The 62,397-nt window shown below is 36.4% G+C and overlaps 1 protein-coding gene across 1 annotated transcript; it reads left to right on the top strand.

The window, feature by feature from the left end:
* The first annotated feature begins 2,075 nt into the window (after positions 1–2,075).
* grin2cb (glutamate receptor, ionotropic, N-methyl D-aspartate 2Cb) lies at positions 2,076–43,139 on the top strand. The gene is made up of 13 exons (XM_016251942.1): positions 2,076–2,111; positions 10,153–10,591; positions 16,340–16,935; positions 21,069–21,183; positions 27,687–27,898; positions 33,830–33,998; positions 35,970–36,123; positions 36,477–36,602; positions 37,218–37,447; positions 39,336–39,496; positions 39,917–40,104; positions 40,664–40,896; positions 41,710–43,139. Exons 2-13 carry the CDS (start codon positions 10,169–10,171, stop codon positions 43,087–43,089), a joined length of 3,987 nt encoding a protein of 1,328 aa, XP_016107428.1. The 5' UTR covers positions 2,076–2,111; positions 10,153–10,168; the 3' UTR covers positions 43,090–43,139.
* Positions 43,140–62,397: the final 19,258 nt, after the last annotated feature.

The following is a 62,397-nucleotide window of genomic DNA, read 5'->3' as shown; positions in this document are numbered from 1 at the left end:
AAAGAGTGCAAAAAAACAAAATACATATATATATATATATATATATATATATATATATATATATATATATATACAAATGTTGGCGTTTTTTTTTTAAGAAATTATTACTTTTCTTCAGCAATAATGCATTAAATTGATAAATGAAAGATTTGATTGTATTTTTTTTGTAATTTTATTGTATGCTTTAATGTAATATATATTTATATATAATATGTATATATATATATATATAGATCACATCAGATCACTAGAAACCATTGGATGCTAGGCTGATGTTAAGGGGTTCTGGGTGGTTGCTATGGTGTTTTGGATGGTTTCTATTATATTCTGAGTGGTTCTATATATATATAGATATATATATATATATATCTATATATCTATATATCATGTTTTCCCCATGAGAAAAACAGCTTGATAAACAAATAAATAATGCCTCTATAAAAATCTAGAAAGGTTTGTGTAAAGGTAGGTTTAGGATTAGGGGATAGAAAATGTCATTTGCTTAGTATTAAAACGAATGATATGAAAAACAAACATTTATGTAGAGGACAGGGATTGATTTCGTAATAGCTGCCTGACAAAAAAGGACAAAACTGCATTCATAATAACCTCAGACCTGAAGGACAAGCAAGGTTGAAGTGTCTAGAAGTGTCAGAGACAGAGAGAGAGAATCAACAGGACAAGGGAACTTGTCTGTCGGACCTGCTCATCTCAGAATGACCAGAAAGCAGGAAGGCTTGAAAAGAAAGAGCATTTAAATTGCAGCAGGAGGATAATGACAAAGACGGTGGGAAAGACAGACAGAAGCAGGAGTAATAGAGGTAGAGAGAACAAACAGGACAGGACAGGGAAGTGAAAATCAGGCATGGTGAAAAGGGACTCAGGATGGAGAGAGAGAGAGAGAGAGAGAGAGAGGGAGAATACAATCATGAGAGAATGAGGAGGGGGGAGGCAGAATAAATCTGTAGAGCATCATGATTAGGTATCAGAAGCTTGTTGTTCTGTGGTCTGGAGAGCAGAAGGCAGATCACATCAAACAGATGAGACGCTCAGCACATCTGCTCTACAAACTGGACAAACATCATTTGTGAATTTGTATTTATGTATGTATTTATTCTGGATTGCTTTCATGCTCTTCTCAGCCAACACTACAAGAACTCCAAACTTTTCAGAATCCGGACTAAATCCAAACGTGACACCTGCGGATATAAAAGATTCTGAAATAAGCAAAACATTTCGACTAACTGAGAAGCATCTTCATGGACTTCCTCCTCAAAATCAGCAAACTACAACTCCAGAGATGGAAAAGGTCAGATACACAGCTCCAGTCTTTCATTCGAATCTATTTTAATCAGCTGTACTCTCTTCCCAGCATCCTTCTCATTTCATCATGATTATTCCCCAAGGTTGGGGAACTAGGTTGGTCGTGATGGAGCGGGCGGAGGCTACGGATGAGCGGTTTGATTGAAGATGAAGGGTTAGTCCATGCCAAAAACTCTCTTTTTTGACTGAATCACACTTTCAAACATACTTTCTCAGCTTCTGGTTTACGTGCTGCAGGCATATCACAACTTCAGGCATAGGTAAACAAGACCCAGATGAGATTTATTCAAGATTTATAGAGTAAGACACCACGCCAATCCGCAAGCGCAGGGAGTCACCGCCACGCGGCTCCCCACCTGCTCTTGCACCTTTCCTCAGTCAGAGATCACAACTGCAACTCTCCAGCTGTCTCTCGTCGGCGTCACAAGCTGCTAACAGCTGTTTCTCCTCTTTTTTTGGACACTTGTCTCTCTGTTTCTCACTAATTCCTTCCATCATTTTCCTCACCGTGTCACTGACACCATCTTCAGTTTGACCCTCTTTGCCAGGAAGAGCGAGAGAGAGCGAGAGGGAGAGAAATGCCATCACCACAGCAGGGTCTTCAGCTGCCACACAAGTAGACTCACACAAGTGTTGAGAGAAGGAGAGAGAGACGGTGCGAAAGATAGAAAAGGCCAAAAGGAGGTGAGAGGAAGCAAAGGCGAGAAGAGGAAACAAGAGGAGGCGGAGACGCACAGCTGAAGAATGTACAGCTTGGGGTCTGGCTCGGATGCATCCAGCCGGCACAGGTAAGAAAGTCCTTTTCATTCAATCTGCTGTTGACAGCAAACATACAGCTTCACTCGACCTTTGTGCATGTGTCCACGGAGAGCGGCTTTCCATCTCTGGATCTTGTGTGTGTGTCAGGGGGGAATGCCTGCGGGGCTAAAGCTGCCGTAGTTAACAGGTGGAGCGCCGCTCTTTCTCGTGGCTGCTCGCTCGCGGAGTGCAGAAACAGTCCTCGAAAGCGTAACCGGCAGAGTGAATGGGATTCTGGACACCTGAATGCTTTCTGAAACACATACATCCACTGGGACTTTTTTGGCATTGGGAATGTCAGAGGAGTGCATATATCAGCTCACATTCTGTGTCAGTGACGCTTGACTTATTTACACACAATTACAACAGAACAAAAGAGGCAAACTGGGTCAGTCATGAAAAATGGGGTTAAAAACACCTGTTTTTGATCCTAAATTCTTTAAATTTGTAGTAAGATATTAGCAAAGGTTTTTTAACTCTGTAATCGTGCTTGAATATTATAGCTGTATATACATATTGGAGACAGGAGATTAGCCAAGGTCAAAGAAGGGAAATGTATTTTCTTGCGGTCTTGATGTTTTCCTTATGATTAATTTTCCTCACAAATGGAATATGATGTCCTGTGTGAGTGTGATAGACAAAATGAGGTTTGCCATTGATGTATATGCAGTATGTCCGTATTTATTTATTAAAACATTTCAGTTTGTCATAATAATGCTTCTAAATAGATTAGAAGTGATAGATACATTCATAAACATCCTGAGTCATTTATCACTCAAGTGTCGTTTGTGATAATCCTGTTATAGATATGCTGTTGTTGGTGTGTGGTTTTGTCTCAAGAGAAAACGAGAGCCTACTCGAAAGGTCTAACATGTAATTTTGATTTATTTATTACAGACAGTCCGGCCCCTCTTAGCATTCATAAGACAGAACAGTTGATTGTTGCTGAAAAGCTCATCTGTTAATGTCCAATCACAACTGTTTGGAGTGTGACTAATACATCACTATTAACATCCGATTCTGTCTGCGCCGCCACACAGTTACAAATGCTGGCAATGGTGATACTGCCGTCTGTATTTCAATGTCATAATCTGTTTTCGTTTTATAGCAGACTCGCTGAAACCTGTATGATTATGGCTGAACTGGTGAGATCACAGAGGTTTGGAAAAGGCAGCTGATATGCGATACATGCAGATTTGGGAAACACTAATGTTGGCTCTGACCATGACATTCTGAGCACTTTCACTGATCACTGTTAAAAATGTATACAGCATGCGTTGGGTTTGTGTGGAATATGAAATAAGGATGTGATCTCGCTGTACGGCCACACGGACCTTGAGTTGTCACTGTAAACAAGTAATATATGCAGTTTCGGTGTAGATTATAATTATCTTTATATGTGACAATTTTGAGTTTTGGGCTGGCAACTTCACTGCTTCTTTCAAAATACCTCATAATGTTTTTGTGTGCTTGTGTTTGAGCTGTGGTTGCTCACACAGTGGTTAAAGCAGCTGGTAACATCTGGACAGTTGGGATTCTTTTGTAACATTTGTGGCCAAAGCTTAAAAAGAAAACTTACCATGATCCCCCTCTTCTCCTGTGTGATTGAAGACCAATACAATAGCAAGTGGCTCGTGTCCCACATTACTGAAAGCAGACAGATCGCTCTTTGAAAGCCATGTTGAGACTATGAATTAGCTTTGTGCGAGTTAACATCACTCAAGTGAGAATGTGTTTGGGATTGTTGCTATAAATAGTTGCAAGAGTGTAACTCCAAATGTAATTCAGCTTTAAACTTGCTAACACTCCCATTTGTGGCAGCATTTTACCTCAGTGCAATATAACAAAGAGTGAAAAATTTAAGGGGGTCTGAATACTTTCCGTACCCACTGTACGTCGACAGAACACACAGGATGTTAATTCAGTGCCAGTATAACACACCATCTGGATGATGTGTATGACAGTCCATGTATGTTGTACAGCTCTTTGATTGTCATTTGTGATATTACTCACAGATGTCAGTCTAACCACAAATGTGACCAGTTCAGCAAATGTCTAGTTTGTATTTGGAGCGAAGCCCAATCTACAACCATTTGAAGTTGTGCCGAATGGGACGAAATCCTATATTCTTGTGCTTTACCAGATGAGACCACAATTATTATTTGTTTCCTTCAGTTATCTGAATATTTTAAGCAGATATGTTTTGTTGTAAGGAAATATTACTGTAACTGTTATTATTTCTGCTTTTTTTTGTCCAACCAAATATTTTTGATGCCCATGTATGCCCAACTACTATTTAAATTGCAGTTCATCTTATGGTCTGAATGGCAGATGTGAAGGTTGTAGTTGTAGATGTAAAATGTATTAAAAGCCATTGTGCTTTAATCAGCTTCACCTATCAGATACCGCGTGGACAGCTGGCACCCACAGCTGGTGTTTTACTTTGAAAATATTTCTATCTGCGATTATCTCATGGAAGGTGCAGATTAAATTCTGCGACGAATCGTGTTTATGTGTAATGCTGTGAATCCCGGGAAGTGCCTTACAGTAACACAGACACCCCTGTGCAGTTATCACAGACCTACATGATCACTATCATGAGAAATATACTCTCTATTTCACAAATGAAATTGTACTCAAGTACTTTTTTACATGTACTCAAGTGCTTCAAATAGAAGACCAATCCTGTCCAATGATGGCTTAAAATAGAATGAATGGCAGCTGTTTTTTGCCTGACATTGATGAACCCTTTCATTTTCGTTCTTTTATTGTTTTGTTTGAAATAAGAGCACATGCTCTAGCTGTGTGATGTGATTGTCCATAGGATCTATGGTCAAACACATATCAAAGTGTCAATTTTTAAAGAGATCTGAGGACTTGAAAAGAACATGAGAACATCACATCAACAGCAGATCTAACAGACTGAAAACGGGAGTGTGAATATATTATCGTGCAGCAGCCTGACTGTGTGTGTGTTCCATTTGCTGTCATCAAAGCAAGGCTGCAGGTGTCTCACTGCTGTTCACAGTGTCACGTGCAGTAGGCCAGTGGAGACACACTCTGAAGACATCCAATATAGGGGTGTTTCTTCATCTATTGGCACTTGTGTCCCAGGGGTTCATTATTACTGAAACTAACAGTTTTCAAGTTGTTCTTTGTTATATGAGGGTCCCATGCAAAGTGTTTTGGAAACTTTTCACCAGTTATTCATCATTTATTTTTGCTGCTTTCTAAATGCCTAACCTGGGACCTAGATTTTCTGTTTGTATCTTTAAAAATTGAAAATGTATTATAAAAATATGAATTAGTACAAAAAAGTCAATTAATCATACATTATTTCCACATTTATTGTATGAAAATTCTTTGTATTACACACAAATTAATGTCCCAGTTGCGACTTTTTTGTGATTTTTACCCCTATAATTAGTATTTTTCCTTTTGTCTTCCCAAAGTTTGTGTACTTTTGTTACAAAGAGGACAGAAGTGTTAGTGAAGAGCATGCTTGAGATTAAATGTAAGTATCATTGAGATATACGTATATAGTATTATAGTTTGTATTAATTATCTATTAATTATCTATTAATTAATAGTAAGTATTATTAGAATTAGTTGATTTTGTTGATTTTTCCATTTCAATTTAATTGTAAAGGTTTAGTAATTTTTTGGCTTTTGAAATTTTTCCATTTTTTTAATATGTCTATAAAGTTTTATTAATTTTGCACTGTAGTTATTTTAGTATATCAAGTCAAACTTAAATATTACAAATATATATAGAAAAATTGCCTATTTTATTTCAGTTAATGTTTTTAATTGTCATTTTTAGTTTTTGTTATGAAAGCAACGAAAAAAGAAGGTAAATGGAGGTAATTGTACATAGAATATATTTATTGTGCATCATTTCTAGTCAAGCTGTAATTTTGTCAACCCTAGTGAAAAATAAATATACTGAAAACAGTTATATTTGAAAACAATTTATTTCATACTAAGTTTACTACAAATACATTTACATATTTATGTACTTAATAAAATACCCTGCAATTGTACTTTTGTTATACATAAAGTCTGTTAAATTGGAAAAATATCATTATAATTTTGTGCTTAAAGCACTTTAATTATGCAGAAGTAGTGCTGAGGTCCAACTAAAGATATACTAAGTATATTTGATTGTGCTAAAGTGGAACTATTGCAAGTATACTTCAGGTACACTTTAAATATCTAAATATTTAAAGACCGATATTATTCAAAGATCATACAATCAGCACCAATAGTGACATTAAAACACATTAAGATATATACATTGTGCACATGTAGTACTCCAAATAAAGTTTAATTATAATTTTTATATCATTAAGTCTTGAGCGATATGCCTGTAAATATGTCAATAGATTTGAACTATGCTTAGCATGAAATAAATGTATTTTAAATATATTCCTTTTTTACTAGGGAAATCAAGTGTGAAAATGTAATTATTCAGGAAAAGTATTATGTTTTGCCAATTTTACTCCATGTTTAAAATGTTATTTACAACACAGAATGTTACTGCTGTTAATCCCAATACACTGTTTGAGATGTGCTGGAAAAGACACTGGTGGAAATGGACACTGCTGGACATAGTTATTAGACAAAGCCAATGAGAGTGTGCAAAGTGTGTTTTAAGACACTCCACAGGACCAGAAGTGCCTAGTTGAAGAGACACCCCTAGATGTATATTTTTTAAATGAAAGATGCTCCTTTTTTCACTCCTCTCTGTCGTGTTCCCTAGAAACTCACCCAGCTGTTGCTATGTTAACTCCACTGCTCGGCTAAGTGTGAGGATTTCGTTGAGTTACAAGCATACAAATATGCTCATTGATGCTTTGCCAGTATTGAGTGGAGTTTGAACAGTGTCTTTTTAATGAGGGTTTTTAAAAAAAAGCAGACAGAGAGAGGAAGAAAGAGAGAGGACAGAGACCATGACGGCTTTAACTCTCTGGGTTTCTCATGGCAAGTCTTTTGCTTGGTTTTGTTGCTTTTACAATTGGAAAGCATATCTTCTTTCTTACTTCGCCATCTGTCTTCCACTTGTGCAGAAAGTTCTTGTGATCCCGCATTGGGTGAGGAGCGTTGCTAATGAAGTCCATAGGAAGACAATGCAGTACAAAGCATCAGAGCGAACGAGCAAATCCACATGCATTCTTACCATAATATATACCATATATCCTAAATGTTGTAATTAGGTTTATTAGAAGCTAGATGTATTCATGGGAGCATTTTAAGGAACATGATAGCCATCACAATGTGACGGTTGCATTTATCATGCATAGTAATTACAGTTCATGGTCCAACAGCTAGCTCTGATAGTTTAATAGGCTCCGGTGTCATAGTCGTAAGATGCTGGCATGGATGGATGGGCCTAACCTTTAAGATTCTAATTCATGTGCATCTCATCAGATTCTGATTTAGTTTGCTGTTGAAAAGAAAGTCCTTGCTCTGTTTTATGAGCCAGTTTTATTTGTGTGCACTGTAACACACTTAGAAGTGTAGCGGTAGCCTTATGGTTAAAGTTCAGCTCTGGTAGTGCAAAGGTTCCTGGTTCATTTCCAAGTAGCTGCGACCCAGAAACCGGAGAGTTATTGAGATCACTATCATGCTCTATCACCATGGATACCAGTAATGCACTTGACCCGAGGTCGCTCCAAGGGGCCTGTCCTTGAATTGAATAGACTTTAAGGTCTATATGGTCACTTGTAAGATCAAGACAAGCAACATATGCTGTAGACCTGTGCACTATATAGATATCTGTGCTTCACAAACTGGCAGTGGTGTGAATTGGAATCATTAAACAAGCATTCATCAGTCACCAAAGGTGAGCTTTCGATGACCCACACTATGTGCGGGTTGAGAGATCAGGGACAGGCCCCTGTGAAGTGTTGAGAGCTGAGTTTAGATGTGAATCTCTGCTGGATTCATTGTAAACCTCCCACTCAGCCTGCTAATGGCCTGTTGTGTCACAAAGGCACATGCACACTGTGACCAGAACACATGCAATTCGAGATTATAAGTGACAGAAATAGACATTCAGACCACGTGAATGGTTTGGATTACTATAAATTAAAGTACATTTGTACATTTATTTATGTACAATTTCATATTGTGTGTCTGTCAGTTGCCTTCAGTAAGATAAATTAAATTACTTTTTTATTTAAAAATTAGGTCTGTATTTAATCAAAATCCTCTCAGTTTATTTTTTAGTTACTGTGTTTATGCATTAATTTCCTTTTTAACAACTGTTAAAATACTGTTTTGTTTGTGTAATTTGAGCAGTTTTGTATAGATGACACTTGAGGTTGCACAATTGATGGCTGACTAAATACTTTTTTGCCCCACTGTATGTGTGTATATAAATAACACTAGATTTTTGCAGCAGTGCTTTTTATTTGTGTCACTCAGGCTTCTCTCTTGTTCACAACAATGCAACGCTGTGTCCTATTTTCATCTCATCACGTCTGAACACACAGAAATCAAGCGTAGCGTTAGTTCTGGCAGGTCACGTTAGTCAAGCTCGCATCAGCTGACTCTCAGCTGATCCCCATCCACCTATAGGAATACGACACCCTTATCTAAGCATTCATATATACGGTCCCTCAGTTTTATCAGCAGTTTTCGAATTGCTCAATAGCTAATTACCCTCCTCCATCCCCAACTCCTCCTCTGTCAGTCAGGATTCAGTCTTCTGTTTCATCTTTGAATCAGACTAATTCTAAAATGTGTACATACAATTATTGAACTCTTATTGGTATCTGCAATACTTTTATGTTGGTTCTGTTCTGTTTACCCTGGGGGGGGGGGGGGTTATCGCTGCTCTCCCTGCTCTCATCCATGCTAGGCTGGATACACTGGGAGTTCTTGCCCAGAACAGAACCATACCGCCAATCCAAACTGTATGCTAATTGTCAATCATCTTTGACGATAGTGGTCCTGACAGAAATCAATATTGCTAAATAATCACTGCTGCTTGTCTCTCATTTGCAAGTCTCCCCTGACAAAAATGTTAATGTAATGTAAATGTACCCTATGGTTCAAAAGTTTGGGCCCGATGAGCTTTTTAATGTTTATAATGTTAATAAAAGCAGTCTCTTAAGCTCAAGGCTGCATTTATTTGATCAAAAATAGAATAAAAGCAGTAATATTGTGAAATATTTTTACATTTTAAAATAACTGTCTTCTGTTTTAATACATTTTAAAGGGGACATAACACACACAGTTTCGCCCAATCTTATATTAATTTTGAGTATAGAGTAGTATTGCATCCTTCTTATTGCCAAAGAGTCTTTAGTTTTATTATATTTATAAAAGAAAGATACTCTCTTGCTCTCGCTCTGGTTGACGTGTGCGCATGGTCTTCCGGGAGAAGTGCCCATACAAGGATTTCCATGCTCGAAAAAACTTTCTGAAACTTATACGAACCCAGAAGGAGTATATTTGACACATATGTCATATGTCCAAATCGTTTTTGAAACTGGCCATGTTTAGTATAAGAATCCAACTCTTTAACAGTGTAAATAACTCTGAATGCATGAAATAGCATTAGAACCCCCCCAACATATAATTTATTCCTGTGATGCAAGGCTAAACTTCAGTGTCACATGATCCTTCAGAAATCATTCTAACATGCTTATTTGGATTTGTTAAACACTTGTGTCGCTTTATATTTTTTGAAGAAACCATGATACTTTTCTTTTCAGGATTACTTTAATAGAAAGTTCAAAACTAACAAAAATTCTGTTTTTCACAAACTGTATTAAAAAGCATTACAATTTCAGTCACATCTCAGTGCTAATCTGCAATAATTAAACAATTGTTCAATTAATCTAAATGAATTTCCCAAGACTTTATGGACCACTTTATGGTTTTAACCGACCAATTTGCAGTAAAAATCTTTGGAAAACCTGTAAATTATAGTTACTTGGAGAGAGCACATATCTGACATTTTCCAATCTGACAAACAAGTAACAATTCTGAAATTATGTGTTTGTTCTTTCTCTCCCTCAGGCTTTAGGAGGCTGAAATGGCCACTCCTCAAGGGTGTTGGGGTCCCTCTCTCCAACTCCTCCTCTTCTTTCATCTGTTACTCAATGTAGTGCCTCCCTGCCGGGGACGTCCATTCTTCGGCCCTCCTTCGGTCAACGTGGCTGTGGTTTTCAGTGGTTTGGCCCACCACAGTGAGATCAAGGGCCGACTGAGTCCAGAAAACTTCCTAGACATGCCCCTGGAAGTGAACCCCATCACCGTGCTAGTGAATGACACCAACCCCAGGGCTTTACTCACACGTCTCTGTCAGACTATGGCAGCAGAGAGCCTCCACGGAGTGGTGTTTGAAGATGACGTGGACTCAGAAGCTGTGGCACAAATCTTAGACTTTATCTCCTCTCAGACGTCCATCCCCATCGTAGGCATCAGTGGAGGTTCTGCAGTAGTCATCCACCATAAGGTAAGTGTTTGAAAGGTGGCAGTGGTAGATCTTAGGGATCTGTCAGCTTAAAGGAGGAAGGTTTAATAAGTAATGGGAATTTCCTGAGATCACAATGCATTCAACACTTAAGTTACTACAAATGGATTGTCCTTGCAACTAGGTTGAGAACCTTTGGATCACCTAAAAATATATTTTAATAAGGTTTATTTTTTGTTATTATATTTAACCATATACAGAAAAATGTTTTATTGGGACACATTCATGAAACACGCAGATCAAATTTCTGCACAAATGATTCACAAAGCTTTCATAAATATAAAGCACACATAAAATGATCATTGAATTAAATGCGACTGAAAATTGTGATTGTGAATTGTGAAAAGTTGTTCAAATGATTTTCTTTGTAAAAAACACATTTCTATGTAAAAGTTTTTTTACATAAATTGTTGAATTTTGACACTTTACAAAAAAAAAAAGATTTACACCGAAATGTGCAGAAAAACTATTTATGTAGAAAATCATTTGCAGAATATTTTATATGTGAATTGTCACATTGAATTAAATTCTGACAGTTTACACTCAAAATTTGAATGATTTACACCGAAATGTGTTTGTTACACAGGAAATAATTTGTCAAACCTTTCTGTTCATAAATGTCACAGATGCATTAATTGTGCATACAAAACATTTTACAAATGATTTAAACAGAAATTGGCTTGTGTTTCATGCATGACTTTCAATGTGTGTGCCAGAATAACACTTAAGGTTCATAAACATTACCCAATCATCTATGTACATAAACAAAAAAATGTATTAGAGTTATGGTAATACAACAAAATCAGTTAAATTACAAACCATATATACATCAAAGCATGAAAGAAAAACATCATATATGTATTTCAAATATCAAATCGAGATTTAATCATGGGTATCTGTGAAACCATTGCAGGAACGCTGTTCTCAGAGCTGTTATTAGACACAGCGAGTCTAAAATAACTGCTGTGACATCGAGAACCGTTAGCATGTGCATGTGGTTTGTGTGTGTATTTTTCAGAAAGCCCCCTGCAATGATATGTTATTGAACAGTTGCGTGGAAAAGTGATTTTGTGAGGTGTGAAAATCAATAGGTGTTATGATGTATAACCAGCAACCAACAGTTGTGTCCCATTTTCCTCTGATTACTGAGGTGTGGAAACTTCTGAATAACATAAAATTGCAGCTGTTAAATGCACATTTTAAGACAACTGCGTATAAGACTTTTTCATGACAGTAATTTTACATACAACGTGTGTAGTGAGGGCGTTTTGTGTACATTTATTGAGTGTCTGGTGGCAGCTTAAACTGTGAATGAAGTAAAAACTCCGTCTTATTTATTATTGGAAAGAAACAAACACAAAGCAATCTGAACAATCTCTCTCGCTTTCGAGAGACTTTCATTATTCCATCTCAACAGTAGAAAACAGCCATACAGGTTTGAAACAACATTAGGTTGAGAAAATTATGACAGAATGTTCATTTTTGGCTTAACTAATCATTTAATTTGAACAATTATTACTAAAGGCACATATAGTTGTGTCGCTTTTTTAATATTAGTCCACACTGTGTGGATTTTGCAGCATCTGATATCTGAAATCCACAATGAACTGAAAAGTGCGCTTTTTAGACAGTAAAACAATCATTACGCATGCAGACTGGCAAAAGATGTATATCTTTAAATGAGAAACACAATAGCCCTTGATTTAATGGGACAGATGAGTATCTTCAGTACCAGCTAGAGAGTAGAAGACTCCTTCTTGCCCAGCTGTCATTTTTCAAATGCCTTTCAGACTCGCACGATGTGCAGAAAAATTTTGATAAGATATATGAAGTGGAACAGAAAGCCAAAAATATGCATTTGTCAGATAATGTGTACGAACTAGATTAAAATGAAGCATTCTGGCTTGGTATAATTTTTCAAGAGTTTAACCATAGAGCATGAAATATAAAGATCCTGAATAATTTGCCAAATCTTTTGAACAGCCCAGTGACCATGTTCTTATTTTTAATAAAGAGCACTGAGGAAAAACCTAAACTGAATCTGTTGCTTCTTTCATATTTATCATTTCCAATTGGACATATTTTGGACAGAACTCTAAAAAAATAATAGAAAATTAATTAATTCTGACTTTAATATCAATCAAATTAGAAAAGCTGCCACAAAAATATAGTAGCATTAAGCCGTGAACCATATTTCATGGCACTCTGAACAACCACACTTCCAGATTATGGATTAGGCATTTCATTTCATTTGAGAAATGCATGCATATCATATCACATAAATTTGATGCGATTATACAATTCCTGTTGTATAGGCATGTGGTGGGCGGAGTCAGGGACATGCGACAGCCTGTTCTACTTTATTCGAATCTGGTCGTTCTATAGACAAACCAATGTATATTGCACATGTAAATCCCATGCAATTGAATAAACTGTTCCTGATTATTTTTTCTAGCATGAGGGATTGGACTGGAGGTCACAAACATCTGGTAGGGGATTTCTCATGAGATCCCAGTAGCATGAGGCACCATGTGTCAATGACCAAGTGCCTTCCAAATAAATAAAGTGAGCTTAAAATATCACCTTTCAGGGCAGAGATCCCTTGTTGGTGAGTGCCAGCTCCAGCCTGAACATAACCTGAAATTTAATAGCATTAAATAATATTTCTATATATTTTAATATCATTTAATGATATCTCTCTCTCTCTCTCTCTTAGGATTTGACCCAAAAATTAAAATTGTCATCATTTACTCACCATCATGTCGCTCCAAACCTGTTTGAGTTACTTTATTCTGCAGAACACAAAACAAGAACAGCATTTTGAAGAACGTTTTGAAGAATGTTGGTAACCAAAATGTTTTGGTTTGGTTTGGTTGAACTGGCATTGTATAGACAAAAAATACTGCCGCCTTGGAAGTAAGTCAAACAATTTTGGAACGACTTGTGGATGAGTAAATGTTGACCATTTTTGGGTGAACTAAAAGCTCATGGGACAAATTTCATGCCCAATGTGTACATGTAATCATCATACATGTAATCAAACATGGGATCATGCCATTTTACTGCTTGAGTTCAAGTTTTTTTTTTCAGACATAAAACACGTTTTTACTACTACAGCATGACTTCGAAATGGTCTTGTCAAGGCTCGTGAGTGCTAATCGCAGGAGAGCTGAGCCTGGGTGATTGTATAAGTTCTTAAAGAAAGAAATCTGGCAGAGAAGGAGGACCGGTGAGTCCCAGAGCACCTGACATTCACAAGCCCTGTCTCTCTCCAAGAGGTAACCTACTTTAACCACAGAAGTTATTTGAAGGACAACGGATCAGTCTGTCAGGAAAGAGGAAAGCTCTAGTCAGGAGGAGTCTTGGGAGAATGTCTCTCGGCTCCTGACACTCCCAGACCTCCACACCCATTTTTCTCACTTTGGAACTTAATTGGACACCACCTCCTCCGGTACCTTTGAGTCATCTCATGCTGTGCGGTGGAAGTAAATGCGGTTGGCAGTGTAGGGCATTAGGACACTTGCTTATTTGAAGTTAACTAAGTGCAAGTGAAATTAAAACAGCATTTAGATCACTTTATTTTTTACATGCACAATTGTGGCTTGATAATGACACTAAGTGTGATGATTCACACATTTGTATATGCAAATATAGTTGTGCATATTTTTTTCAATGAGCGCATCACACCGGCATAATATTGAACAACTGCATGAATAAACGAGTATTAGGTGTCAAGTGTAAATCCATTCAATGGGTTTACAGTAAGAGGAATAATGGTTGAAAGTCAGGCAATACATCAAGTCTGCTACTCGTGGCTGTGGTACAGATAGAATCAATAGTCTAGTGAATTGTCTTTGCGTAGTAAATCCTATTCTCGTATCTCATACTTTGGAACGCGTTCAAGGTTAATGTTGCTCCGTAATACATGTTATTTCAATGATATGAGAAAGTCTCATGTACAATGATTGAGTTGCTATGGATCCCCTGTATGTGTTCAGCAACCTGTAAAACTGAAATGCAGAAAATTATAGGGCTGTGTGAGTTATGGTTGCTACCAGAAGCTCATTCATTGGCAATTTGAAACATACTTTCCTTTCAAAAGTTTGGGGTTGGTAGAATTTTTTTTAATGGTTTTGAAAAAAGGTTTGTGCTCACCAAGGCTGCATTGATTTAATAAAAAAAAAAAACAGTAAAATGTTATGTTATTACAATAAAAAACCGCGTCACATTATGCTTAAAAAATCATTCTAATATGATGATTTGGTGCTCTAAAAACATTTTATATTATCAGTGTTAAAAAAAGCTGTGCTGCTTAATAAACCAAGAAACATTTTTGTCAGGATTCTTGATCGATAGAAAGTTTGAAATAAATGTAGCATTTATTTGAAACAGAAATCTTTGGTAACATTATAATTTTCTTTACTGTCACTTTTGATCACTTTAATGTTTTTCTGTATTCATTTCTATTAGAAAAATCTTATTACATACTGACCCCAAACTTTTGAACCGTGGAGTAGATATTGTATGCATTTAAGTGCTATTTAACAATATCTGAAATGCAGTGTTGTGGAAGCTACTTTAAATCTGTAGCTTTTGTAGCTACATTAAAATTGCTGTGAGCAATCCATAATCTAAAGTAGCTAACTACATTACGTTTATTTAATGAGATTTTTAAAATATGTAACTATAATTATATTAATTAAATATTATAAATAATATCTCATTTCTAAATCAGTCAGAGCAGTATTTCTCTGTCTCAAACGTTCTGGCAAAGACTTGAAATGATCACTCTAAACTGACTGAATCAGTTTAGAAATTGATCATTTTAAAAAGTCCTCTCTCTGTAGTTTTGGAATGTCTGAATCATTGCAGTAAATCACTTACTTCAAAATCAATCACTGAAAGGAATCAAATTTTCCAACAGATAGACAGGATGTTTTCTAGTGCTGTCAAACGATTAATCGCAGTTAATCGCATCCAAAATAAAAGTTGTTGTTTACATAATATATGTGTGTGTGTTGTGTATATTTATTATGTATATATATAAATACACATACATGCATGTATATATTTAAGAAAAATGTTACGTTTATATACTAAATATATTGATATATGATATAAATTATATTAATATAAATATATACATTTAAATACATGTAAATATTTACAAAATATATACTGTATGTGTGTTTATTTATATATACATAATAAATATACACAACACACACACATATATTATGTAAACAAAAACTTTTATTTTGGATGCGATTAATTGCGATTAATCGTTTGACCGCACAAAAAATAAACCATTTTTGTTTTTGCCTTGTTCTTCTGTAAAGGATTAAGCATGGCTGTCCATTGCTCCTGGTGTGTGTTCATGGTGTGACTGTCTGTGTTCACTACTCACTGCTGTGTGTGTGCACTTAGATGGGTTAAATGCAGAGCACAAATTCCAAGTATGGGACACCATACTTGGCTACACGTCATGTCCTTTCCTTTCCCTTTCCCTTTCCTAAAGAGTGATGAGAAAAAACTTCAGCAATGCTTGTTATTGAAAAGGTTTCTCTTTGAAAACAGTAGAGATAATGGTACTATATATATATATATATATATATATATATATATATACAACGTTTTAGTGTCCTTAAATTTATGGTACCCACATGTACTTTATTAAGCTATAAACGTTCATCAACAGAATTGAATGTATCTCCTGTCTTGATTCTACAGGCTGAAGGCTCTACCTTTCTCCAGATGGGAGCTTCTATAGAGCAGCAGATAAATGCAATGTTCAAAGTGATGGAGGAGTACAACTGGGGTAACTTTGTAGTTATCACCAGCTTGTATCCTGGCTATGAGACCTTCGTGGACTACATCCGCTCCTTCACAGACACCAGCTACTTCCTGTGGGAGCTACAGGATGTGCTGAGCTTTGAGATGTCCGTGGGGGCCAATGACATACGCACACGAAGACTACTACAGCAGGTGGACTCGCAGGTATATCTAGTGTACTGTTCCCACGAGGAGGCACAGTACTTGTTCAGGATGGCCTCTGATGTGGGGCTGCTAGGGCCCGGATATATCTGGGTCATCCCCAGTCTGGCTGTGGGGAACCCTGAAGTGTCTCCTCCTGACAGTTTCCCAGTGGGCGTCATCAGTATTATCACAGACCGCTGGAGGAAAACACTGCGCCAGAGGGTTCGGGAAGGAGTCGCAGTCATAGTAAAAGGGGTGCACAGCTTTCATAAGAACAGAGGATTCATTCCCGAGGGTCACAGTGACTGCAATAGTCCTGTCAAATCATACGCCAACAATTCTCTCTTCAGGTAAGACTTTTAGATTGCTAAGTAAAGGTATTAAAACCTATAAGTAAATTTTAGTGTTAATAGTGCTAATAGTTTTTAGTTTGCTTAGTTTTAAAAAGAGTCTTATTATAGAAAGAATGTACTTCAAATATTCTTGAAAAGAATATACTTAAGTGAAAATGGAATGGAATGCTTTTGGACACTTAATTGCATGTTAATTGCAATTAAATGCAAAAGTATTAAAGTTTAAATTTATATTAAATTTATATTTTCTCTATTGAAAATGTATTTAATGTTGTGTTCTGGTCATTTGGACTCAGAGTGGATTTGCTTTTTCCTGAAAATGCAAATGTTATTGCATTGGACTAAATCTTATGGTAACACTTTAGTATAGGGACTAATTCTCACTAATAACTAGTTGCTTATTAGCCTATTATTAACATATTGGCTGTTTATTCATACTTATAAAGCACATATTCTGCATGACCATATTCTACATCCCTAATCCTACCCAATACATAAACTTAACATCTACCTTACTAATTATTAAGCAACAAATCTGGAGTTTATTGAGACAAAAGTAGTAGATTTACATTTTCCCATACCATATGTGCAACATTTAGTGCAAAATGAAAATGAAAATTCAATATTATAATTTGCATTTGCCATTTTCTACACTAGTTTTAATATAAAGCATTAAAATATGTTTTTCATTTACATAAGTTGCAAAATTAAAATGAAATTGTATTACCCAAATTGATTAGATACGCTTAACATGTCCAAGCAAAAACTAAAAAATTATCATTTAAATGCCATATTTATCAAATTTTTTCTTTAAAATGGCACAGGTTTTGTATTTACTTTTTACTCTTGAGCATATGCACCTATGTTTTTGAGTGAATACTGGCAAAAGTATTTACAAATAATGCTTTTTTCATTTAAAAACTTAGGTGCATACGCTCAGAAATCAATTACAAAAAGAAATACAAAACCTGTGCTAATAGAAAGTTGACATAATAATTCAATTAAAGATTTGGTGAAAATGTGAGAGATTTACAAGATCATTTTTGACTGGGAACACCAAATTAGGTAAAGGATTTTCAGCACAGCATAAGGGTTAAATATATTTGTAATGATCATTTTGCAGTTTAGTACATTTAAAATACAAAGTACTCAATTTAAATGTAATGTTATGTCCACATGTCTAAAGAAGTGCACTTCTTTAAAGCATGACAATAGATTATTGAAACATAATGATTTAAAATGTACTTTAGAGTAAAACTTTTAATCTGACATTATACTGTTTTTAAAATCATACTTAAATGTGTTTAAAAACCTAGTTATGAAAGTGTAATTATCATTAACATCATCGTTAACATCATGTCCTGAAAAAAAAGTATATCATAGATATCCCTTTGGAATATCTGGAGTACTCTGACTGCCAGTAATGTTTTATGAAGCTGTCATATATTTAGTCCTCCCTTGGCCAGCATTGCCCTATTTTTTTGTCAAACGTGTTGATCACATCAAATTCAACAGGAAAGAGTGGGCGGCAAATTTGCAAATCCTCAAAATCCTGACATTTTTAATTTTCACAGCTTAGTTTGCCTCTGGAGATTTCATCATAAACAGCTTTCCAGACAAAACACTGCGTTCTTGCGCTTTTTCTTGTGGTCTTCTTCTGTTGTAATGAGACTAGGAGATTCTCCAGATTTCCTTGTTAAATCTGCCGTTCACCTGGGAGTCACCGTCCTCATTAAATAGTGTTTCAGTTGCCTCTCCGAGCTTTCTATGATCAAGCGTATCAGAGACACATGAGTGACTGGGTCCTCCATCCGGAATGTTCTCAGGCTTCGGTGCTGTTCAGGTGTCTGCCCATCTCTCTATAGCATAAAAAGAAACATCTGTCAGAAGACAGTTAAGAAATCTTTAAAGGAGACATATTATGCCCCTTTTTACAATATATAATATACGTAAGTCTCTGGTGTCCCCAGAATGTGTCTGTGAAGTTTCTGCTCAAAATACTCCACAGATAATTTATTATATCCTTTTGAAAATGCCTATTTTGAGTGGAAGCAAAAACACGCTGTTTTTCGGGTCTGTTTCTTTAAATGCAAATGAGCTGCTGCTCCCCGCCCCCTTTTCCAGAATAGAGCTGCGCCATTACAGCTTGTACCAGCTAAAAACATCTGTTTTGGTTCTGATTATCATGTTTATCGCGCTGAAATCATGCGTTTTAAACCATATGAGTTTAAACTTCTGATATACAGTTTTCTGAGTTCACACATCCGAAGCACACGGACAGAAAGCGGCTGTCACAGCATATGAGTACTAAACTAAGTTCTCATTCACACACAAGTTTACGTTAAAAACACACACGAGTTGCAAAAACAGTCGGTTATGTCTGTGAAGGTAAACTGCTGGGAAATAAATCACATGTTTATTTTAGATCTGTGTGGCAGCAGCAATATACAGTAAATTAATCAATAAATCCACTGCTGTCTTGTCTCCTCTGAGGCTGGGACTCTAAACAGTGTTCTGTGCTCGTCATGTTTTGCTCAAACTTTCGCCATAGCATTAGAACTAATATACCGTTGTCGCTTGCGAAATCAAAATGATGGCGCCGTGGTTGGAAATGTACAGATTAAGGGGCGGTAATATTATAATGAGATCCCTTTGCCACGTCACCAAGGGAGCGAAATCAGACGCGCTCGTTTTCTCAGACGCTTGCAGAAAAAGGCTTACCAAAACAAAGCTACTGGGTTAATCTTTTTCACGTTTCCTTGGTTGGTAGATGCACCGGGGACCTGATTATAGCACTTAAAACCTGGTCAGATTTCCATGATATGTCACCTTTAAAGAACTGGCTTTGAGACAGGACATGGTCCTTTTCAAACGTGTGACTGGTTGGACAGTATCAAAGGATTCATCAGGTGGCAAGACAGAAAATATTCTCTTGGAAAAACGAGAAATGTCAGTTGGATGGTCTGAGATGAAATGGTAAGATGGGTAGAAGAGTAAATGAAAATGACATTTACTCACCTTCATGTTATTTCATGTATCTTCACTTGGTTCTTTTCAATACAATGACAAAAACCAACAATGAAAAAAGGGCCATGAAAGTAAGTCAGTGAGAACTGAATCATTGAATGAATCACTCTTTTCAATGATTTGCTCTCAAATCAAGTTCAACTCAATGACTTGATCAAATCTCAGCATTTATTAAATTTAAAGCTTATAAGAAGGGAAGATTATCAGTAAATAATCTTACATTTCTGTCTGTCATGCATTGTCAGATCATATGACGTTTTGGAGTATGGCATACAAATAGTTGGACTACTTTTATGGTGTTTTTTGTTTTGTTTTATCATTTTCATATTTTCAGACATGGTGAACTTTGCACTGCCATTATATGAAAAAAGATCTGTGTGAATTGATGTTTTTTCTATAGACATTGTTATTCTCATTTTAAATGTCATGAGGGTGAATAAATGGTGACAAAATGTTCATTTTGGTAGTAACTATTGCGGTTAACGAAATTTACATATTTACTGCATATTTGTCCAGTTAAAAACATTCTCTAGCATCACTGGGATTGAATAGTTGTTTATGAGCTTTGTTGTTTACAAAGTAGTTATAAATCTCAAAGATGGTGGATAAGATGGATATAGAGCTCTGTATTTGAACTCCTGTAAGATTTTTTTTTTGTTGATAGTTGTTATTCATGTCATGATTTTAGCCATTATGAATTATCAATGATGTCTGAATAATGCTAGCTGCTGCTGCACTTTGCATCAGTAAAATTGAATGACATTGTTAAATCCTTCCTCATGTTCTGCTCCACCCATAGCTGGTCCTTTAAGTGAACAATTCGTTTAGGAAAAATGTTCAGGTCTTTGAGACAAAGAGGATTAAACGAGAGAGAATGAATACTGTAAATGTATTAGTGTCTGTACGCTCTGATTTATATTCATTTGACTTAGTGGAAGAAAAAAGTGATAGGCTTGTATTTGAAATGTCCTCCTTTCTCTGCCTAATAGTCTTCTGTCTCATTTCAGAGATGGATAAAATCCAGGCAATTGTACAATCACTTAAAATTCAAATCTACTTTTTTTTTGGTCTACTAATTTAAAGCTGCTAAATTTGTTCTGCAGGCATATGCTGAATGTGTCATGGGAGCATAAGGACCTATCCTTCAATGCTGATGGCTATCTCACCAATCCTTCCATGGTGGTCATTGCTTTGGATCGAGAGAGACACTGGGACAAGGTAAGTCTTATAATAAGTAACAATAATAATGTTGAAACACTTCAGAGGGAACACACAGCTGGAGATATAGTCCCCCCGGTTGCAGGCCCTAAAGTTTTTTATTTCATCTTTATAGAAGTAAGTGGTTGGAAGGCATATCTCTCTATTTCTGGAACACCTATTAGAGTAACACTACAGGTAATATAACGACTCAGAAATGTCAATTGACTACATTGTACTTTAGTGGCACTGGGCGGTAGAGCATAGCACTAGTAATGGAAAGATTATGGATTTGAATTCCAGGGAATACGAACATTTTTGGGGATGCACAACTGTTTTCAACATTGATAGTAATAAATGTTTCTTGAACACCAAATTGACATGTTGGAATGTTAGAATGATCACTGTTGAAAAGTTTTTTGCTGCTTAATAAGTTTGTGAAAATAGGATTCAGAATTCTTTGAATAGAAATTTCAAAAGAACAGCATTTATTTGAAATAGAATCTTTTGAATGGTAGTGTATCACAGTCTCCACAATAATAAGAAATGTTCCTTGAACACAAAATCAGTATATTAGAATGATTTCTGAAGGATCATGTTACACTGAAGACTGGAGCTGAAAATTCAGCTTTGCCGTCACAGGAATAAATTCCATTTTAAAATATATTAAAATAGAAAACAGTTATTTTAAATTGTAATAATATTTCACAATATTACAGTTTTTTTAGTGTGTATTGATCAAATAAATGCATCCTTGGTGAGCCTTATTTCAGAGACTTGTTTCAAAAATATTGTCATTCTAATTCTTCTTTGCCTCTTATTATAAAATACTGACAGCTATTTCTCTTATATGTTGTACAATTTCAATAACTTTTAGCTTTTATTGATCGCAGATTTTCACATTAATACAACAAGAATCATAAAAGCCAGCTTCACAGGCTCCTCCAACGCTAGAGATTTATTACCATCCACACCAGGTCATGATGCAATTACACTTGGCTCTCTGAAACAGTCCTTTATTCCTCACATGGCCAACCCTCCAGCACTTTGGCCTCTGTGATAGGGACATGTGTAGGCCGTTTGGCAATGTGTGAACACCACCTGACTACAAAAAGAGATTAGAGGAATAAATAGAGATCAAACTGACATCCAAATTTACATCCGGTCATCACACCCTCCTCTAGGTGGATTAGAGGATATGGATATTAGAGGATGTGTGTTGTCGTCTAAGAGTGAAATAAATATTACTGTGTAAATGCGCTCAGATTCTCAGTCCTGTTAATGGCAAGTAGATGGCAACTAAATTTAAGCTAAGTAACCTCATTTTTAGAATAGGTGTATGAAACTTTTCTGTAAATTTAATTTAGATTCACTTTTCCATTTGCACCACTATTATATGTGGCATTTCAACAATCCAGTTTAACCAGCTACTGAATGTGGTGCAATTTAAATTAAATATTGAAATTAGGTAACTGTCATTCTTTTCAGCTCAAACAAGCCTCTTTCTATAAATATTAGGCTCATTACACATTGTGCCTTATTCACAAAAATCATAGCTTTTTGCACAGCTGAATTAACATTGCACTGTTAGCGAACGTACTGTATGGGGAATTTAACTCAAAAGAGATGTTTAAGTACAATTTCTATTGATCATGACAGCAGTAATTCATCAAATGATGATCAAATGATGGAGAAAACTGTTATAACTGGGCATATATCCAGCCACGAGTTGTCGACAAGTGAATATTGCGCTTTTAAAGAGCTGAATCAGGCATCTGGATCGCATTGGTGGAGTGATGCTGTGCAGTTTAGGCACAGTATGCTAGAGTCCGCTCTTCTTAGTGTGACGTACAAATAGTGTTCAGAGCAGATTTTGCAGGTGTGTTTGCTAATTTGCATAATTCCTTTAGTAAATTAAGCACTAAATCAATGCAGATAGTGTGTGCAAATAAACTGTGCAATTAGTGAGAGTAATTCGTACTCCTGTTAACAAGTGCAGGACAAGTAGAGTTACATGTGAAGGAGCTGCAAAGAGATTTGATAGATTTCTTTTCAATTCAGTATTTAGTTTTAACTCCCTTCTCTGGCCTTCACGGCTCACCTGACCCCCCTCTGTGTGACATAACAGTTTATCTATATCTGGTCACCTTGCTTTGTAGCCCCTCTCACGCTCCCATTGACACTCTCTGCACCGCCTCACTTTCCCATGCTGTGCACACCCTGCTCATGTTGTGTGCTGAAGTCATTAGCGAGATGAATCATTGCTTCCCTATTTTAAAGTACAGGCGTACTGACAGCACAGAGACTGTGTTTCTCTGCTGGTACCATGATAGTATCTCCAAGACAGACAAAGCCCAAATGACGCAGATCAATCTGTGGAAAACGCAGGTTTTAAAAATGTCCTTGTACATCTGTGTCATTAGTGCACAATTTTGAAGGAAAAGGCTTGATGTCCAGTGCAAAGCATCTGGGTCCTTAAGTGGTAGCCTGAAACAGTATGAAGCTTGTTTGTTGTCCAAAAGTAAACAAAAACAATGCCATCTTTTGAGAATTCTGCCTAATTTGCCTTGCTTCTGACAAATATGTAGCGCTTGATGGGACGTTCTGCCTTTGACGTCAACAACCAAGCATATGGGAAGTATTGTAATGCTATTTTCTACTTGTATTAAAAGGTATTTTGCCGTTTAACTACACAATTAAAAGGCTAGTTGCATTTTATATTTGCATTGAATGTTTTTTATTTCCCACTGTCCACCAGGAGTTGGAAATTGGCAAAAATATCATAATTTTTTTAGGAAAAAATGAAGGAGCACGACCAACAATCAGTTCTTTTTCATATTGGTTTTTAAGACTATTTTGCAAGTTATTGAGCAGTAATAACTGGCAGGCCCTACAACTATAAGTAAAAAAGTTCTTAAACTTAAGATACGTAAACAGAGCAAAGACACAATGACAAGCAATAGATACATAGCAAATAAATACAATAGAACAAAGATACAAACCTTGCTTTTTCCGTTCTAACAGTATTCAGGTAAGAAATATTACAGAAACTGAATAAAGTAATCACATTTTTTTTTGTATTTGAGTATTCGCATTCCACTCTTTCTCAGAGTCAGGATTCAGTTCTCTTTCATGGTTTATTGTGCTTTTAATAAATCATTTTAATATCAACCACATCACACTCTTTTCTTTCATCCATGTTTCTTTATTGCGCTAATGTGCTCTAAGTCCTGTCAATTGAGTATATTTACATATGGTTATAAATAGCACACATTTGGTCATGATCTCTATGATTCGTTTGAAAAGTAGAACGTGGGCATCTTCACTATTCAAAATTGTCCATCCCTACTCTCTGCAACCTTTCAGAACAGACCTGCAAGCTATTTTCGGTTGCGACTTGCCAGTTCAGAATCATTGCAATAGACAAAATGCTGTTGTAGTTTAAGTACATGATGACTTGGTTTAGTGTTTGGACAGACATTGGCTTTTGAAAATCTCTGTTGAAGCATCCCAGGTATGCTAGGCAGCTGTAAAACGAAATAGGCTATTCCAAATAACAGATATCTACTCCGACCGAAATCTGGTTTGCGCCTTAGAACAAGAATAGAATACCCTGCTATTACAGCCATTATATTCTGCTGAATTACTATACCTCTCACTTTCACAACACAGCCTATTTCAGGCTGAAATTGCTCACTAAAACAGGCAGAAATAAGTGCTGGGCTTTGTCTGGATTCATTCTTTACACATAAAGAACTGTTTCAGAACACCCTCATTTAATGTGCAAATAAAATGTTCTTTAGTGCTCTTGTCGTCATTGCTAATGATCAGATGTGATGTGCCACCTGGCTGTCATGTTATTCACACCTGGAGTCCGGAGATTGAATCTATTTGTTCTGCTGAAGTTATGAATGATTCTTCAATAAATCCCTGTTGCAGAGGCTTATCACGCTCACTTCCCCTCACAGCTAATACCATAACCAAACATGGATTACAATTCCCAATCCGAAAAGCCTCCGCTGCATTTGGGAAATGCTGTCAAACAGCTGCTGCACAATTAGTGGCAACACTTTCCTGTCTTTTGTCGTAAAAGGATATGCAGCGGTGGACTCATTTTTTGGCACTTTTACATTTTTCTAAAAAACATGATGCAAAAATGGCTTGGGAATACAGATGCTAAACTATTTGCTCAAATCGAGCAACTGGGGTCACACATTCAAGAAGTAGTCAGGTAATAACAACACCAGCTAATGGACTGCAGCTTTTAGATTTTAGGAGTATATGTTCTTCTCTCAAAATAGGGTCCCAGGGACGGACAGCAGATTTGTACTTCTTCCCCCTTTGGTATTTGGGTGTGACACATGAATCCTTGGGAAATTTTAGCAGAGGCATTTTTTGCAACCAGCTCTCCATAGTCTCTTTTAAGCTGAGCTGGGCCAGTGGGTTGAGCTCTCTCTGGATAATAGGGCTTTTCCACAGTCTACAAACAGCTCTGTAAAGATTCCTCGTGAGCCTCTGAGCCCTGGGAGATTTACGGCTTTGTGCAACACCTTCATTACTGGAGTAGTATAAATTCTAACCATTATTACAAATTCATTCCAAGTTCAGAGGAAAAACCTAAACAATAAGAGCAATAATTGAAGAAAGCTTGAAAGATCGAAGAAGAGAATAACATAAGAAAGCTTTGGGATATTTGATTATACATCACGCTGATGTTGCTTCCACAACAAGCGACAGCTGAAAACTCATCTCTTTCGAAGCTACTTGACTTCCTCATAAAAAAAAAAAAAATTACTAAATGTAAATGTTGCGACAAACGAATAACATATCGTATTAAACAGCGGATGAAAAATACAACATACCCCTGAGGAAGACATCATGAATTGGACTTTGGAACAGTTTCCTTTATCACTCCTGTCGTTTGCTTGAATGTTTGTGTGTGGTTTCGCCTCTCGAAAGGTCTTTACAAGGATGAAATAGAAACCTGAAATGACAAACATTGTGTCTTAACCCTATAAAACCAAGCAAATGTCTTCTAAATTATCAACATGATCAAACCTGGCTGAAAAACCTTCTATGCCTTCTGTTGTCTGATTGATACTTTTTTTAGCTAGTAAAATGTCCACTTTCTGGTCGTGTTACATGTGTCCACAAAAAAAAAAAAACTAAGCATTTAAATATAATTTTACTAAGGCATATTGTGAAAAATTATATTTATATGCATTTTATGGAAGTAGTCTGCTATACTGTTATACATATATCATTGATTTACATCATAAGCTCAGAATTTTTTTGGCCGTATAAATATAAACAACTGATTTGGCCTCTAAATGAAATTGAGGTGGGTTTTTTTCTCCTCTAGTAGGAGCTCCATATTTTATATCATATAAGCCGTAAAAGCCTGATGTATAAAATATGATATTCAACAAAGATTTTTAAAGCGAGACACTGCAGGTGAATAGGGTAAAAAAAATAACTACTACTTATCACCTTACTTACCCAGTTGATTGATTACACTGATAATTGCAAAAAAAATTTATAAAATGTTTAAATATGCAAATGATGCATTATTTAATGAAATATTATGCACTAATTTGCATACATTTCTAGTACAAATAACACTGGATGAAGTCAGTTTCAAAATTCTTGTTTATTTTTTTGTACATATCACACTGAAAAAAAAATTTCATTCATCCAATTAAAAAAATTTAGGGTAATGATTCACATCTATATTTTTTAACTTGAGCCAATGAAAAATAAATAACTTGCCCTAAGTGCTAAATTTTTTTAATTGGATGAATGAAAAAAAAATTTCAGTGTAGAGGCAAATGTTTTTAGAGAGGGAATTTTGGGTATCTCTTTTTGTCACTCCATAATTCAGAAAATACTTTGAACAGCCAGAAAACGACATATTTTCAAAATTTTGGGGGAAATGTTGTATATAATCAAGCAAATTATATATGAACAAATCCCTCTGTAAAAACCTTCAGGATATAGACAGGAATAAAAATGTAAAGTTTGGTGCATGTAAGTGCTACTGAATTGAAGTGGAGATTTATGGCTCAGTGTAGGAGAAAAAACTAATTTTGAGAAAACGGCTTTTAAAATATGTATTGTAATTTAAATCTATTGACACAAATAGATAAACGTGCTATAAAAGAAACACTTAACAGTGTCTTTTGAATGTTTTCTTTGAAAAGCCAAAAAGCCCAAAATCTCAAAATTGACAGGTGCATGAAAAAACAGTGCTTTTGCCTGCAGTGTCTCCTCTTAAAAATGTTTTCTCTAAAGTTTCAATAAACTTGTCCATTAAAAAAGGTAGATTCTTCTGACAATTAGTTCATATGTCAGGCTTTACGGGGTTAATGGAAATCTAAAAATGCAGGGTTTGCTTTAGCTTTAAGGGGTAGAAAATATAAATAGCTCAGTATAAAAACAATAGAAGTCAATGAAGATCACCTTTGCTTTGTTTGCGGTTCGTAAGGTTGAATCCACATTTAAACCTCTTCTGAATCCCTCCACAGGTAGGAAGCTACGAGGAAGGGATTCTGCAGATGCGATACCCTGTATGGCCCCGTTACGGCAGCTTCCTAGAGCCCGTGTCTGACAACCGCCACCTGACTGTGGCCACGCTGGAGGAGAGGCCTTTTGTCATCGTGGAGAGTGTTGATCCTGTCACAGGCACTTGTGTGCGCAATACTGTGCCGTGTCGTCGGCAGTCCAACAAGACTGAAAGGTACATCTGTGAATGTGACTTCAAAAGGTCAACATCTGTGACTTTTGTTTATGAAGGTATTCCTCAAAGGGCTTGTTTATGAGACCAGTATCTAGAAAATTTCATAAAGAGCGCAGGCTCCACATTAGATCATCCTCTCTCTGCTGCACATGCAAACGTACTAATTTGATTACATTGATCCTAAAAATGAATGGTCTCTTATTAAGGGGAGCAATAAAGAGTGCCCACTGGATGGATTGTACCCACTACAGCGATAATAGGCATCCATTAATAATTATAAAATAAGCGACAGCAACCTTTTCACTTTCTAGAATGAGTCACCGTACAAACACAAACAAGAACATCTGAAACCGAGAAAGAGTTTTACTAAACTTTAGGAAAAAACATCTAACATTCAGTTTTATATATTTGCCAGCTTTTTCTGATATTAGTAAACAAGAAAAAAGCAGAGGCGCTAATTAAAAAGAAAAGTCTAATAAAGCCTACACAAAATTGGCAAACATCCCCATTTAGCAATATGCTGTGAGAGTCACTTAGCATATGCAACTTGTTAGAGTCCAGCAAGCTTATTACACACTTTATTGGGGTGTTGCATCTGCAAGCTTGTAGAGAGTTCAAGATGCAGCTAATTACCTTACAAGAATGTCATTTAAAGGCGTAGTTCACCGAAAAGAAAGTTATTTGCATGACTTAGAAGAATCTTAATGCAGTTCTTATTCATAAACAGTTATTATTCTCCAAAAATGATGACAAAGCTTGAGAAATGGTATGATCGGATCATTGAGTCAATAAAAGCTCACTTAAAAGGGTAATTTATATCATTTGTATACATATAACTGAGTCCTGTTTGTTCATGAGAACATCACCTTAGAGCAAAAGCTTGTTAAAAAGTCTTACTCGCTATGATTTTTTTAATGTTTCTAAAAATGGAAATGAGACCCAACTTAAGCACCTTGGAGGCTACTAAATTTTAGTGCACTTATGAATGTCACCAATCTCATCTTCATTTACCAGAGGGTTTAATGATTTAAACAGAAGCTCACCAAAAATGATGACAAAGCTTGAGAAATGGTATGATCGGATCATTGAGTCAATAAAAGCTCACTTAAAAGGGTAATTTATATCATTTGTATACATATAACTGAGTCCTGTTTGTTCATGAGAACATCACCTTAGAGCAAAAGCTTGTTAAAAAGTCTTACTCGCTATGATTTTTTTAATGTTTCTAAAAATGGAAATGAGACCCAACTTAAGCACCTTGGAGGCTCCCAAACTCGGCTACTAAATTTTAGTGCACTTATGAATGTCACCAATCTCATCTTCATTTACCAGAGGGTTTAATGATTTAAACAGAAGCTCTCTGGATTGAATTGTTTTGCTCATTTCAGCAATTAATCCCTCAACCCTCCTTGCCCTAGGCATAAACTTGCAATTTAAAATCTGTGACTCCTTGATCACAGTAATTTGCTTTCTTCTGTCGGTGTATTTCCTAGACGTGAGCGGTAAAATAGTGTAAATCGAAAAGTTTTGTCTTTGGTTCTCTCAGGTGAATGAAAGCAGGTTCAGTGAATTGCGCAGCTCTGGAGGTAATGCATGGTGAGTGAGGAGTGTGTCGTGCCCAGAGAGAGAGAGATGACAGGCTCATTATGGCTCCATGCTGAGGGGAGAGAGTGTAAATAAATCATAAAGCAGAGTAATCACCCCTTGGGGAGCGTGTGATGGCTGAGGAGGAAACAATGATCAATAACCATAATGGTGACGTTCTGCTGTGGGCCCATCACACACCTTCATGCTAATTGGCACTGGTGTTCAGGAAGTTCTGGAAAGTGTGACAACTGCTTTTAATTGGACCAGAGGTAACAATAGGCATTTCATGTGTGAGTGAATTTATGAGCTTATTATATAATGAGTCTCAATTCTTGTCAAAAATGTGTTTTACATATGTTAATTAGTCACTGGATTTGGCATAAAGTATATATGCCAAAATATGGTTGGGGAGACTAAGGTTTGTTGCCACAAACAGTTTATCTCAGTAACTTTAGGGTTTTGAGACAAAAGTTCAATTGCACAAACACAGGTTTTCTCTAGCAGTGGATTTATATGTTGGTTTCAGACACTCTCTCTAAGCTTAAATTTCAACATTTTGTCCTAATGTGTCACTGCCATACATTAAGACAAGATTTAGCTTGTTTATCAGCAGATCACATTGTTTAATAATGCTCTTGTTTTATAGAATGTCAATTATAATTTCTGGTGGCAGTTTAATATGACCTTTTTAATTTTTTCTATTACATAAACCTTAAATATAATATACTTTTCCAGGTTTTAAGTGCTATAATCAGGTCCCCGGTGCATCTACCAAGGAAACGTGAAAAAGATTAATCCAGTAACATTGTTTTGGTAAGAATTTTCTGCAAGCGTCTGAGAAAACGAGCGCGTCTGATTTCGCTCCCTTGGTGATGTTTCAAAGGGATCTCATTATAATATTACCGCCCCTTAATCTGTAAGTTTCCACCCACGGCGCCGTTATTGTGTTTTCGCAAGCGACAACTGTGTAACAGTTCTAATTCCAATGGCGAAAGTTTGAGCAAAACATGCGTCTGCACAGACGAGCACAGAACACTATTTAGATCTAAAATAAACATGCCATTTATTTCCCAGCAGTTTACCTTCACAGACATAACCGACTGTATTTGTAACTTGTGTTTTTTTAACGTAAACTTGTGTGTGAATGAGAACTTAGTTTAGTACTCGCATGCTGTGACAGCCGCTTTTTGTCCGTGTGCTACGGCTGTGTGCTCTCAGAAAACCGTATATAAGAAGTTTAAACTCATATGGTAAACATGATAATCAGAACCATAACAGATGTTTTTAGCAAGTCTGAGCTGGAAAAGGGGGCGGGGAGCAGCAGCGTATTTGCATTTAAAGAGACAGGCCCGAAAAACAGCGTGTTTCTGCTTCCACTGAAAATAGGCATTTTCAAAATGATATAATAAATGATCTTTGGGGTATTTTGAGCTGAAACTTCACAGACACATTCTGGGGACACCAGAGACTTATATTACATATTGTAAAAAGGGGCATCATATGTCTTATTTAAATATAAAGTATATATACTGTATATACACACTACTGTTTAAAAGTTTGGGGTCAGTAAGATTTGGTCACACTTTATTTTAAGGTCCAATTCTTGCTATTAACAAAGCATTAACTAATGACTTTTGCCTCAAAAAACTCATAATTTACTGCCTATTAATAGTTTGTAAAGTAGTTGTTAAGTTTAGGATTAGGGATGAAATATGATCATGCAGAATTTGTTTGATGCTGAATTTTTGTTTTTGGTTCAACAGCCAGTATGTTAATAATAGGCATGCTAATAAGCACCTAGTTAATAGTGAGAATTGGTCCCTATACTAAATTGATAAATAAAAAAATTATAATAATTTTATTTAGCAAGTAATTCACTTTTTTTCACAAAAGAATCATGAAAAAGTATCAGGGTTTCTACACAAATATTAAAGCGCACAAATGATTTTAACATTGATAATACAAAATGTTTCTTGAGCACCAAATTAGCATATTAGATTTCTGAAGGATCATGTGACACTAACGACTGAAAGAATGGTTGCTTTGCCATCACAGGAATAAATTACATTTCAAAATATACTAGTCAACATTTGGAGTGGATCAAAACCTTTCATCAAAGCTGTTCTAAAACCTAAAACCAAAATGCGTTCTCGTTTTAGGATTCACTTCTTTGATCCACTTCAAATGTTGACTTCTGTATAAAAAATAGAAAACAGTTGTTTTAAATTGTAATAAAATGTAACAAAATTACTAATAGTTTTTACTGTATTTTGGTAATAAAAGCAGCCTTGCTGAGCAAAATACACTTTTCTTACCAACCCCAAACTTCTAATCGATAGTGTAAACTAGGTCTCCACTATATGGTATATTCTTTCTAAAGTCAGCACCACCAGAGCATCCAGTGCAGTCACTGGCATTTGTAATGCCACGTAGATATCAAGGTCAGCAGACTGTGGAACTAATGTGGCGCTGTGTTTGGATATGAAATGCATTACTCCACTACAACCAGATCGATGTGCTACACCCATTTCTGCAATAGATAGGTCAAGCCACTGTCTCATCCAGCTGCGATGGTTTCACAATAACTGACTGTACGCCAATGATAACAGAGATCCATATTACTCAATGTACTGTACTGTAATTAACTTTGTTTAATGGAGCAATAATTGATTGGCACTGATTAGGCACCAAGTGTGTTCATGTGCCTGTGTCCATTATGCCAGGAAACGGACTGCTGCTCTTTGACACCAACTTTCTCTTCATCTCTGTCCCTTGTGCTTCATGTCTGTGTATGTGTTTGACTGATTAAACAGCTCATCCTCAATTCTCAGCCCACTTAACCCAAAGCGCCAGCACTGTTTGCAGGTGGTGAGACAGACTAGAACAGAGACAGGCTTGTTTATGTTATGTCCAGACCGCTTGCAGAGGGAGGCTCTCATCTTTCCAAACACTTCATTTGTCTTTCTTTGTTATGGTTGCTGCCAGTGCCACACACCCTGCATTGCCGGCCCTCCGCCCCAAGTCCACTCCTCGTACAGCTCATTATGCTGGAGGTCTGGGGGAGGTTAGAGGTGATGTATCATTATTGCTCTCAGAGTTTCTCTGCTGAGTGCCTCCAGCATCTAACGGTTAATGGAGGCCATCGCTTTGTTTCAGGCATTTTATTGTGAATGCTCACAACCAAGACACAGTTGCTATAGATTCTGGGCTACAGGTTTTTAAATTACAGCAGTTTGCGGAGGAGAGCCATTGTTTATTTGCTTTTTGAGTCTGTATATATCTACTATTATGTATGGAAGCTTATTTCAGCCCCAGAATAAAAAAACTTTTATTGTAACTGTGCCTTTTTGTCTTAGAACTGAGACTTTTTTAAAGATGAAATCTGAATTGGAAGATATAAACTCATAATTAAGACTTTTTCTCAGAATTCTGAGATATAAACTAAGAATAGCAATTCTGTTTATATCTTGCAATTTATTTTCTCGCAGTTCGAGTTTGTATCTTACGATTCCTTTTTTTCTCACAATTCTGAGATATAAACTTAGAATAGCAAGATATTAACTCACAGTTCTGAGTTTATATCACACATTTGTACTCAACTCAGAATTGTGACATATAAACTCAAAACTATAAGATAAGAACTTGCACATCTGAGATTCTATCTCAAAGTTCCGCAAGGAAAAAATCTGAATTGCGAGATGTAAACTAAGAATTGTGAGGAAAAAGTCACAACTACTTTTTATTTTTTTATCCTGTGGTGGAAATAAGATTACATAGATATGTGCTTAAGGATATAAGGTAAACATAATTATGTAAAGTCAGTAAGAGAAAAGTCCTCAGATATACAGTACTATAGATAGCATTTTATCTCTGTATATGACGTCTTCTGATGTTCTTCATGTCCTCTTATGGCAGCACATATCATTTCCTCTTTCAGTATTCATGTCTGTATTATTCCAGTTATAATTAATTAGCCTTTCTGTCATAATCTTTCTTTCAGATGTGTGTCACACCATATGTTTTGCCCTAGAACCATAAGCTTTGATCCTCTTCACCAAATGTTGAATGGAAGCATGTGAGACTTAACCTTTTCAACCATGGTTCCTGATTGGGTTAAAGGAAAAATCACCTAAAACAAAGAACAAGGTTACAAGGAACATGAAAAGTTCAGGCTTCAAAAAGGATGCGAAAGCATCCTAGTAGTGACATAAAAGGGGTCCATATGACTTGTGTACAAATTTTGAGACAATTTCTCATGTAAATCTATCATTTGGCTTAATTTACCTTTGTTGTTTTTAAAAATCGTAATGTTTTATTTTTATTTTATTTTTTTCGTATGTGCAGTATAACAGGTCACACTGAGCCTTACACCAAACTCTGCTGCAAAGGTTTCTGCATAGACATCCTAAAGAAGCTCTCACGCACCATCAAGTTTTCATACGACCTTTATCTGGTCACAAATGGGAAACATGGCAAGATGGTCCGTGGCATCTGGAATGGGATGATTGGAGAGGTATGAAATGGCACATTTTCTCTCTCTCATTTTCTCACATAAACGCACTCTCACTTCAAACATGTCAACAGTTCAGAGCTCATGGGAAATGAGCTAAATTAACATCTGAGAATATAAAAATAAAACCGTTTACAGTGTGATACGAAAAATAAATTGGCTTCCTATGACAGTGTCAATGCGCTTTTCCTAACATTACTCACACCCTGTTTTCTTTCTGTATTTAACAGATCTCTGAAACCTCCAATTATTGCAGCTAAAGTTGTTAAGGGCATTCATGGAGCATAACTGGCTTTAAAATGCGATCTTGACACATTTCATCCTGTGACCTCCTGCTGCGTGTAGTGTCACTTAATCCGGTGGTTAAGTGTCTTCCACAGCTGCTGATCACTTCATCGGTTCCCATCACCTGCATCTGCTCACATGCTGATGAGTTTAAAGATAGCAAACCCTCGCTCCACATACAAAGCTTAAATGCTTTTCACACTGCGTGAGAAATAAATCATTAAATGAGATAAATACTGATTATATAATAGCTAGATAGTAATTCCGGACTGACATGAGTGTGATATAAGGAATTTTCATTTATGAGGCTGATTGCGGGTGACGGCAAAACAAATCTGTCAACACTGATTTGCAATGCTACAAGTTGTGTGATGACAGGGATAGTGGTTCGTGTCCAATTCTATTCCTTGAAGAAATTGGAATATGGAAACCAGTGGCTATTATAGCAACAGTCTTAATTGTGATATCCACAAAAACATTCAGTACTATGTCACGTTTATAGTGGCTATTGACATGGCTGACACTGATGTTCAAGACAGATAAGATAGAGGTCCTTTTCACTCTTATGAGCCAGTATACATTACATACATATATGTATTATACACTACCATTCAAATGTTTGGGGTTGGAAAGATTTTTTTTATTATTATTTGTTTATGTTTTTGAAAGAAGCCTCTTATTCTTACTAAGGCTGCATCTATTTAATCAAATATACAGTAAAAACAGTAATATTATAAAATAACAAATACAGTAATATTATTACAGTTTAAAATGAAATATTTTCTATTAGAATATATTTTAAAATGTAATTTATTCTTTTCATGGCAAAGCTGAATTTCAGCAACCAGTATCCCTGTCTTCAGTATCCCATTATCCTTCTAATAAAAATATTCTAATATGCTGATTTGTTGCTCAAATAACATTTCTTATTAATATCAAAAAGTTGTGCTGCTTAATACTTTGATCAATAGAAAGTTCAACAGCATTCATTTGAACATTTCTAATAATGTAAGTCTTTAGAACTTTTGATCAGTTTAATGCATCCTTCCATCCTTTTTTTACTGACCCCAAACAAATATATTAATTATATTATAATTTCTTGAGCAGTTTTATTCCATTTACTCCAAATTAGCTAATAGATAGTACATTTTTTCACTTGACTTTAATACTGCATGGAGACATTCTCTACATCCAAATATGTCTACAATATAGTACGTGAAAAGCAGTGTCAAATGAGTATTATGTATGAATAATGAAAAATACATGTATGACCAACTCTTTCCACTGAAATTCTGAAGTGTGGACATTTTACTATCCCATAAGTCCATGGCAGAGTCATTGTAATTGTAAATGGCAGGGAACAATAAAGCTGTAGGCCACAAGGTAACGTCAACGTGGGGAATAGTTATGTCCAGATTTTATTCATACTTAGTAGTATGAATACAGTCCAGACATACTATCCACCATGTTAACGTTGCCTTGTGGCCTACAGCTTTATTGTTTTCTGCCGAAAAGTGACGAAAGTACTTTATTAATTGTCTAGAAGTAAGTTCTCCATTGAATGTGTAACTTTTAATGATCACCCCCAAATTTGTGGGAGAGTCCCATCTCACAGTCGACAGAGGCCTGTAATATTTTGGTATGCCACTGATGACTGCCTAAAGTTTTCACTCTTTCTCCTTGTTCAAGGTCTTCTACAAGCGTGCAGATATGGCAATTGGCTCACTTACCATCAATGAGGAGCGGTCAGAGATTGTTGACTTTTCAGTGCCGTTTGTGGAGACTGGGATTAGTGTTATGGTGGCCAGAAGCAATGGAACAGTCTCACCTTCTGCCTTCCTGGGTGAGAAGTCATCATTAGCCGTCTATTTCCAAGACCACCTTCACATAGACTATGAGAGATGCTTGCAGGCAGTGTTAAATATTTCCTACCAGTGGTGGTTTTGAGTAGAATGTGATTAGATTAACATTTTTAATTAAATCGAGAATAAAACATTCTCTAATGAATCGCAAACTATGCACACAAAAAAGCATTTGACTCTGCTAATTTGTTCATTATTTATGCTACCTGCACATCATTTACATCACAAACAAAAACAAGTTATAAGTTATGTACAAGATCTTAGTCAGTTAATTAGATCATTTTTGTATTTTGTCTTCTGTGAACTGAAACGTGTCTTTCTCTCTGTCTTGCAGAGCCTTACAGTCCAGCTGTGTGGGTTATGATGTTCGTAATGTGCCTGACTGTTGTGGCAGTCACCGTGTTCGTGTTCGAGTACTTCAGCCCTGTTGGCTACAACCGGAGCCTTGTCAGTGCCAAAGGTCAGCCTTGGTCTTTCAAACAGTATTCTCTGTATCAGACACAAAGCTCTAGGAGAGGAAGAATAGTTGTGGAAGCAGCCTAATCAATCCACATAAACCGAGCTGACAGGGTGTGTACTTGTCTCCTAGTGTAAAAGGTCATTTTTCGGAGGTTTAATTAACGTTTGTCGCTTTGCTAATTTGACTTTGATTGATTGCTTGGCTTTTCTGTGGCTGTGTGTGAGACACAAGAACCACATTAAGAACTGATGTCAAGGTGGATCTAGAAAAGAAAGTTTGCTCATGTGGACTGATCTGTGACTAATTCAATCAAAAGAGACAGAGCATCTGTTATATAGGACGTACATATGTGTATTATATAAATCATTCTAATATGTTGATTTGGTGCTTAAGAAACAATTATTGTAATCCATGTTGAAAACAGTTGTGTTGCTTTTTTTGTGGAATCTGTGATATTTTTATTTGGGATTCTTTGATGAATAGAAAGTTCAAACGAACACCATTTATTTGAAATAGATTTTCTTTTGTTTTTTTGCATCCTTTATGAAAACTTTTGACTGTATATAATTTAATCATATTATTTTATATTCATATTGTAATGTACCTCCCTTATAGCCCCTGGGGGTCCAACCTTCACCATTGGGAAGTCTGTTTGGCTCCTGTGGGGAATCGTCTTCAACAACTCTGTTCCTATTGAAAACCCCAAAGGCACGACCAGCAAAATTATGGTCCTGGTCTGGGCTTTTTTTGCTGTCATCTTCCTCGCCAGCTACACAGCCAATTTAGCTGCCTTCATGATCCAAGAGCAGTACATTGACACTGTGTCTGGACTTAGTGACAAAAAGGTAAGTGTTATATAATTGTAAATGAGCTGTATGACAGTGAGGCTGTATTTGGATACCTTTTGATGTGTTTTGTGTGTGTAATAGCAAATATGGGCTAAAAAAAGTTCTGAAAGAAAGTTGAAAGGCAAGGTCTGGTTACACCTAGTATCCATATTTAGTATGTTAAATATTAAACAAGATTTTAAAATGAAACTGAACCTAAAATATCAAACTGTGATGATTTGTCAACTTTTTATTCAGGGGCTAAGTCATTTTTTAATTGTTCGTAAGCCAAGCAATTCATTTTTGTCAAAGAATGAAGACAATTCAGCATCAAGACAAAAGCTTGATTGAAATCAGTAAATTGGCACCTTTCAAAGTTCCCTGTCACTGATGTCTCAAAGATAATCTCAGGATCACTAACATTTTTGTTCATTGTTTTTCATAAGAAAACACTAGAAGCAACAGAAATCCATAAAATTATGCAACTGAGAATTGGACCTCAGGGAAGAACAACAACAGATTAATCGTTCATAGATTAAAAAACACAAACACAAGCGCTTGGAGCCATGCTAATAGATGCTAGAACCAACATAATATAGTAGTGTTATAAAATGCATATTTCTATGTTGTTGAACATCCTGCCTTCTGACTGCTTAAAGGGTTAGTTCACCTAAAAATGAAAATTAGCCCATAAATTACTCACCCTCAAGTCATCCTAGGTGTATATGACTTTCTTCTTTCAGACGAATCCAGTCGGAGTTATATAAAAAAATTGTCTTTGATCTTTCAAGCTGTTTAATGGCGCTCAGTGGGTGTTGCAGTGCTTCAGTCCAAAAGAAGTGAAATAAAAAGTCCCCATCCATAATAAAAAGTGTCTCACACAGCTCCGGCAGGTGAACGAAGTCCTCCTGCAGCGAATCGATGCGTTTTTGTAAGAAAAATATCCATATTTAAAACTTAATAATCACTTTAATCTAGCTTGCGCTCACTGTTATAAACGGAAGCAGTTCCGGGCGGATGGCGTATGGAGGTCGGCTTTGTGCATGCGCCACTCAGAAGGGACGAATGCGGAAGCGGAGGATTTCTATATAAGCCAAGAGGAGACTGGTTTTCCTTTGCTAAAGTAAGGAAACTTTGCTTCCTTTGCTCCTGTTAACAAACGTTGGTTTTCACGAGACTCACCGGCGAATGCGCAACGCTGACCTCATACGTCATCCTCCTGGAGCTGCTTCTGTGTACAACTGTTGGCGCAAGCTAGATTAAAGTGATTACGTTTTGAATATGGCTATTTTTCTTACAAAAACGCATCGATTCGCTACAGGAGGCCTTTGTTCACCCCCTGGATCCGTGTGAGACACTTTTTATTAAGGATGGGCACTTTTTATTTCACTTCTTTTGGACTGAAGCACTGCAACACCCGCTGAGTGCCATTAAACAGCTTGAAAGATCAAAGACAATTTTTAATACAACTCCGACTGGATTCGTCTGAAAGAAGAAAGTCATATACACCTAGGATGACATGAGGTGGGTAATTTATGTGCTAATTTTCCTTTTTGGGTGAACTAACCCTTTAATCTCATGCATTGTAGGCAAGAATTTGAGAAGTTTTGACAAAAATAGCAGTTTTGTTTAATATAGTCACTTAGTGCGAATTGCTTTATCCCTTATTCAGTCTAATGTGCATAAATATGAGTGAATTATTGCCAACAGTCCAAATGCATGAATCAGTGAGGAGAAAAATATAAGAGCAATAATTTTGATATCCTTCCGCAAGGTCACTACCACCCGGGCAGTAGGTGATTCTGTGTAAAGTCCATGTAATCTGTGTTGATCTACACTATCAAGGTTAAACCGCAACCTCCCTCAGCTAAACAATTGAAATGCCATCTATTACTTTTTGTTTCAGTTTCAAAAACCCCAGGAACATTATCCTCCTTTTCGCTTTGGGACGGTCCCAAACGGCAGCACAGAGAGGAACATTCGAAGCAATTACCCTGACATGCACACCCACATGATAAAATACAACCAGAAGGGAGTGGAAGAAGCTCTCAACAGCCTTAAGACAGGGTGGGCTTCAGCAATAACACTTTATGTGTGTGTGGTTGTGTGGAAGAATTCGCTTAAAAGGTACTATGGTGGTACCATTTACATGGTATTTCAAGATGCTTCAAAGAAAACCATGGTACTACCATAGCACATGTCCAAAAACATGGTACTTTTATGTTAGTGAAATGTTTGGTTGATAAGATTTATTCCATTGGTCATTATAGTCATCATTTAGAAGCAATTTTGTTAGTTATTTTCGAGGTGCAGAGATCTAAGGTCAGTGAAACACAGGTGGAAAACAGCCAAGCATTAATAATGTATCGCTCCCCATTTGTCAAGGAAAAAAGGAGTATAAATTAACAAGCGCTAATTATTTACTTGACATAATTACGTGTAATTATTAAGCCATTTGCCTTGGGCTCATTTCTGTCCTCCGTGTAGGAAGTTGGACGCCTTCATATATGATGCAGCAGTTCTTAATTATATGGCTGGCAAGGATGAGGGCTGCAAGCTGGTCACCATTGGTAGTGGGAAGGTGTTTGCTACCACAGGCTACGGCATTGCTCTGCAGAAGGACTCCCGCTGGAAGCGCCCCATAGACCTGGCTCTCCTCCAGTACTTGGGAGATGGTAAATTGCACTTGGGGGACCGGAACTGGTCCACACTTAATATCCTCTGCCCCAGCATGGAAGCTATCACAATCCCATCTTACTGTAAAAAAAAAAAAACAATGTGCTGAGAATTGAGAGGTTACATATGAAATGTCAATGCAAGCTACAGATATAAGAGAGCCTCCACTGAACAGTAGAAATGGACTCTGTTTTAAAACCTAGAGAGCTACCTTGCTGCCTAGTGCATTTTTTTATTATTAAATTGAATTTAATCGTATTTATTTATTACATTTTCTTTTATTATTGTTATTTTTTCATATTTTTACACAATGCTTTCTGCAATGGCCTTCACCCTGAAGAGTCCATGCAATATTGCCTAAACTTAGTTAGCTATTTTTTGGAACAGCCAACACACATATGATGTCTTAAAATGATATCTAGGTAGGCAGCTTACTAGGTTTTGGAGCAGAAGCACATATGTGGTTCTTACAGTATCCACTTGTTTCTGTCATAGTTGAGTAGTCTTTGACTGCCGCTGTTTCTGGCATTGTTCCTGACCCTGTTTCCTTTCATGCAGGGGACACACAGAGACTGGAGACCGTATGGCTGTCTGGAATATGCCAGAATGAGAAAAACGAGGTCATGAGCTCCAAACTAGACATAGACAACATGGCAGGTGTTTTCTACATGTTGCTCGTGGCCATGGGCCTCAGCCTGCTGGTCTTTGCTTGGGAACATTTACTTTACTGGAAACTGAGGCACTCTGTCCGCAAGTCTGATCACTTAGACTTCCTGCTGGCCATTAGCAGGGTAAGATTGCATTGCTGATTTACATTTTAATACAATTTTTTTTTTTTTTTTTAGACAATGCAATGATAATTAGGGCTGGGTATCAATAAAGATTCTAACTTGATTCAGTTCCAGTTTTGATTTGTTTTGATTTCAGTTAATTTGAATATATGTCCATTTTGTTTCTAAGTATTTTTTTTTTTTCAATAAAATACTTTTTCAAAATACTTTTTTATTCAGCAAGGATGCATTAAATTGATCAAAAGAAGCAATAAAGACATTTTTAATGTAACAAAAGCTTTCTATTTCAAATAAATGCTGTACTTTTTAAATTTCTTTTCATCAAACACTGATAATAATAAGAAATGTTTCTTGAATTTGAATGTTTTCTGATAGAAAGAAAATTACTGCAAATTATGTAGGGCAGTGTTTCAGATTGATTCAAACTCTTTTTTTTTTAACTACTCATTAAAAGAACTGACTCATTAGAGTCATTTGTTTTAAGAATTGTGCTACACTGGCATTTTATACAGGTAAAATATTTTTACCCGGCCCTAATGCATAATGCATGTCTGTTGCATTTAGGCTACTTGTTATGTTTAGGTAAATTAAGTATAAGCATATTATTCTAGTAAAAATCTAAAATGTATTTTGAACTGATCTTTCTCTCACAAAAACATCATCTGCTATATTAATCATTATAATGGATATAAGGATTCATTATAAAATCCTGCAGTGACATGAATGAATTCAAAGTATTGCCCACAAAATAACATTTCACTGTAGGAATCCACAATCACTGTTCACTGGACATTATGATGCTTTACATTTCAGGGCATATACAGCTGCTTTAATGGCGTCGAAGATATTGGCAGATCTACCAGCATACAGAATCCAGATATCACAGCCAATTACGCCCAGGCCAACATGCTGAAAATGCTGCAGACAGCCAAGGACATTGTCTCCTCAGCCAAAGTGGAAAACTCATTGGACAATGCCACCAAGACCATTGAGAACTGGAGTCGACACAGCGGCAGCCTGCCAGCACGTATCCCATTGGTGACCACAACTGAAAAAGTTCCTGGTCCCTTCTCTTACATTACTAATGTCACGGAGAACCACATACCTCACATGCAGCGTTCCATAACTCCACCTTTATTGCAACACACTAAAATCACTATTCCACCACCAATGGTAAACCACAGAGTTTTAACACGGCCCACTCCACTTCGCTACACGCTTCCCGCCAGGACTAGGGGTCTCTATGACGGTATGCTTCCTGTATCCAGTCTGAGCACACCTCATCTAGCCATGCATGATCCTCCATCCGACCTGGCCCATCCTGGTTCTTCCTTTGTCCCATATAGAGACATCTACACCGAACACCACAAGCCTTGTCACAGCGATTTCTCAGATGCCGTCAGGCGGAAAAAGAGACCCCAGAATCTCTTGGTGGAGTCCATGGATCTGAGGGGGCTTCACGATTATAAAAACCAATCAACATGTCATAACGAAGCAAACAGTTTTGCTGAAAACCACCTGTCCTCATCCTTTAGCGAAAATCCTTTTGCAGCCGCAGACACAGCTTGTAATTCCTGCGTCAAAACGTACTTTGACCCCACATTTGATGATATACCTCTGATAGGGAAAATGAAGCTTCATCGCAGACCTTCATTCCTGAAAGCCACTTGGGGTCCCGACAGAGTTCGGTTCCCAGGTGACAGATCCACTGCCACAGCCTCCCCACAAGTAACTATACCCGACCTGTTCCCTTGCGTGGACGTACACGGACGGGTGAAGAACACCCTGTGTTACGCCCAACCGATGGATCACAACTACCTTCACGCCTTCCAGCGAAACTCCAGGAAAAGTCAGAAGCTCAGACACAGCCAGTCCACAAGGCTTCCCTCCTACAAAGAAGCAATTTTCCACAACGTGGCAGCTGTCAGAAGGGCATCCAGTTTGGTACATAGACCCTACTCCTACCCAGAGCTGCCAGTCTACCAGAGCCCACTGTCATTTGGACCTGCTGAATTATGCAACATCTTCCCAAGCATGGGACATCCCAGTGACAGTGTATATGGAGGGTATAGGGCACCCACACACCTACAGAATGACCATCTAGTGCCTATTCCAGGCAGCAGGGTGGTTCATAGCAGACCTATTGTGCCCATGACATGGGGCAGAATTTCCAGTCTGGAATCAGAGGTTTGAACTTCTCTTTCCATGTGCCAATTATAAACTATTTGGCCTACGAGCTTCTACTGACCAATAAAATGACTTCGCCTTTAACTCAAACCATGTTACCGGTTTTCGTTTTTTTATTTAATTATTTATTTTATTTGAAATTAATTTAATATTTTGTTTTTTTAAAGTGCAATAATGTAATAATTGAAGAAAGTATTTAAGGAAATAGTAAAATCCATTCAAAATTTTGAATGGATGAATGAATGGACATGTAGAACTGTAAATGATTAGCCGTTCTTATCTCCTTAGTTCACAGAATGCAATATATTGCTATATGTACTGGACTGGATGAAAGATTTTTTTCTTCAAAGATTGTAGTAGAGACACTATATGAAGTGTTCATTTTGAAGTACATTTGGTATTATACACTATGTAATTCTCTATGATACTGAATTTTGTAAACACTTTAGACATAGTGTCCAGTATTTTTTATTTTAACAGCAGGGCTATATAAGTGGATTTTTCAGGCTCTAACGTACCCTTTCCATCTCTCGTTCAATGTCCAATCTCCTCTCGCTCTCTCTCTCTGCTGTGAGCGGGCTTTTGAAGACGAGCAAATTGAATGGTACTCTAATATTAGCATCATCAAGGATCTTCACACTTTAATAAATCACAAAGGACCATCAGTTAGTCCTTTGTAACTGCTGTCTTCTTTAGATGGCTGACGGATATAACTCTTTGAACACTGCCTTTTATATGCAGAGCCATTGCGGATTTTTAACAGGGATTGGCTGTTTGCAGTTGTGACATGACGGAAAGACGCATTACTTTAATAATATCCACAAAAAAAAGCAAGCTGCTGCCTGCCACCCATAAGATCAGGTTTAGGGCAGTTTCGCTGTTGGCGTTGGACGACTGCTATCAAGTCTGTTTGACCTGCATACTGAACCTCACATACCCACGAGGAAATCTGTCTGTGCCTCAAAATAAACTTGCGATGCTCCAGAGTGTGAAAGAGCGAGAGAAGGATGGCGCAACGGATGGAAAAGAAGAGAAACAACAAGGAAATTAGAAACTACACTTCCTTCAGTTGGGATTTAAGCTACAATATCTGAATGTTTATGAGCTCATGAGGCTCATTTGAGGTTGTCATAAGAGTCTCATTAAAGCAACTCTGTGGAGTGATTATACAGGAGGACGTGTTACCAAAAAGTGTCCTTTACTCTAGGATTTCATTATGTCGGCTGTCTCCACAGCACGGCGTTCTAGCAACGCGCAAGGTGACCTAGGCTGGGGTAATTATGCTGTAAGGCTTTTGTTATCTCCTGATAAGGAGCCTTCTTTTCAAGTGGCGAGTGAGGAGCATTTGAGAATCTAAACATCGAGAAACTTAAAAAAAAAATGTATCACGAGCTTTTCTTTGTTATTGCCGTATTACAGTCCATAGTGCGGCAGCAGTGATTTAATCTTCAATACTGCCAGCGTGCACAGATAGATTTATGTACCACAGGATAATTGTACTTCTTTCATAATGTTTCTGCCAGTTCTGTGACATCAAAAAAGAGGCCTGCTGCAGAACGACACACATTTCATTCTCATAAAAAAGGAGAGGCAGGCTAAAGTCATCATCATCATCATCATCCAAGCAAAGTCTTATTTCTCGGTGTTCCTGAAAAGCATATTATTGAATGATCTTGCAAGTTGATAAATGATTCAATACATGCATATAAAAACATCAAGGGAGGCTAGGGATCGTCCTCTGTTAGAAATAAGCAGCAATATATCAATGCCACAGGTAGCTGTGGTGAAAAATGAAATGCATTTAAAAGTCAAGGGGGCCTGGTCTAATCCAGCCATGAAAAAGATGCAATGGAATGACTAGGCAGACGAAACATTAATAATTCACATGTTCATTTGAATGTGTTTGATCATTTTAAGGATTTGTTAGTCGTTCAGCCCCCTTGGAATTACCCAGGGCATCTATTTCCACTCAATAATAAGAGTGGTATTTTTATGATTTTATTATAGACACTACACTGAAAATGTTTCACTCAAAAATTGCTAGTAAATTTTACAAATAATTAAAAAGAAATGTCAAGTAACAAATGAGAGAAATAGTTCACCCAAAATAAAAATATGCTGAAAATGTACTTACCCTCAGGTCATCCAAAATGATTGATACTTCATCTTCTTCATTGGAACAGATTTGGAGAAATATAGCATGAAATCATTTGCTCACCAATGGATCATCTGCAGTGAATGGGTGCCGTCAGAATAAGAGTCCAAATGGCTGATGAAAACATCACAATAATCCATTAATAATCAACACATCTCCAGTCTTGTGAAGTGAAAAGCTGATTTTTTGCAATAAACAAACCCATAATTGAGACATTTTTAACGTTAAACCATTGCTTCTGGCAAAAATACGAGTCCTCTATCCATAACATTGCTTTCTGTCAATCATCTGTTGTGCTCACAACAAAATCCTATAACATATTTGTTTAGAACTGTTTTGGGCTGTTTTTGCTTGTAAATGGTCATTGATTTTGCATATTTCTCTCCTGATTCAGATGAGACGACTGGAGCAAGAAATATGGGTAGAGGACTCATATTTTAGTCTGAAGTAACAGCAAGTTAAAAATGTCTTAATTGTGGATTTGTTTATTACAAACATGCAGCTTTTTGCTTCACAAGACTGGAGAAGTATTGATTATTAGGGGATTATTGTGATGTTTTTATCCGCTGTTTGGACTCCTATTCTGACGGCACCCATTCACTGCAGTGGCTCTATTGGTGAGCAAGTGATGTAATGCTCACCGTGATGTAGTTGGATCATCAAATTTTTTTTCCCCCTTGGGTGAACTATTTCTTTAAATGTGATATTTTGAAGTAGAAAGACTGAAATAGTATTTTTCCCACCCCCCAATAATCTTTATTTATAACTTTGAAAATCATTTTGACTGTATTATCACAGTGCCATTATTGAAAGAAAGAAAGAAAGAAAAACAAAGAAAAGGACTGTACAGAAGGAAGAAAGAAAATGCACACATTTACAGACATGTTCACAAAAAAACAATTACTCACACCTGCACTGTCACGCCTTCATATCATTGCATTTCTCTGAAGCATCATTTCAGGGCTGCAAATTGTCCCAGATGCTGCTGGTCACCTTGAGCCAAGGGCTTCACAGCCTTGCGGGAGAGGGGGAAAGGCGATGGAGAAAGACACCACAGAGAGGCTGTCAGTCTGAAATTCCATCAATTAACATCTGAACAGGCTAATAAACACGTATGTTAACTCACTGTCCGCCCGCAAACAACAATGACCAATTGAAAATATATATCCCTTTTTATGCTCTGTATTATGTTGCAGGCCTATCAGTGCGGTACTGAATGTGGTTACAACATGAAAGATGTAAGTTAATGTAGGTTAACACACAATCACTAGTACATTGTCTGCACTGAGCGTATCCAAATCAAATGAGGTGATTTTATCAAATTGCTAGCACAATGTTAATTAACCTATGAGTATTACGTGTACTATACTGTTCTGTCTGTTTTATCGCATCGAAGAGTAGCAGTGATATCAGGAATCCAGGGTCTGTCCTAATCTATCAAATCTATAATTGAAGAGCTGTAACTAAACGTTGCACATTAAAGATAATTCAAAAAAAAATATAGTGTTATTAATTTGAATCACTACTTGGAAATGGGTTCCAACAGTATATATATATATATATATATAATTTTCTTTTTTCCAAGTGTTTCTAGATGAGCTGGTTGTTGGTTATTGCAATGGTTTGTATAAGTTTACATGTGTCCATTTTAATTGGGTCTAGCTCTACAAATGTTTTGTCTTTTCTGACTGTCATAGCATACTCATGGAGAGACCTAGTGCTCACTGTTTTAATTAAAGGAACCCTGTGCTGTGTGAATTAATAGTTCCCAACCTTTGTACTTATCATCTGTTCTAGCTCTCGTCTCTGCTCAAAGGGATCTCATGATACGACAGCGGGTCACAAACACTCATTTCTAACTGACCTGATTCGCTGGCCTTTTAACCCAAATCCTGCCGAGCCTTGAGCTCGAGTCCATTTGGAGAGGTTGTGGGGTTATTAGCTTTGGTTAACTGTCTCTTTTGAGATGGCTCCATTGAATCAAAGGTACATGCCACTGGTTAATTATTTAAAAGCTGTGTTTGAATGACAGCTCTGTGATAATAAAGCAATGTTCTTGTCATTAGAGGCTGGTTATCTTTGTCCCTTCATAATTAAACAGGATGTGGCTGATCTTAAAGGACAGAAACTTTTGGATAATCTAACATCATCCCAGAAAAATATTACGGTGTGCATGTAGATTGACTCAGACTTTTATGGCCTGAACATCTAAAGGATGGTTTAAAATGAGAATGTTGATAGCGGTGGAAAATGATATTTCAGTTTCAACCATTCTGAAATTGCCAGAGGTTCTATCTTTAGACGGAGTTCAAAATGTGTTGGCGAAGACCAATTTCATCTTGTGTCAGGAACGGCCTCACCAGGTACAGGGCCATATATAAGCAATAGATCATCGGTTGTATGGGCAGTGGAGAATGAAGCAATATAGGATGTAAGAAATGGATATACTTGTGTTTGCCTCCAGACATGAAATTAGAACATATGGATGAATGGCGAAATGTGAAACTTTTTCATTTTCCCTCCTAACGTCCTACATTTTACTGAGGACAGCAGCATTGTACACTCAAAATAAATGATTTTTGCTGTTTGTCAACTTTTATTTAAAATTAGCCAATGCAACAAAATTTGCTAATTGAAAGTACTGTTCATTTACACAATTAAATTATACATGTTTATAATTTAAATATGTAAACAATAAGTATTCTTGTGTTTTTGCCTCTGGAATTGAACATACAGATAAACAGCAAAGTATTTTTTAATTATTTCTCCAACATACATTTTACTCATAATACAGTAGCTGTAATGTGCACTCAACTTGCTATACTTGCTCAATTTATTTAATTAAAATGCTAATGCAACAATACTTTTTTGTCACAACTTTTACAACTTTTTTTTTTTACTCATGATAGATGTACATTAAAAAAACTTACTTTTTCTACTTGCTCACTTAATTTAAAATAAGCTAATGCATATAAAATGTTACTTTCATTGTTTAAAAAACTACAATTCGCAATTAAATTATAAATATTTATAATTATGTAGGATAAGTGTACTTTACATTTAAATTAGTACTGTCAAATGATTAATCACGATTAATCTAATCCAAAATAAAAGTTTTTGTTTACATAATATGTGTGTGTGTGTGCAAAAATATAATGTTTATATAATGTTATTTATATATAATATAAATTATATGAATATAAACATATACATGTAAATAAATGTACATATTTGCAAAATATATACTCTGTGTATATTTATATATACATAATAAATATACAAAGTACACACATATATTATCTAAAAACTTATTTTGGATGCGATTAATCATTTGACAGCACTAACTTAAATTAAATTATTTAAATATGTAAAGTAGCCGTTTACTCAAGCCATTTGTGTTGGGACAACATAAAATTTGTTTTGCGTAAGGAATAGAGTTAGTACTTTACATTGTAAGTGTCAAAGTTTTTTTTAAATGTTAAAATAGTACAGTATGTAACAGTATTCAACAAAAAAAAAATGGGGAAAAAAAGAAAAATGTCATTCTCTCCTTAAATTATGAAAGACAAATGGCAGTGTGCATTCCTGTCAAAAGGTTAAAGTAAAAACGGCCTGAATAAATCCTGCATTGTTTATCATCGTTCATTTTGTCCTTCCAAGGTGACAGTCCCAGCAGTAGGCTTGGCTCATAACATGGCAGCAAATTAACATCCCCTAGGTTGCCATGCCATAGGCCCTGGTATGAGTGAGACTACACTTTAGCAGCTTGCCAGTGAGCACTTGGATACATATTCATTTCTAATTAAGAAAGGCTTGAGTCTGAACCACCGACTGAGTTTACAATAAAAGCCTTTCTTTAAGCAGCAAATGCATTTACTCACCCTCATGCCGTTCCCTCATGTGACTTAATGTTCTCTGTGAAACAAATTATGAGAAATATATAAAAATATCCTGGCACAATAAATGTTTAAAGAAATAGTTCACCCAAAAAATTAAAATGTACTGACCCGTAGCTAAAATACAAGTCCTCTATCCATAATACTGCTTTCTTCAGTGAAAAAGTAATTTCGCCTGAATCAGGAGAGAAATATGCACATATCATATAAGTACTATTTACAATGAAAATGGTCCAAAACAGTTCTAAACAAATATGTTGGAGGATTTTGATGTGAGAGCCTACCTTGCAAACATGCAGCTTTTCACTTCACAAGATGTTAATTGATGGACTGGAGTTGTGTTGTGATGTTTTTATCAGCTGTTTGAACTCTCATTCTGACGGCACCCATTCACTGCAGAGGATCCACTGGTGGTAAATTTCCCCAAATCTGTTCTGGTTAGGGTTGGGAATCGAAAATAGATTCAGATTCCAGAATCGGATACTTGTTGTCAAATTTAAATTTCAATTCCGCCTATCGATTCCTAAGCGCTTTTTTTTCTTCATCTGTGAGGACTGGACCTAGCGATCTGCCAGGACCTTGCTCGCTAATCTAAGTGCTCCAAAGTTTGGCAACATTTGCGATCAGAAGTCAAAAAAGCTAAGTATAATATCTGTGATAGCTAAACATGTTGCAAGAGAGGTGTCATCACCAACATGATAAAGCACTTTAATTTAATAGATCGTTAAAGACCGCGAACACGATTCAAACACCAACGTGATTGAATGAATGAATGAATGAATGAATGAATGAATGAATGATGCATTAATTATGCTATAATTTTATATATTTATTATGCTATTCCTAAATTACAATGATTCGTCTGTTTCATTCCTCAACCTTTGACGTGTGCGATCAATGTTGTGATCACTTGGTTTGTCCGTGCAGCATAGGATCACATCAGTGTGTTTTGAACATTTAAATTTGCGTTCATGCTGCCATTGACCTAAAGAGAGCATCTGTCATGAATGAAACAGCTTCACGGTCTTTTCAGCCGCACAGTCAGGGGTGTGTCTTGGTGGTGGCCAGGGGTGGCACCAGCCCCCCCTGAAATTTGGCTGGCCACCCCAGGTGCCCCCCCCTACCAGATGTCTTGCGATAGGCTTGTGTAATGGAGGCCAGCGAGTAGGTGCTGTGCAAAGGTGTAGTATTTAGCTTCCTTGTTAGTGCATCCGCCTCCCATGCCGGAGACCCGGGTTCAAGACCCACTCTGAGCGAGAACGAGGTGTGGCGGAGAGGACCCGGGAGAGAGGGGTTACATTGGTGCCGTGACCCGGATGGGAGTGAGGATTAGGGGGGTGAGTGTAACGGAGGCCAGCAAGTAGGTGCTGTGTAGGTAAACCTCACTCACTCCCCTGATCTCAAGAGACGCACTGGCGACTGCCGCTAGTGGCTGCAGTCTTTAGCCTCCTTGTTAGTGCATCCGCCTCCCATGCCAGAGACCCACGCGGAGCACGAACGAGGTGTGGTGGAGAAGACCCGGGAGAGAGGGGTTACACTTGTTTTTAGTAAATGTCTAACTGCATCTGGCAGTGGCGGATCCTGGCATGTGTAGGCAGCTGCCTAGGGCCGCTTTCTTCTCTTCTTTATACTTAATTTTAGGCGGTTTCTATAGTGTGATCTTAATGACAATGTCGAGAGAGCATAATGTTACGCGATCCATGTGCGCGAGGACGAATCTCTCCACTCCCAAGCGGATTTCCTTCACACCCCCGAAGGAAAAGGGGCTGTTAAAATTTATTTGTTTTTGAATCACAAGAGATTCGTTCAAGAATGCAGATTCATCCAGTAATGAAACAAGCACATATTGAGTGAGTCATTTAATCATTAATTCATAAATTACATGTGATTTTGTTTAGTTGTCTAATGTTTTTTCTTCAGAATCATGAGAGAATCACAACTTCCATTGGGGGAAAAAAAAGAAAAGAAAAAAAACTAAATTTATCCAGAAGCATGCAATTCTATTTTGCACACAAACAGCTCTTAAAGAGTCCAGGTTTTATGTAGCCTGTTGATTTTTGTTCATGGTATTCAGCTCCAATAAATGGTTTGCAAAAAACGAGACACAGGATAAATGTTTGATATCATTATTTAATCACATTGGAATCGAAAATAATCGGAATCGATAAGCAGAATCGGAATCGATAAGCAGAATCAGAATCGGAATTGATAAAATTCAAACGATACCCAACCCTAGTTCTGGTGACACATTCATCTACATCAGGATGAGTAAACTTTGAGCAAATTTTCTCTTTTGGGTGAACTATTTCTTTAATACATTATATCCCAAGACTTTAAAAGCAATACAATACTTTTGTGTGATGAATGGGCCTAGATTTAAATCATTATTCTCTTATAATCTCCCTCCATTTATCTACACCACAAATAATGCTTGGTCACGTCACATTGACGTCACCATCGCTTTAAAAAAACGAAACATAATTGCAGACAGTCCTGTCTAGTATTAGGATGTATTTCTTTCACACCTAATTTAAACCTTGTGGCTGGAAGAAGGTATGAGTGACTGAAATACTAAATTATACGAGAGACACTCGGAGTGGAAACAAGAAACCCACAGCACATTTATTGAGAGGGTCTTAACTTCTAGAGTCACAGAGACGACTCGGCAGTCCTAAAGGAAATCAGTTTTGGAGGCTGGATCCATTAGACTGGCCAGCACTGCCTATTGTAGAAATTATCTATGAAATCAAGTCAGGTGACCCATGTCCTTGACAGAACAAAGGCAGAATAACCTTTGGTCTATACATATCCATCTCTCAGAGAACAGAAAGCTCTAATGGATTTTGCTATGGCTTTGTAAATTAGGATCACATAATGTCCTGCTGTACCTGTATGTGGCATGAATGGGTCATATTAATATACATAGGGTAATTTCCACACCACGCCAATTGCATTCAGTCTTGACACTAATATGTATTGCACTCATGTAAAAAAAGTATGTGCTATTACCAAGCCAAACCAATCATCATGATTTGTTATAACTCATATAACAGTATAGAAGTATAGGATTGTGTTTTCTGGTTATAGATTTGGAGCTATAAAAGTCAATACTGAATTTTGAAAGCAAGGTATTAAAAAGGATATGTTTACATGCATTTACATACTGTACATATGCCTAAATCAAGCTCTACACAAAAATACTCTAATTTATGAGTATTTCATCATCCTATAGTCTGATGAAAGAGTTAGTCAACCATTAAGAAACATGCAATTCCTGTAAATTAATTTCAGTTTATTATTCAAAGCATAGAAACGGTTTGCTGCTGTCCCATCTTTTCAGCTGGTCAGGATGATGTTTCTAATGAACTAGGTCTCAAATGAGCACTTAATTGAATCTGGTGCATAAAATCGCCCAAAGATGTAACGCTTCAGAGATATTTTATTATTTTGCTTAATAAATTAGTAGACCATGGGGGCTGGATTCATATGACACTTGGGGTGACGTTGGCCCCAATAGCTTATTCATGATCTGGTCCATGACATTTATGTTCTATCTGTTCTATTAAGAAAGCATGTGAGGGTCTAAAATTATCAGACCATTATGGAAAATGTATATTATTTTGCATTTTTTTCTATCTAAATGAAAATGCATAAAAATAGAGTGAAATTTCAAAAATAAATGAATTTCAGAAATTCTGGGAATATTTTGTGAATTATTTTAACTTTTTTTTTTTTTTTTAATTCATTTTCAATATGGCCCTGCAGCACAATACTGAAAAACCCAGTTTTCATTTCTAACTCATTTTGGGTGGTGCTAATCAGGTTTCGTCTTCACTGCGGTACATCAGGGTTAATATGATGTTTCTGTAAGGTTAATGAAAAGATTTGTCCCGTACCACCGGCCTCTGTGTTTCAAGTTGGTAAGATCTCTGTTTCTGTTTTAATTATTATTACCCATTCACTTGCTCTTTGCCTTGACGTGGACTTCAGAGGCTTCCATTCATCTTGGCCTGCCATTGATAGACTTCCTTTGATTACCGTTCAGCTGAGAGATGGAAAGGGGAGGTCGAGGCGAACAGAAAATACACTCAGAGTAGCCGTTATTCAACCTGAACTCTCTCTTTCTCCCACACCATTTCACTCTGTTCGTTTTCATATCTGCTCAATTAATCACTTTCTCTCTCTTTTACTGTCCCATTTCTCTTCTTCAGTTTTGTCAAATCTGTCTGTGCAACCAGACAATTCAACTCTATGAATGTACTCATCTATTGGTTTAAGAACTAGTGCATTACTCTCAGTATTGTGCCATTGTCTGTGAGTCAGTCTAAGGCTTTTTTTTTTACAATAGTTACATTAATTATGATGTTATCGATGAATTTGATTTATTTTGTGATTCTACCATTGTTCTTCTTCTCATTAAATTTTTCAAAAAAAGAGTAATTACAGATTAAATGAATGCTGTGTAATTCTCTCCAATTAAATCACTTTTTTGCACCGCAACAGTACAAGTCTGTCTGAAGTGAGAAATGCCAATTCAGGATGCAATTTTCCTCAGACTGCCATGCCAATAAAACATCCAAGTCCAAGTGGACTAGCAAGTGCACAGAAATCTTGCTAAAGGCATCAAACATATACTTTTGCCCTCTCAGTGTCTAAATAACACATAAGTACAATGTTTGCCTGAATGGACTAAATAATTATATATATGGCCACAGAGACAGCCCAAACTGCACTATTTGCCTGCAGCATAGTCATAAATGATATAGAGTCCAGGAACAATTTTGATCCAGTCATGCTCCACAAATCTGACCCATTTTTTGGCGCTGTAAAACACTGTGGAACTAAATGTAGATGAACAATCCTGGGTCACGAGAGAGAGAAAAATTCCACCTGATCGCTGACAGAAATGCAGGGACATGTGGATTAAAGTAGGCTCAAACAATACAAATATATGTCAGTGATTGTTTACAGTTGGCAAAGCAAAGTTCTGGAACGGCTGGGTCAAGCATTTATTCACTCAGGAATTATGATAATGTCGATTTTGCAGATGTTTTATATACATATAAATATAAATGACATTTTATCAGTCCATTCCCTGAAAATTAAAATCAAATCCATGGCATTACTAGCACCATACTTTACCAGTTGAGCTACAGGAATACATGCAGTAGTATAGAGTATACAATTAAAATAGCCCCTTTTGGATAGTTTAAAGAATAGTGTCTGGTATCATAAAATGACTTATTTGACGGTCCATCATCATTAGATAGCACTATTTCCATTATCTTAAATGCAAAAAACAGCTTGACTCTGCAGCCCAGTCCTGAATATAAGTGTGCATATACAGTGTGTACACTGGCAGCCTGAGGCACGTCCATTTAATAATGTTTTAATTCATTTATAAATTCACTTAAAAAGCACAAGAGGCTATTAACACTTGTCTCCCAAGTTTTTAAAGATCTATACATTAATGGAATTTTTATTCTGCTGAAGCAAATAAAGTATTCTGAAAGAAACATGAGCTGTAATAAGTCAGCAGGCTCAACAACTGTTGATTAACTGATGCAAATAACCTCATCTCTTTAATCAACAAATGCACTTCTGTTTGTTTTACTTCAGCCAATCTTTGATAAAGCATATTATAAAATATAAAATATTAGCAATCATATATTAATATTAGGAACAACAACAGTCAAAATAATAATAATAATAATAATTATTATGATTATTATATTATTATAATTATATAGTTATTTATTTGTTTATTGTTTGTTTATTTGTTGTTTGTTTAAGTGAGATATAATAATAATAATAATTGTTGTTGTTGTTGTTGCTGCTGCTATAATACCAAGTTTTTAAAGATCTATACATTAATGGAATTTTTATTCTGCTGAAGCAAATAAAGTATTCTGAAAGAAACATGAGCTGTAATAAGTCAGCAGGCTCAACAACTGTTGATTAACTGATGCAAATAACCTCATCTCTTTAATCAACAAATGCACTTCTGTTTGTTTTACTTCAGCCAATCTTTGATAAAGCATATTATAAAATATAAAATATTAGCAATCATATATTAATATTAGGAACAACAACAGTCAAAATAATAATAATAATAATAATTATTATGATTATTATATTATTATAATTATATAGTTATTTATTTGTTTATTGTTTGTTTATTTGTTGTTTGTTTAAGTGAGATATAATAATAATAATAATTGTTGTTGTTGTTGTTGCTGCTGCTATAATAATAATAATAATTATTATTATTATTATTATTATTATTTAACTTGTTAGCATTCCACTGTACTGCCTGCGGTACAATGCATGTTTAGGCAAATTTTACAGGAATGCTAAGGGATTAAGAGAGCCAATTATTATTATTATTAATAGTAGTATTATTCCTGTTGTTATTGTTGTTAATAATAATAATAATAATAATAAATTGTTGTTGTTTTTGCTGTTGTTGTTAATGTTAATATTTAATATAAATAATAGAATAGAACAGAATAGAATAAATTTGAATTAATAGGGAAAAAATCTGAAATGTGATTTCCAGGACATTTCTATTGGATGATTAGGTTTTATCCATGTTACAAATCAAAAGCTAGTGATACCAATGTCTTATTTATAAGATTTTTGTTTTTACTCATGCCACCTGCCTCTACAACAGCCTGCCCAGGAGGGACCCTGTGCTGTCCCATTGTGGGAAATTCAGGAGATGTGCAAAAAGCAAGGTGCGGTCCAAAGCCTCTCAGCAGATTTTTCATTATCGTGATAAAGTGCACAAGGCTCTGATGGCCTGAGCCCTTGCCAGGCCTAATACACTATATAATAGACTGTGCAGCTTAAGATCCCTTTGCTCCTGCCATACGGATATATATCCCAGAGAAAACTGCAGCACCCCCAACACAATATTAGATTGCATTTGTGGCAAGGAGGCATTCCCAAAGAGGACCTGGGTAATGTATATCTGGGGGCCCAATCAGCAATACTGTCCCCCAAATAGAGCAAGGTGGTCAGGTGAGACTAGACCAGAGATACAAAGATACAAGGGAGGGGAAATGAAGAGGAGTGAGGGTGGCAAGGGAAATTACACCTGTTGATTCAGTTGTTTATTTGCACACTCTGTCTAAAAGAATTATGCCCAATTCACTAAAGGAATTATGCAAATCAGCAAACATTGCTGACACGCCTACTTCATGAAACATTTAACGTTGAATGCAATTTGCACTGATCACAATCCATAATAAATGTGATTTACTGAAGTATGAAAATAATGATAATGACTTCTTTTAACTGTCACTGCATTTAGCATTTGTTTTAACTGGTTTGCTGAAGGTTGGTGGTTTAATAATTACTTGTGGATTATTGTGGTGTTTTTATCAGCTGTTTTCGACTCTCATTCTGACGGCACCCATTCACTGCAGAGGATCCATTAGTAAGCAAGTGATGTAATGCTAAATTTCTCCAAATCTGTTCTGATGAAGAAACAAATTCACCTACATCTTGGATGGCCTGAGAGTGAGTCATTTTCAGCTAATTTAAATTTTGGGGTGAACTATCCCTTTAATTGTATAACTGAGAAAGATAACTTTAAATGATGACAACTGCATGTAATCACTTCTTTCTGACAGATTTATGCACTTTGTACTCTGAAACAGTGCAGCGTGCGTGACTGATATAAGCAGTTTAGTAAATAGCCACTAGGAATTAACTAAGCAGAAGTCAATCGTCCTTTTATAAATGGACTTGTGTTATCCTAATTGTGCTGGAGGACCAAGAGCGTCTTGCTTGATATTCATTTATTCAGTTACTTGAAAAAATAATGAGCCATTACATTTTGAACAGAATAGATTTATTACTTAAACTCGTAGCTGAGACCAGAGGATAAGTGTGGGTTTCAATTAATGCAATGTAATGTGAAGTATCAATTTTGAAGATCTGAAAATCTCAATTGCTCTTACCCAGACAGACAAAAGATTAGACCGCGATAAATTTGTTTTTACTATGGTGGGTGAAGTGACATGTTCTAAGCTTTCAGCAACTAAAATAGTAATTTTTTTTTAGTTTTACTGAGTTTGCCAAAGGAAGGCTGAAGTCTGACTGAGCTAATTTTTTGGTGCGTGCGTGACTGATATAAGCAGTTTAGTAAATAGCCACTAGGAATTAACTAAGCAGAAGTCAATCGTCCTTTTATAAATGGACTTGTGTTATCCTAATTGTGCTGGAGGACCAAGAGCGTCTTGCTTGATATTCATTTATTCAGTTACTTGAAAAAATAATGAGCCATTACATTTTGAACAGAATAGATTTATTACTTAAACTCGTAGCTGAGACCAGAGGATAAGTGTGGGTTTCAATTAATGCAATGTAATGTGAAGTATCAATTTTGAAGATCTGAAAATCTCAATTGCTCTTACCCAGACAGACAAAAGATTAGACCGCGATAAATTTGTTTTTACTATGGTGGGTGAAGTGACATGTTCTAAGCTTTCAGCAACTAAAATAGTAATTTTTTTTAGTTTTACTGAGTTTGCCAAAGGAAGGCTGAAGTCTGACTGAGCTAATTTTTTGGCTTTGCCCTCTGCCATCTCTCTTTTCCAAAGAGCTTGCTTTACTCAGTGCCTTTGAACTTCAAAACAAATCATACTGAGCCTTTTCCCAGCCGCCAAGGGAGATAGCCACATGGTCGGTGCTAATGGTTTAACAATAAACGAGATCTGTACTGTCAAAAGGGCAAAAATGCTGAGACTGAAACTGTGACCATTAAGAACAATAGCCATTTCTTCAACTATGGGTACGTTAACGTTTGGCCTTGTGGACTGACTGGACTCATTTAAACTCATTGAAACACACTTTTCACACTCTCACTAGTTGATTTAATTAAATAATGTTCACATTTTGCATTTTAGCACATTTGAACTTAATTACTTCATTGGGAATGACACAATAAAAAAAGTGATCCCTAGTAAAAAATTTTGATATTTCAAATACATTTACTTAAGTATAAACCAGAACCAGGTTTTCAAAATAAAAATCTGTAAAAAGAATAAGTAATTTCCAAATCAGTCCTTCATGTAACAAAAAGAAAAATTAACCCTGAAATATTTATTCCAGCTCCGCTGAGCCAAAATGGACGACTAAAACAAAATATTGGGATACCAATGAGGTATACCACAAACATTCGCCGGTTTAGGATGAAAGGCAAAATCTGTTTTGGCACCTGAACACCCCTCTAACCCAGTTACTCAGAAGGTGGAAATGAACAGTGTTGTTTGTGCTGGACCTCTGAACTGCTATGCCAGTCACACACACAGACTGTCTAAATAGACTATAATGACTGTGTCACCTGACAGACAGAGAGCAGACTGTAGATGCAGGGGACTATTATAATATTTATGAAAATTTTGAGGAGCCCGTCCTGTGGCAGCTCTGCGTCTCTCCTTTGCCCATGCCGTCGTCGTGTGGAGGGCAATAGGTGGTAGACATGGTTGTGTCACACAGGAACTAATTAAATGTGAAAACATCAGACGGCAATCAATTTTCGAATTTGACACGAGAGGACAGGGAACAAGACTGTGGAAGCACTGTGAATGACAGAGAGGGAAAAGGACTAAGAGTCCACTAGACTGCTAACCTCTAGCCTAACCTGAAGGAGACTGCAGTGAAAGAGATTGAAGAAACTGATGCCACATCTGTGTAGATGTAAGTCTGTGAACGAATGCCCCTCTGAGGTGAATTGATTTTAAAGGAATGGTTCACTCACAAATGATTTACTCACATGTCCTTCAAAGCCCCTGACTTTCCGTCCTCTATGGAACACAAAAGGAGTTATTTATATTTATTGTCCAAGCTTCTCTTTTCCTTACAACGAAAGTTTCTTTAGAACTTGAAATACAATGTACAAGTCACATACTTTTATTAAACGTTTATGGTGCTTTTTGAAGCTAAATAGCACCCGGTCCACTTTTATTTCCATTGCAGCTCAGACTAACTACTAAACAACTTCTTTTCGTGTTTTATGAAAGTAAGAAAGACATTTGTTGACATGAGGGTAAGCGATACAAGATTTTTCATTTTTGGGTGAAATATCCATTCAAAAGAGATTCTATTGTAAGGAAAATGCATAAGACTGGTCATCTCAGAAGGTTTGGTCCACTGAACTGAGATCATCCAGGCGGTTTTGACGTATGAAGTGCCAGCGTATGCAGACAGTATAAGTCCCTAAAGCACAGGCAAAAAATAGACCTGCTGTCTCTGTCAGTGATGTGATTGAGACTGCACAGATCAATGAGTGTGACATCAGCTAAATGCCCAGTGCACCAATGAGAGAAAAGAGGGCCTGTCATATGTGGGACATGAGAAATCAATGAATCTCTGAACAGCCTTGTCATTCGGTGACAAGTTCAACTGCATCACGTGTCACAGTGCTTGATGTTCTGAACAGCATATGCAACTGGAACGTGCTTTTTTGTGAATAATACAAGTGCATGGACATTAAAATGATATACTTCATAATATACTACATATACCACTAATAGACTACTTACTTAACTTATTTAATAGACTACTTCATAATATACTTGATGTTTTAGGAAGTCTCTTATGCAGCTGCATTTATTGGATCAAAAACACAGTAAAAACAATAATATTGCGAAATATTATTACACTTTAAAATACTATAACTGTTTACTATTTTAATATAGTCTAAAATGTCATTTAATCCTGTGATGGCAAAGTTGACTTTCAGCATCATTACTCCAGTCTTCAGTGTCATATGATCCTTCAGAAATCATTCTAATATGCTGATTTGGTGCTCAAGAAACATTCTTATTTTTTTCAATGTTGAAAACAATATATATGTGGAAACTGTGATACTTTTTTCAGGATTCTTCAATGAATAGAAAGGATTTGACAGATTTGTGAAAGTCTTCACTATCGCTTTTGATCAATTTAATGTGTATTTGCTAAATAATTTTTTTGTTTTGTTTTGTTTTTAAATCTCACTATATTAATTAATTAATAATAAAAATAAAATACAAATATATTAATTTTAACACTTTAACTAACCATTATCTTAACTTATCATTATCATAACTTTTGCCTCAATAAAATTTTGGTGCTTATTAATAGTTAGTAAGTTAGTTGTTAAGTTTAGGAATAAGGAAGAATTAAAGCACCTAAAATATAGTTGTGCAGAATAAAGCATAATATGTGCTTTATAAGTACTAATAAACAGCCAATATTCTAGTAATATGCATGCTAATAAGCAACTGAACTGGTCCCTAAACTAAAATGTTACCTACTTTTTTTTTTACTACTTTTACTGACCTGTCATTTAAGGTATCGTTCACCCAAAATTAATTTCGGTCATAATTTACTCACCCTCATCTTGTTCCGAATGTGACTTTCTTCTGTGGAACACAAAAGGAGAAATTTGATCATAATCCTTACGGTGACCTTTTCCATTCAGTGAATGAAGACAAAATGTTGCATACAGTATGAATCGTTTTGATACATTAATAGCCCTTTTTGCCATTTGGGAGTTGGCAGTGTTTGTCCTTATTTACTATGGAACAACATGAAGGTGAGTAAATTGTCATTTTTGAGAGAACTATCCCTTTAACGTGTAATTGTCAACATAATGTGAAGCATATGAGCAGCCATCTAGCACAACGATTTAAATAAGGAATTCAAATTCATCAACAACCCATAAAGCATAATTTCCCCCAAGAAACTCATTCATACCATCTCATTGTGTCTGTCTCCATCACTCATATGCCATGTCTGTCATTTAATATCATCATCAAGTCAAGTGGCACTCTGTATTCAGAACACGAGAGGCAAAAGCTCCACGACGCCGTGAGCTGTCTGACCCCCCACGATTCCCCCTATCCATCTAAAGACTCTCAGTTAATTCTGCCCTACCACATCGAACAACTCACTCCGGAGCTTCACCAGATGGGAGCCCAAGGGGGGGACAGTCCAAAAACACATCACCTAATTCGCCCAACTTTGTTCCTTGGACATTTTATGATGTGTCATTAAAACAGATGAGAAGTCCACAGGGAACCTGATGGCAAACTGAATTAAAGAGCTTATGAAGAAGTGCACTGATAAGTAGATCACAGCATAACCCAAACTGCATATTTTATTTTTCATGTCCGACAGGCCCACTTACAGAACAGCCGCTGGTGCATAATTTGCCATTTTTACAGATATACATGAGACAGAGCTAATTTTGGCCATTGCATAGATGCAGAATATACTGAAAAAATCAAATGTGGCACAGCTTCTAAGGTCATGATATGCAATCTATGATAAAGCTCACGTCTGTGATATCAGAGACATTACTATCAATTTGGACTAGTTAGAGGGGCCATTATATTGAATAAAGTCTTCTCTATGTTTCTAATGTCTCTTTCATTTATTAGACAGGATGATGTTTTGATTTAGTGGCTTTCACATGATACTAGACATCAAACATCCATATTTTATGAGTAGCTCAGGATTGTTTTGCCTAGAGTCCCTTCGGATCAGATCAGTGAACAGGGAACAGACTGTAATGGATGGACATGTGCGAATATTCACCAGGACTTTTAGGTTATTTTAACCACAAGGCATTTAACACAGTGTCTCTTTATTGCCTCATATTGTATTTACTAGACACCAAAAAAAGTAAATGTGTTAGGATTGTAGTTGTTTAATTAAATCACTCAAATACCTATGCTGAATATTACCGCACACATATCTGCTTTATTTATGTGACTGAAAAGTCTAATGAGAGGAATTCAGATAAAAAGGTGGCACAGTCATGTGATTGGTCTGGTGGACATCTCATCTGTCCTGGTTGAGATTTTCAGTTTCTCCCTCTATAAGGTCATAAAAAGAGCGATAAAGAAAGTATCTGATTATAAAAAAGAAGAAAAGGCCAAAGAGAAAGTCCTATTTAAAGGAAATGGAAATGAAGGAGGAGATGTGCAGACCAGAGCGAGACTGAGAAGAGAGGAAAAAAAGCCCTGGAGAGTTTAAAAGTAGATGTTAGTTAAGGGGGAAATCCATAAAACAAGAGCTGCATGACTGGAAAAATATAACAATTGTAGAAATGTTTATTATTAAATAAGCAACTCAATTTCAGAAAGTAATTGTTATCCGTTTGGAATTTGTAAAAGTATAAAGCGGAGATCTTTAGCAGGAGGTCTGCAAATGTGGCATTTCAGGCAAGTGTTTTCTGTTGGAGAAATTAGTTCTTTGTGTGTG

Source organism: Sinocyclocheilus grahami, unplaced genomic scaffold (genome assembly GCF_001515645.1).
Source record: "Sinocyclocheilus grahami isolate Dianchi unplaced genomic scaffold, SAMN03320097.WGS_v1.1 scaffold26.1, whole genome shotgun sequence".
NCBI lineage: Eukaryota > Metazoa > Chordata > Actinopteri > Cypriniformes > Cyprinidae > Sinocyclocheilus > Sinocyclocheilus grahami.
This window is presented reverse-complemented; position numbering and strand designations above follow the sequence as displayed.

Bases quoted from the DNA above. Each gene is read 5' to 3' on its own strand.
- grin2cb (XM_016251942.1), top strand. From the start codon at position 10,169: ATGGCCACTCCTCAAGGGTGTTGGGGTCCCTCTCTCCAACTCCTCCTC. The intron at 16,936-21,068 runs GTAAGACTTTTA...TTTGTTCTGCAG, and splicing joins GCCAACAATTCTCTCTTCAG to GCATATGCTGAATGTGTCAT. The intron at 36,124-36,476 runs GTGAGAAGTCAT...TCTGTCTTGCAG, and splicing joins CTCACCTTCTGCCTTCCTGG to AGCCTTACAGTCCAGCTGTG.